The sequence below is a fragment of the Glycine max genome, chromosome 20 (genome assembly GCF_000004515.6).
Source record: "Glycine max cultivar Williams 82 chromosome 20, Glycine_max_v4.0, whole genome shotgun sequence".
NCBI lineage: Eukaryota > Viridiplantae > Streptophyta > Magnoliopsida > Fabales > Fabaceae > Glycine > Glycine max.
The window spans coordinates 10,557,582-10,629,670 of NC_038256.2; the positions used below are offsets into that span (position 1 = coordinate 10,557,582).

At 41.4% G+C, this 72,089-nt stretch overlaps 1 protein-coding gene and 1 non-coding gene across 2 annotated transcripts; one reads left to right on the forward strand and one right to left on the reverse strand.

The window, feature by feature from the left end:
• Window positions 1-12,022: 12,022 nt before the first annotated feature.
• LOC106797613 (uncharacterized) lies at window positions 12,023-54,433 on the forward strand (the record flags this gene model as incomplete). The annotated part of the gene is made up of 4 exons (XM_026127383.1): window positions 12,023-12,913; window positions 13,133-13,241; window positions 13,274-14,130; window positions 54,200-54,433. Coding segments are annotated over 4 exons (2,091 nt in total), but the record flags the coding sequence as incomplete, so codon positions are not given.
• On the reverse strand, window positions 12,287-12,393 carry LOC113000888 (small nucleolar RNA R71). The gene has a single exon (XR_003266208.1). It is a non-coding gene; the product is annotated as a small nucleolar RNA R71 (small nucleolar RNA).
• Window positions 54,434-72,089: the final 17,656 nt, after the last annotated feature.

Here is a 72,089-nt window from a genome sequence, read left to right on the forward strand (position 1 = left end):
CAGACGCATGGGTTAGGATCAGTAGATGTTGTCTTTGTACGGATAATCACTTGGGTATATCCGCCTGCCACCTGATGCATGGGTCAGGATCAACAGATGTTGTCTTTGTACGGATAATCACTTGGGTATATCTTCCTTCCCCCTAACGCATGGGTCAAGATCAGCAGATGTTGTCTTTTTATGGATAATCACTTGGGTATATCCGCCTGCCGCCTGACTCAAGGGTCAAGATCAGCAGATGTTGTCTTTGTACGGATAATCACTTGGGTATATCCGACTGCCACCTGACGCATGGGTCAGGATCAGTAGATGTTGTCTTTGTACGAATAATCATTTGGGTATATCCGCCTGCCACCTGGCGCATGGGTCAAGATCAGCAGATGTTGCCTTTGTACGAATAATCACTTGGGTATATCCGTCTGCTGCCTGACGCATGGGTCAGAATCAACAGATGTTGTCTTTGTATGGATTTTCACTTGGATATATCCGCTTGCCACCTGATGCATGGGTCAGGATCAGCAGATGTTGTCTTTGTATGCATAATCACTTGGGTATATCCGCTTTCCACCTCACGAATGGGTCAGGATCAGCAGATGTTGTGAGACCAAAAGAGTCTCTGCCAGAAGATGCTGACATCTTCGAAAGGGGCACAGACAACCACATTGGTCTCCGCTTGTCAATCAGACTTGGGGTCTACAAATGACGAGGTACAGATAACCGTAAGGCGTCTCCGCATGCTACTGGACTCACGGGTCACGGTAGCAGGATGGGGTGGTCAACAAAAGCGGGACTTTTGCTCCTACGTATCCTCAATATGAGACTAAAATAGTCTTGGTGTTCTTTCACTAAAATGCAAACATGATTTAGTAAAGAAACAAAACCTCCAACTGATCAGAGCAACATATAATTTTTGGTGAAAAACAATGTGTCTGTTGGGGAAAGAGAGTTTGCTGATAAAATTTTCTCATAACCACAAATGAGATTTAGGATAACAACATTTCATTTTTAAACGACCCTTTAGAGGAAACACTGGGTCCAACTGAAATAGAAGAAAATCACTCAGACTGTATAAACTTCATACAGGCAAGTGTTTTATCCTAATTCTACACCATAGATATGTCATGACTTGATTTTGCAAATCATTTCCTATCAAATCAAAGATTACATGCGCGATCATGGATCAATAGGACCTTTTTTGGGAATAGTGTTTTTGGTGGGAAATTTGGCTCTGAGTGTTTTGGCCTTTTCCTTTCCTATTTTTGTTTAGTGCAGGGCGAAAAAGTCATCGGTGCATAGGATTTTGGTTGGCAATCAAAGGGAGAGGACCACTTCAAGTTGTGGTTTCCTTTCTTTTCTTATTTGCTTGTGACAATTCTGTATTGTTCAAATATTGTCTGGTCTGAAGACCTTTTTGTATATTTCTTTTGTTTTCTTTCGACGGGAATTTTTCTTTATGTTTTGCTTTCTTCCAATCTTTGATTGGGAATTTTCGTCTTTTGCTTTCTTCCGATATTTGATCGGGAACTTCTTTTTCTTTTTTTTTTTGTTTTCTTCTGAGGGCGAGGATGGACATTCTCACCCTGGGTCAAGGTTTATCGTGAGTTAGGATTTTGCCTCAAGGCTTGTAGAACGGCTGGACATGATACATGTCAGGGCGTCGGTTTGGCCAGCAGTTCAGGAATAAAGGAAGGTCCCACATTATTTCCATGACGCACATGCAACAATGATGATTTGGAAATTTTATGCAAAACTGGTCATGCATGCACCCATGTGGACACTCAAGCATCAAGTTTTCATGGTCATGTGACACTAGGGCTCAGGATTTACTTTCCCTATTTAAGTCAACCCAGTGTTTCCAAAACATGCTATTTTATCAATTCATGCATTCATCCGAGTCCATTTTGGGCGTTCGGGAAAATTTTCATAGCATTCACCCTTCAGGTGCATACACATTTTTTTCACCAAAAACTTGTGTTATTGTCATACCCTAATTTCGTCCGGGGACTATTGTTAGATGGCATGCAACATTTGGTTGACCGCTTCGAGGTACTTGGCACCCTTTGTTGCACAATACGTGAAGTTCTGAGAAATGTCGGAAATCAAAAGGAAGCATTGTTACGCAATCCGTGAAATTCCGTAACATGCCGGAAATCAAAAGGAAGTATTGTTACGCAATCCGTGAGTTTCCGTAACATTCTGAAAGCTAAAAAAGGAGTAATTACATGACCCGTAAGGTTCCTTAACCTTACGGAAAGAAAACAAACATTGTTACGAAATTCATAAAGTTTCGTAACGTAACGGAAAAAGAATCACCAAAAAAAGCAAAGGGGGTGCAAATAGAAACCAGGCCCACTTAGGCCTTCCAAGATGTTCCTCCAGAAGGCGGTTGCTTCTGGAGGAAGCAACCTGGCTCGCCTGGGCAAGCTGGATGGCAAGCTCCTCCCCTATTTTCCTATAAATAGGGGGAGGAGTGAAGAAGAAAAGGGTTCAGCCCTTCTGGTACTTCGTAATCACTTAAAATTAGTAAGGAAAATTGTTTCTATGAAGAAAATCCAAGCCGAGGCGCTTCCGTAACGTTTCCGTGGGTGATTTCACGAAGATTTTCAACCGTTCTTCGTCGTTCGTCGTTCGTTCTTCATCGTTCTAAGGTCTTCAATCGGTAAGTTCCCGAAATCGAACTTTTCAATTCATTCTATGTACCCTTAGTGGTCCCCACTTATTTCGCGTGCTTTTATTTTCATTTCATTTACTTTCCGTACCTCCTTTTGACGTGCTTTAGTCATTTACTTAAGTCATTTTCTCTCCTAATCAAAAAATAAAATAAATTTCCACCGATCATTCGAATAGTAATATCCGTTAATTTCTGTTAAAATGAAATCCGACCGTTCGGTCATGTCGTAACCATGTTGGAAACCAAAAGGAGGTAAAATAATGATATAATAATAAAAAAATATCTTTTAGTAAAATAAACCAAAAAAAGCAATCGGACGTTTCTCTTTGGGATTTCTCTTTCTTAATTGAATTAACTAAGAACTAAAGTAAAATTAAGGCTAAAATCAACACGCAAAGTCAAACTCGTCCACAAAAAATCACTAAAAAGGATTTTAAGGTTCGATACCTCAGTTTTTCTCACCCAGTAAAAATGGATCATTTTAAGGTCCAATGCCTTAAAAGGACCACCTTCCAAGTAAAAAGAATCGCTCGATTCGCCTTTTAGAAAGAACTACGTAGGTCTGATTTCCTCTTCGATGGAGGGTACGTAGGAGCAAGAGTCCCACTTTTGTTGACCTCAAAAATAAAAAAGAAATAAAAGTGTAGATACACAATTTCACACAATTCTAATTTAAGGCTGTTGTCCTTTGGGACAAATGTGAGAGGTGCTAATACCTTCCTCAAACGTAAATACAACTCCCGAATCTGGAATATTCTTCATGACCGGTTTCCTTCGATTTTTCTGATGTTTTCCACAAATAAACGTTGGTGGCCACTCCGCGCATTTTCCTCCTTTGGAAGACGCACCCGTGAGCCTCACCTCGCTCGCCCGCAAAAGGGTAGGTTGCGACAGTTGGCGACTCCACTGGGGACTGTTTTTGTGAGTTAGGCCTATTTTAGGAAAATGTGGAATTGTGAAACTTTGTGTGTGCATTTTTTTGAATTGTGTAAATATAATAAATGCTGTCTTTTCCACATTTTTACACTACATTCTAAGCACCCACGGGTTTGAGTAAAAAAGGGGCCCTATACCCGGGTCCATAGGAATCTAAGGAGTGGAGGTGAATCTATGGTCATGCTAGGTCTCCGACTTGCTTGATAATAATGAAACCTCGTCTAGAGATTTCTCTCTTTGTAATGTGTTGTCGCTGGTATTCCATACCGCCGCAATATTATTATCTTGAGTGATGATACCTCTAGAAAACAGCCATGTGAGATATGGATTGTTGGGAGTAGTTATTAGAGACCCCTAGATATTATCCTATAGGTCCCCAAATAGGGGCATGGAGCAAACACGCTCTGTGCCATTTGTTCTCATGCATTCTTCTGCAAATAGCACGTAAATTATAGTTTTGTTGTATAGCTAGTGATATCTTGTCTCTTTAGAGTAATGCGTCACTTTTTAATGCATACGTTGGGGAACCGCAATGCCTAGAACGTAGTATTAAAAAGATGGTTCTTTTTCGGTCTCGTATATGTAAATTACCACTTGTTTTTCTTTTCGTTTCATGCATACACATTGCATCATTCATATAGGAGCCTTGATTCACCCCTTTTTAGGTAAATGATGGGGACAAATCAAAACGGAAAAAGATTCTATCATGTCAAGATTAAGGGCCTAGATGTCACCAACCTTAAGGAGTTGGGACGGTGGATGGGACCCCTCCAAAGGCAAGCCTTTCGCAAAGTGTACGGAAAGATTTTAGATTTGACCACAGCGGAGGTATTTACGGAAGCCGTTGTATCCCTCACCCAATACTATGACCAGCCGTTGAGATGCTTCACGTTTGGGGACTTCCAAATAGTACCGACTGTTGAAGAATTTGAGGAGATTTTAGGATGCCCTCTTGGGGGAAGAAAACCATATCTTTTCTCCGGGTTTCTTCCCTCCTTGAGCAAGATTGCAGCTGTGGTCGAAGATTTGGCGAAAGAGTTGGATAGTATGAAGCAAACTCGAAATGGCGTAGTGGGCCTACCGCGGAAATACTTGGAAGGCAAGGCAAGGGATATGGCGAATCAAGAGGAGTGGGTCCCGTTTGCGGATATACTAGCTTTGCTAATCTTTGGGGTTGTCCTCTTTCCAAACGTGGACGATTTGGTGGACCTAGCTGCAATTGATGCTTTCCTTGCATATCACCATAGCAAGGAGAGCCCGGTGGTTGCTATCTTGGCGGACTTATTTGATACATTTGACCGAAGGTGCGAGAAGAACAGCGCACAGATTGTCTGCTGCTTACCCGCTCTTTGTGTGTGGTTGGTTTCGCACCTATTCCAACAAGACATAAGGCACCCGTGTCTGCTTCAAATTTATCGCTCGTGTGTCGAAAAGAGAAGAGTAGATTGGGACCAATACTTGGCTGGGATAGGAGGCAGCACAATCAACTGGTTTCCTCGATGGAAGGAAGGAAAAGAGGGAGTTCTCTTCTCATGTGGGGACTACCCAAATGTTCCGTTGATAGGGACGAGGGTTTGTATTAACTATAATCCCGCACTTGCCATAAGACAGTTAGGGTACCCCATGAGGGGAGCACCGACGGAAGAGAGCCTCTTGCCTTTCCTTGTGAGAGATTTCGGCGCGCAAAGTCTCAAGATTGTACAAAGAGTCCACAAGGCGTGGGAAAGCCCGTTAAGGAAAGATAAAGAACTTAGGGGCATCCGTAATGGCGTCATCGGTGGTTATCATGAATGGCTAAGAGTTCATACACGAGGGTTAGATTGGCTCTCCAAGTTGAAAATTATCAATGAGGAGAACTTCGAAGCTCCGGAAGAGGATGAAGAAGTCCAAGCTCTACAATCAGAGCTAGGAAAGGCAAGACTCGCTAAAGAAAAATTCAAGTCAGCCGCTACAAACATCCGGAAAGAGTGTGCCGAGTTACGAGAGGAAAATGCGGCTACCGCAAGAGCCCTTGAACAAGAAACCAAGAGGGCTCGCAAGGAAGAGCATGGCCGAGATAAATTCAGAGGAGCTTTGTGGGGCAGCAACAATGAGCTTAAGCTCCGAAGAGAGGAAAGAGACCAGTCACGAGTACATGGCATGGTCTTAAAGGAAGAATTGGCTGCTTGCTCAAGATCCAAGAGGAGTTTGGCCCAACACTTAGAAGCCACGGAGCAAAGCATGCTAGCTATAATAGGGCAGTACAAAGAAGAGTTAAACCAGTCTTTGACCCATGAACAAAAACTAGTAGAGGACTTCGCACAAGTGTACGCCGAGAAGGAAGCAAGAAGGAGGGTGATTGATGCATTGCATCAAGAAGCGACCATGTGGATGGATATGTTCGCCTTGACCTTAAATGGAAGTCAAGACCTCCCGCGACTACTAGCCAAAGCAAAGGCCATCGCCGAAATGTGTTCAGCCCCAGAGGAAATTCACGGGCTAATCAATTACTGTCAACACATTATAAATTTGATGGCCCATATAATTAGAAACCATTAGGTTCTGTTGTAACACTTTTGTATGATCTTGGCTAGATAAAAGCTTTTGTTCCTTTTTATAAAAAGAGAAGTTTTGAAACTCACCACGTTGTCTAAAAAGGCCTTACGGTGGATCCAAGTGCTCTGATCATTCATTAGCATATACATGTTTTGGTGGCATGCTCACCACTATTTGTTTCTTTAGGGAACTCACCATAACTAAAAAAGCGCAAAGGCACCCCTATAACACTCAATCCAAAAGTAAGATGGATAACGAAGAGGGAGTGCAAGAACAGATGAAGGCCGACCTATCGGCCTTAAAAGATCAAATGGCTTCTATCACGGAGGCCATGCTAAAGCTTCAAAAAACTATAGATGATAATACTACGGTGGCCGCTTCCAATACAGCTAGGGAAGCGGAACCGGTGCTACAGCCCATAATAAACTTGGGCCAAGACAGAAACGCGAAGGGTTTTAATTAGAGGTATAGTCCTCAAGCCTACCCTTATGGTTTTCCTCCAGACTTCACTCCCCGTACCGCTCCAGCCGATTTGAGCCAAGCCCCTACCTTCGAGGGGCAGCTCCCTCCTCATGCGGACTATCCTCTGCAAGAAGATGATGAAGGAGATGCCCATTTAGGCCCTCTACTTCCCCTCATGGAACCTGCCCCCCATGAGTTTCCCCAACCAAACATAGTCCGCCACGTCTTGTCTCCATCCGCACCCGTTAAGGAACTCGTTCCCTTTGCAAAAGACAAGGGAAAGATTGATCTACTTGAAGAGAGGCTGAGAGCGGTAGAAGGCCTCGGCAATTATCCGTTCTCGGATTTAGCGGATCTGTGTCTGGTACCTGACATCATCATTCCCCCCAAGTTTAAAGTACCAGATTTTGATAAATATAAAGGGACGACGTGTCCAAAAAGTCATCTTCGGATGTACTGCCGAAGGATGGGGGCGTATTCTACGGACGAAAAGCTGTTAATGCACTTCTTTCAAGACAGCTTAGCCGGAGCAGCAGTGGCGTGGTACACCAATCTAGAAGCTTCTCAGATCCGGTCATGGAAAGACTTGGCAATTGCTTTCATTAGGCAGTACCAATACAACACGGATATGGCTCCTGATCGGAACCAACTTCTGAGCATGACCAAGCGGGAACATGAGTCCATTAAAGAATATGCTCAAAGGTGGAGAGACCTAGCAGCCCAAGTCGTTCCGCCTATGACTGAAAGGGAAATGATCACGATTATGGTAGTACGTTGCCCACGTTCTACTATGAGAAGCTAATAGGATATATGCCAGCTAACTTTGCAGACCTCATCTTCGCCGGAGAAAGAATCGAGTCCGGACAGAGAAAAGGCAAGTTTGAATATGCCTCCAACGTTGCCCCCAACAACAATAGAAGAGCCCCAGTGGTGGGCACACAGAAAAAGGAAGGAGATACCCACGCGGTCACCACCGCCCCAACATGGATGAAAACGCCCCAAAATGCCCAAAACTCATACCAACACAACCACCCGAACTTTTCAATCCGAGTCGGAAGTTCCCTCCCAACTCAAGTGGAAGGGCCTCCCACAACAAAAAAAACACCTGTCCAACACACAGCTCCAGCCACTCCCCGGCCAGCCAATAATACAACTCCTGGCGTGAGCTATAATAATGCATGACGCCCCCAGAAAGACGAGTTCTCTCTGATTCCCATGGCGTATTCCGAGTTGTGGCCCTCATTATTGGAAAATCATTTGGTGGTGGCCATACCCGGGAAGGTCTTCCAGCCACCATACCCCAAGTGGTACAACTCGAATGCCACATGCGCATACCATAGTGGAGCCCCCGGACACAACATTGACTCTTGCCTGCCGTTCAAGTATAAGGTGCAACACCTAATAAATGTCGGCTGGCTATCATTTCAAGAAGAGGGCCCCAACGTTAAAACCAATCCACTAGCCAATCATGGAGGGGCTAGCGTAAACGCCATCGAAAAGGATAGGCCATCAGGATCAAAGAGATTAGAAGATGTGGCTACGTCTAGACAATTCATCTACCAGTCGCTGCAGGCAGCATGCATGGTCTCTCGTGGCGGAGGTGAAAGTGACGAATGTCTGTTTCATCTCGTGGAATCACACGACATGGAAACCTGCCCCGTGGTGGAAGAGTTACTTCAACGTCTCATGGACTGGGGGCAGCTCAAAGTGTCTGAGGGAGATAGGGAAGAACCGCAGATTTGCATGCAGTCGGCAAAAAGGAAGGTTCCCCCAACCCCCAAAGCCCTAGTAATATGTTTCACTAGGAATGTGACCGGCTCCAAGTCCAAGTACCCCCCGACAGTGCCCAAGCCAACGCCATTTTCCTATCAAAGCAATAAGGCCATTCCATGGAAGTATACCCCTCCTGCTTTTGGAGAAAAGGCTGCAACCGAGGTTGACTCCTTGTCAAGCAAGGTGACCATCATTACCGGCCTTAGTGGTGTAACCCGCAGTGGTCGGGAGTTCGCTCCCCCTCAGTCAGCGGAATTGCCCTCCAAGGGGAAAGCACCCATGATCCAAGAGCCCGCAGACGTGGCCACCCCCTCAAAAGAAGTGGATCCCCCGGTGGTAAAAGGAACTGAAAAGAAAGAAGGTCTTCAAGGAAAGGCGGTGACCTTGGAAGAGGCTCATGAGTTCCTTCGTCTCATCCAACAAAGCGAGTTTAAAGTAGTTGAGCAACTGAATAAAACTCTGGCAAGGATCTCTTTGCTCGAACTGCTCATAAACTCTGAGCCTCATCGTGCACTATTGGTAAAGGTCCTCAACGAAGCCCACGTAGCACACGACATCTCAGTTGAGGGTTTTGAAGGCATTTTTAATCATATAACTACCAATAACTATATCGCGTTCGCGGAAGAAGAGATTCCCATCGAGGGGAGAGGGCACAACAAAGCTCTACATGTGTCTGTCAGATGCATGGACCATGTCGTCACTAAGGTGCTCATCGACAATGGTTCAAGTTTCAATGTGATGCCAAAGACCACCTTGGAGAAGCTTCCTTTTAATGCGTCACGTCTAAAACCAAGTTCGATGGTAGTACAAGCCTTTGACGGTAGTCGGCGGGAGGGGATGGGGGAAATCGACATCCCCATTCAGATAGGCCCCCACACTTGCAATGTGGTTTTTCAAGTAATGGACATAAATCCCGCCTACAGCTGCCTTTTGGGGAGACCCTGGATTCACGCGCTAGGAGTGGTCCCTTCGATGCTTCACCAGAAATTGAAATTCGCGGTTGCTGGACTCTTGGTGATAGTGTCAGGCGAAGAAGATATGTTGGTGAGCTGCCCCTCCTCTGCGCCATATGTAGAAGCAGCGAAGGAATCATTGGAAACAACTTTCCAATCCTTCAAGGTGGTGAGTTGTGCCTTTGTGGAAATGAGTCTGTTGCTACCTTGCCTCTCTAATGCGGCCCTAATGGTGGCGCGGGTAATGCTCAGGCACGGTTATGATCCTGGAATGGGTCTGGGCAAGGACATCCATGGGAATGCCGATGTGGTCGACTGATGTGCCATCATTTTCTTCTATTTTCTAAACCCTTTTTGCACCATTTTAATTATTGATTGGTCTTAATTGTCAATTAATTAGGCAGTTTTATTATTTGGGCTCATTTAGCTAATTTGATGTTTTTAATCTAATTTCAGGAATTAATGAAACATTGGGCTTAATCCGGATTTTGGTTGTGGACTTGAAGAGGGCAAATAAAGCAGCGCTTATCTTAGTTAATTTCTAATTAGGAAATTTCGCAATTTTATTTTATGTTGTTCAATGTTTATTTCGTTTTGGGCCAGAGTATTGTAATAGGGCCCAGTGACTTTGAGTGACTCTTTTTAAATAGCTGCCTTGGGATTCGTGCAGGGCATTCTATTCTGTTATGCTATCCATTATTCAGAGCTTTATTTTAGGGTTTTCGTTTTTCTGTTTTGCTGCTTCTGAGTTCGTAATGCAATTTTACGTTTTCTGCTTCTAATTACAATTTCGTTCTTGCTTCTTCTTTTACTCTCATTTACGTTTCTGTTCCATTTTACATTTCTGTTCGTTTACGTTTCTGTTCATTTACGTTTCCGTTCATTTACGTTTCTGCTTCAAGTTTCAATTGCGTTTTCTGTTTGAATCCATGGAAGGCTAGATTTTCTGGTGTTGTTTCCTTTTGAGGATGAAGCCCAACTCTCTTTGAGGTTTCGCTTGTAATGTGGTTTCCTAGCAGTTTTCCCTTCACCAGTTATCCCAATTTCGTGAATATTAATCAGTGCACGCTTCGTGTTCGATTAATTGCCTCTGAGCCTAACTTGCGTTCATGCTTAATGGACGAAGGGCTAACTGGTGTATGTGGTGCCTAATCACGTATTGAAAACCCTAAGTTGATTTTCGCTTAGTAAATTGAAATAGGGTTGGATTAAGTGGTTGACTGTTAGGGACGAATTCTCCATAACCCAGGATAAGAGAGTGGCTTCTGAATCAGAGGAAACAACCCGTTTTTAATATTAGTAGTTTCGTATTCCATTTTATTTGTTCTGCTCTTTAATTACCAAACAACCAAACCCCCCCCCCCCCCCATCGTTACTGTTACTGCAAGCATATTATGAACATTTGGCTTGTCACTGCTCGTTGGGAAACGACCTAGGATCACTTCCTAGTTACTGCATTTTCATGTTTATTTGATTCGGGTACGGCCTCGATCAAATTTGGCGCCGTTGTCGGGGAGCAGTGTCCAAAGGTTCATAATAGCTAGCTAGTGTTGTGTGTTTAATCCTTTCGTGTTTTAATTGTTAGTATTGTGTTAGTATGTGTGTTAGTGTTGATTAGTGTCTTGGTATTTTGTTTATTGTGTGTTCTGTTTCAGTTTTACCATTAAGCGTTTTCCCTGTTTTAGTCTTGGGTGTTTTGCTGTGAAGATTGTGCTTGAAAACAGAGTAGTAGTAGAAATCAGCTTGCGGAAAAACAGAGTAGTAGTAGAAATCAGCTAGAGACGGATTTTAGCGACCACCCATGCTGAATTATTTGGGATTTTTTGTTTTAGTAGCTAGGGTTGTTATTTTTGGCTGAATTTTTTTGTGGTAACCTCTTTTAATCCATATTTTGTGGGAAAAATAGCTAGAGCCTTTAGTTTGGTCAGATTTGGAAGTTCCAAAAAACTAGCAAATTTTGTGTTTGTCAAAACTTCAAACGGCCATAACTTTTGCTCCGGTTATCAGAATCGCAATTATTATATATGCATTTGGGGTAGAAAAAAATTTCCTACGCGATGGCAGCCCGCCATAGGCCGGCTGAGGTCTCCATCGTCCAAAAAAAGCGATTCTGTCAAAAGTTTTTTATTTTTCAAGTTTTATTCACTTATTTTTCTTAACCTACCAATTTTAGCTTTCATAGTTAGACTTTGAATTTTCGTCTGAAATTTTTTGTGCTATCTTATCATCATTTTATAAGGTTGATCACAAAATTTCAAGTCATTTGGATATCATTTGAGGGTAGCTGTAGTTCAAACCTACACCTTTATTTACATGACAAGGCAACTAGTTGTGTGCATGCTGAATGTAGTGTATGACTAGAGGCAATCCATCTGACTTACAACCCTTTGATCCTGAGATAGATAGGACATTTCATAGATTAGTTAGGCATCATTTTATACCTTTTGATCATTCTGAGCATTCCATAACTGGTGAATCTGTGCATTCTGTTATTGGTGATTTTGAACATCCTGATCTTGAGCATTATAATTTTGAGCATTCTGATTATGAGCATTCTGATTTTGCACATTCTGAGAACATGGCACAACCTCCACCTCGTGAGAGGACTCTAAGGGAAATGGTTGCACCTGATTTCACCTATGAAAGCTTGTGCATCCAATACCCTGATGAGGATGTCCCATATGTTCTTAAAACTGGACTGATTCATTTGCTTCCAAAGTTTCATGGCCTTGTAGGTGAAGACCCGCACAAACATTTGAAAGAATTTCACATTGTCTGCTCCACCATGAAACCCCCAGATGTCCAAGAGGATCACATATTTCTGAAGGCTTTTCCTCACTCATTAGAGGGAGTGGCAAAGGACTGGCTGTATTACCTTGCTCCAAGGTCCATCACGAGCTGGGATGACCTTAAGAGAGTATTCTTAGAAAAATTTTTCCCTGCTTCCAGGACCACAGCCATCAGGAAGGATATCTCAGGTATTAGACAACTCAGTGGAGAGAGCCTGTATGAGTACTGGGAGAGATTTAAGAAACTATGTGCCAGTTGCCCCCACCATCAGATTTCAGAACAGCTTCTTCTCCAATACTTTTATGAAGCACTCAGTAATATGGAGAGAAGTATGATAGATGCTGCCAGTGGTGGAGCCCTTGGAGACATGACTCCTGCTGAAGCCAGAAATTTAATTGAGAAGATGGCCTCCAACTCCCAGCAGTTTAGTGCCAGAAATGATGCCATAGTCATTAGAGGAGTGCATGAGGTAGCTACAAACCCATCTGCATCATCTGAAACTAAGAAGCTTGAAGGCAAACTGGATGCGTTGGTCAACTTGGTAACCCAGTTGGCCTTGAATCAGAAATCTGTACCTGTCACAAGGGTTTGCGGTTTGTGCTCCTCTGCTGACCACCATACAGACCTTTGCCCTTCCATGCAGCAACCTGGAGCAATTGAGCAGCCTGAAGCTTATGCTGCAAATATTTACAATAGACCTCCTCAACCTCAGCAACAAAATCAACCACAGCAGAACAATTATGACCTTTCCAGCAACAGATACAACCCTGGATGGAGGAATCACCCTAACCTCAGATGGTCCAGCCCTCAGCAACAACAACAGCAGCCTGCTCCTTCCTTCCAAAATGTTGCTGGCCCAAGCAGACCATACATTCCTCCACCAATCCAACAACAACAACAACCCCAGAAACAGCCAACAGTTGAGGCCCCTCCACAACCTTCCCTCGAAGAACTTGTGAGGCAAATGACTATGCAGAACATGCAGTTTCAGCAAGAGACCAGAGCCTCCATTCAGAGCTTAACCAATCAGATGGGACAATTAGCTACTCAATTGAATCAACAACAGTCCCAGAATTCTGACAAGCTGCCTTCTCAAGCTGTCCAAAATCCCAAAAATGTCAGTGAAAGCAATGTCAAGGACCTCAACCCGTAGCACCTTCCTCATCTGCAAATGAACCTGCCAAACTTCACTCTATTCCAGAAAAAGGTGATGACAAAAATCTACCTAACAATTTCTGTGCAGGTGAATCTTCTTCCACAGGTAATTCTGATTTGCAGAAGCAACACATTCCCCCTCTTCCATTCCCTCCAAGAGCAGTTTCCAACAAAAAAATGGAAGAGGCAGAGAAAGAGATCTTGGAAACGTTTAGAAAAGTAGAAGTAAACATACCTCTGTTGGATGCAATAAAGCAAATTCCAAGATATGCCAAATTCTTGAAGGAGCTGTGCACTAATAAGCGGAAGCTTAAAGGAAGTGAACGAATTAGCATGGGCAGAAATGTCTCCGCATTGATTGGTAAATCTGTTCCTCAAATTCCTGAAAAATGCAAAGATCCAGGTACATTCAGCATACCTTGTATCATAGGGAATAGTAAGTTTGACAATGCCATGCTAGATTTAGGAGCTTCTGTTAGTGTTATGCCTCTGTCTATTTTTAATTCTCTATCTCTAGGCCCCTTGCAGTCAACTGATGTGGTAATTCATTTAGCTAATAGAAGTGTTGCCTACCCTGTTGGTTTCATAGAAGATGTCTTAGTTAGAGTTGGTGAACTGATTTTCCCTGTTGATTTTTATATTTTGAATATGGAAGATGGATTTTCTCAAGGATCAGTTCCCATCATTCTAGGAAGACCCTTTATGAAAACTGCTAGAACTAAGATAGATGTTTATGCAGGCACACTGTCTATGGAATTTGGTGACATAACTGTTCATTTTAATATTCTGGATGCTATGAAATACCCATCTGAAGATCTTTCTGTATTTCGTGCTGAAATAATTGACCATGTTGTTGATGAATACATGACTGATCTTTATTCTAATCTGCATGCCTCTCACTCTTCATGCATTGAGTCTGAAATTGTACTTGATCATATGTCTGAATTTGATGCTGAGAGTGAGTCTGAGAGTGATATTGATTGCATGCCTGGTGGTGGTGTTTTACCTCTTGAGATTGATTTTATAGAGTCAGATAGGACTAACCATGTTTCAGGAAGTACACATACCTCTGACTTTCTTTATGAGGTAAAGGCTGAGAAACCATCTCCTTCTACCACTGTCCAGCCGACCACACCAGAATTGAAGCCTCTGCCATCAAATTTAAAATACTCTTACTTGGATGATAGCAAGAGTTTTCCAGTGATTATATCTGCCTCCCTTGCTGATGAACAAGAGGAGAAGTTGTTGTCAGTTCTCAAGAAGCATAAGAAGGCTATAGGCTGGACCCTGGCGGACATTCCTGGTATTAGCCCATCCACATTTATGCATCGAATAAATTTAGAGGATGGAGCTAAACCAGTAAGACAACCACAGAGAAGACTCAACCCGGTGATTCTTGATGTAGTAAAGAAGGAGATAACCAAGCTTTTGCAAGCTGGAATCATTTATCCTATCTCCGATAGCCAATGGGTGAGTCCCGTCCAGGTAGTCCCGAAAAAGACTGGCCTCACAGTGATCAGAAATGAGAAGGAGGAGCTGATTCCTACTCGGGTGCAAAACAGTTGGAGAGTCTGCATTGACTATAGGAGGCTGAACCAGGTTACCAAAAAGGACCATTTTCCCCTGCCATTCATTGACCAGATGCTTGAACGCCTGGCAGGTAAATCCCACTACTGTTTCCTTGATGGTTTTTCTGGTTATATGCAAATTACTATTGCTCCTGAGGATCAGGAAAAGACCACATTCACCTGCCCCTTCGGCACTTTTGCTTATAGGAGGATGCCTTTCGGCCTGTGCAATGCCCCTGGTACCTTCCAGCGGTGCATGATTAGTATTTTCAGTGATTTTTTAGAAAATTGCATAGAGGTGTTTATGGATGATTTCACTGTATATGGATCCTCTTTTGATGGTTGTTTGAATAGTTTGGAAAAAGTTTTGAATAGATGCATTGAAACTAACCTTGTTCTAAATTTTGAAAAATGTCATTTTATGGTTGAGCAAGGTATAGTTTTAGGCCACATTATTTCCAATAAGGGTATTGAAGTAGATCCTGCAAAAATTTCTGTTATTTCACAATTGCCTTACCCCTCTTGTGTGCGAGAGGTGCGATCTTTTCTTGGTCATGCAGGATTCTACAGGCGCTTTATAAGGGATTTTAGCAAAGTAGCCCTTCCACTGTCCAACTTGTTGCAAAAGGAGGTGGAGTTTGACTTTAATGACAGATGCAAAGAGGCTTTTGATTGCCTCAAGAGAGTTTTGACTACCACCCCCATCATCCAGGCACCCGATTGGACAGCCCCTTTTGAGCTTATGTGTGATGCATCAAATTATGCATTGGGGGCTGTCCTTGCTCAGAAAATTGATAAATTGCCCAGGGTGATATATTATGCTTCTAGGACTTTAGATGCTGCCCAAGCAAATTATACTACTACTGAGAAAGAGCTTCTAGCCATAGTTTTTGCTCTTGAAAAATTTCGATCTTATTTGCTTGGTACTCGCATTATTGTTTATACTGACCATGCAGCTCTAAAGTACTTGTTGAAGAAGGATGATTCTAAGCCTAGGTTGATCCGATGGATGCTCTGGCTCCAAGAGTTTGACTTGGAGATCCGTGATAGGAGCGGAGCACAAAATCTAGTTGCTGATCATTTGAGTCGGATCGAACGTGTCTCTGATGCAGATTCACCTATTCGGGATGATTTCCCGGATGATCATTTGTATATATTGTATAGTATTTCTGACTCTCTTTCTACTCCCTGGTTTGCTAACATTGTCAATTATTTAGTTGCCTCTGTTTTTCCTCCCTTAGCATCTAAGGCCCAAAAAGATAAGATTAAAAGTGATGCTAAGCATTTTATTTGGGATGACCCCTACTTGTGGAAATTGTGCAGTGATCAGGTCATTAGACGGTGCATTCCAGATCATGAGACTGACTCAGTCCTGCAGTTCTGTCATTCTTCCGCACCGGGAGGTCATCTGGGTGTTCAAAGGACAGCTCGCAAAGTTCTTGATTGTGGTTTTTATTGGCCCACCATCTTTAAAGATGCGTGGAAGATCTGCAGCACTTGTGAGCAGTGTCAGAGAGCAGGAAATACACTTACATGGCGACAACAAATGCCTCAGCAACCTATGCTATTCTGTGAGGTGTTTGATGTCTGGGGTATAGATTTCATGGGTCCTTTTCCTGTCTCTTTTGGTTATGTTTACATTCTCCTTGCAGTTGATTATGTTTCAAAATGGGTGGAAGCCAAGCCCACTAGAACTAATGATGCTAAAGTTGTCGCAGACTTTGTCAGGTCTAATCTATTTTGCAGGTTTGGAGTACCTAAAGCAATTGTTAGTGATCAAGGAACCCATTTTTGCAACAGGACAATGCATGCCCTGCTTAAAAAGTATGGGGTGGTACACAGAGTATCCACACCATACCACCCCCAGACTAATGGACAGGCAGAAATTTCTAACAGGGAAATCAAGAGAATTCTAGAGAAGATTGTGCAGCCAAGCAGGAAAGATTGGAGTACCAGGCTTGATGATGCTCTCTGGGCACATCGGACTGCCTACAAAGCACCCATAGGAATGTCTCCTTATCGGGTTGTCTTTGGAAAGGCATGTCATCTTCCAGTGGAAATTGAGCACAAAGCATACTGGGCAGTGAAGACTTGCAACTTCTCTATGGATCAAGCTGGCGAGGAAAGGAAGTTGCAACTGAGTGAGTTAGATGAAATCCGCCTAGAAGCCTACGAGAATGCCAAGTTCTACAAAGAAAAGACCAAGAAGTTCCATGATAGCATGATAGTTAAAAAAGACTTCGTGGTTGGGCAAAAGGTGTTATTGTATAATTCTAGGCTTGGACTCATGAGTGGTAAGTTGAGGTCTAAGTGGATTGGTCCTTTTGTTGTTACTAATGTTTTTCCTTATGATACAGTTGAGATCAAAAGCGACTCCACAAACAAGAGCTTCAAGGTCAATGGACATCGACTTAAGCCATTCCTCACGAACCCTTCTTTAGTGGACGTAGTGGTGGAAGAGACTTCCTTACTCCACCCTACTCTTCCTCCACCATGACTTAGGGAGTTTTTCTTTTCCTATCTCCTTCTTTGCTTTTATTACACTTGTCCGATTCTCTTTGATGATTTAATTGATTTTAATCTTTTAATTGTGCTACATTGAGGACAATGTGTTGTTTAAGTATGGGGGGAGTGTTCTTTGGTTTTGCTAGTTTTGTTAATTTGTTAGTTGTGTTAATTTGTTAATGTTGTTAGTTTCGTTGGATTTTCAGTTTAATATTTTGGGTCAATTTCATGTGCACGTACGACTTTACATGTTTTTCTTTGAATTATAGGATATGTTCAAGAAATGGGTAATTGTTTTGAAAATAAAAGTTCTTGACATTTTGTGACTTGAAATCCTTGATTCTTCTCTACATGTCATGATAGTTTTGAAAGCTCAATTTGAAAGTGATGATTTTACCTTTGTGAGAATTTGAGCCATCCATCATTATAATCATTTGGTGTGTTTTGCCCCATTGATTGCTTGCACAATAGCCTTGGCTTGATTCTTGTTGATGCGTCCTAATTCACATGCATATTTGGAAATGATTAAGGCAATTTTGTTCTTATAAGCTTCTAGCCAAATGGACTTACCTTGAATTAATTCCTTTGATAGCCCTTTTGAGCCTTGTTTCCCTTTCCTTGTTTTGAAGCTCACTACAAGCCTTAAGTGAAAAACCATGATATTACCATATCCTTAAGGAATTTTGGAGCTTTGGAATTGTTTTGGGAATAAGTGTGGGGGGGTTTTTGTTTCATTGGACAACTTGTTTTGTTGGCTATGCTTCATGATGTATTTTGGGCCATACTTGATGTACATTGTATACTGGTTAAATGTTGGACATGCTGAATGAAATGTTGTTTCTCAAAAAAAAAATTCTCAAAAAAAAAAAAAAATTCAAAAATAGAAAAAGAAAAGCAATAAAGTTGAGTGAATAAGATCTTAAATGGCACAAGAATGATGAAACTCTTGGTTCTACTCTTCATGTTTAATTTTTATCTTTACTTCTTTTTATTTTCTTATTTTTTTCTTAATATGCACTTATTCCCCTTTGCTCCTCTATTCCTTTGGGATTTAGCCACTTATTCCATATTTCTCCATACCTTGTCCTTGGCCCCATTACAACCTTAAAAGACCTTTTGATCCTCATGTGCTTGTGTTTATGGGTTGATTGTCAATTTTAGAATCTTGCCAAGTTTATGTGGTGTTTGCTTTCATGGGTGCTTTGAGGGTAAATAGTAGCCTAGACACTTGAGAGATAGAGTTTATATCTTGTGAGGCTTTATCACTTTTCATTCTTGAGCTGATTAACTATTTTGCCATGATTGGGTTGCTTGGATGATTTTCATGAATGTCTTGACTTTTTGGATCTCCTTATGTTAGATGTTACCCATTCCTTTCATTCCTTGATGTTCATTGAGAAATATGTGAATGTTTTTGTTTGTCTCCCTCTGATATCCTTGGATTTTGTTCTTTGTTTCATTTTGCCCAGGAGTGCAAAAGGCTAAGTATGGGGGGTTTTGATGTGCCATCATTTTCTTCTATTTTCTAAACCCTTTTTGCACCATTTTAATTATTGATTGGTCTTAATTGTCAATTAATTAGGCAGTTTTATTATTTGGGCTCATTTAGCTAATTTGATGTTTTTAATCTAATTTCAGGAATTAATGAAACATTGGGCTTAATCCGGATTTTGGTTGTGGACTTGAAGAGGGCAAATAAAGCAGCGCTTATCTTAGTTAATTTCTAATTAGGAAATTTGGCAATTTTATTTTATGTTGTTCAGTGTTTATTTCGTTTTGGGCCAGAGTATTGTAATAGGGCCCAGTGACTTTGAGTGACTCTTTTTAAATAGCTGCCTTGGGATTCGTGCAGGGCATTCTATTCTGTTATGCTATTCATCATTCAGAGCTTTGTTTTAGGGTTTTTCGTTTTTCTGTTTTGCTGCTTCTGAGTTCGTAATGCAATTTTACGTTTTTTGCTTCTAATTACAATTTCGTTCTTGCTTCTTCTTCTACTCTCATTTACGTTTCTGTTCCATTTTACATTTCTGTTCGTTTACATTTCTGTTCATTTACGTTTCCGTTCATTTACGTTTCTGCTTCATGTTTCAATTGCGTTTTCTGTTTGAATCCATGGAAGGCTAGATTTTCTGGTGTTGTTTCCTTTTGAGGACGAAGCCCAACTCTCTTTGAGGTTTCGCTTGTAATGTGGTTTCCTGGCAGTTTTTCCTTCACCAGTTATCCCAATTTCGTGAATATTAATCAGTGCACGCTTCGTGTTCGATTAATTGCCTCTGAGCCTAACTTGCGTTCATGCTTAATGGACGAAGGGCTAACTGGTGTATGTGGTGCCTAATCACGTATTGAAAACCCTAAGTTGATTTTCGCTTAGTAAATTGAAATAGGGTTGGATTAAGTGGTTGACTGTTAGGGACGAATTCTCCATAACCCAGGATAAGAGAGTGGCTTCTGAATCAGAGGAAACAACCCGTTTTTAATATTAGTAGTTTCGTATTCCATTTTATTTGTTCTGCTCTTTAATTACCAAACAACCAACCCCCCCCCCCCCATCGTTACTGTTACTGCAAGCATATTATGAACATTTGGCTTGTCACTGCTCGTTGGGAAACGACCTAGGATCACTTCCTAGTTACTGCATTTTCATGTTTATTTGATTCGGGTACGGCCTCGATCATCGACATTAGGGGTAACCCGTACAAATATGGGTTGGGGTATGAACCCGGGAAACCGGGAAGAAGGAACGCACCGTCAAGACTCTGGGCAGATAGGGCATGGCCCGGCCATGTTAGCCAGTGTTTCACAAGTGCCGGGATAATGTTCGAGGAAGAGGTGGCAGCAATAGGAGGGGAATCTCCACAAGATCCGCCAAGTTTCGTGCGACCATGCCATCCCAATTCCCAAGTGGGGAACTAGCGCGTGATGAGCCAGTCGGAAGTCTATACCGCTGATTCAATGTAATTAGAGGCTATAGATTCCTTTCTCTTTTGTTTTGTGAAACCTACCTTATTAAATAACAAAGAGATCTTTTTTCATCTGTTCTTGCGATTCCACCTTTTCTCATATCATTTTTCATGTTTTTGTTTTTTTTCTTGAATGGTATAGATGTGAGGGTCGATTCTTTGAGGATCCTAACAACGAGGGTTTGATAATCGATTTTGACCAAGAAGTAAGTCAAACAATAAACGAAGAAGAGGAAGAGAACGTCCTTTCACCAGAGTTGGAGAGGTTGATCGCACAGGAAGAACGCGAAATGAAGCCTCACCAAGAGGAAACCGAACTGATAAACTTAGAGGCCGGAGAGGGAAAGAAAGAAGTGTAAGTAGGAACCGGTATGACCGCACCTATCTGCCAAGGTTTGGTAACCCTTCTTGAAGAATATCAAGACATCTTCGCATGGTTGTACCAAGACATGCCAGGTCTGGACCTCGACATTGTGCAGCATAAGTTGCCATTGAATCTTGGGTTTTCCCCGGTTAAGCAAAAACTACGAAGGATGAGACCCAAAATGTCTTTGAAAATTAAAGAAGAAGTGAGAAAGCAGTTCGATGTAGGTTTCTTGGCTGTGGCTCGATACCCGGAGTGGGTAGCCAACATTGTCCCGGTCCCAAAAAAGGACGGCAAAGTGCGAATGTGCATAGACTATCGGGACTTAAACCGAGCCAGTCCTAAAGACAATTTTCCCTTGCCACACATTGATATACTGGTAGATAATACAACAAAGTTCGCCCTTTTCTCTTTTATGGATGGTTTCTCAGGGTATAATCAGATAAAGATGGCACCCGAAGATGTGGAGAAGACTACTTTTGTCACCATATGGGGAACATTCTGCTAAAAAGTGATGGCCTTCGGGCTAAAAAATGCTGGGGCAACCTATCAATGTGCCATGGTAGCTTTGTTCCACGACATGGTGCATAAAGAGATAGAAGTCTATGTAGATGACATGATTTCCAAATCTCGGACTGAGGACGAACACCTCGTCAATCTGCGTAAGCTATTTGCAAGGTTGCGGAAATACCAACTAAAACTAAACCCCGCCAAGTGCACATTCAGGGTGAAATCAGGGAAGTTATTAGGATTTATCGTGAGCCAGAAAGGGATAGAGATAGATCCCGAGAAAGTGAAGACCATTCTTGAAATGCCAGAGTCATGCACGGAGAAGCAGGTTCGAGGTTTCCTAGGCAGGTTAAACTACATCGCGAGATTTCTCTCGCAACTCACCCCTACCTGCGAGCCCATCTTCAAACTATTGCGTAAGAACCAGGCGTTCCTGTGGAACAGCGACTGCCAAGAGGCCTTTGAAAAAATCAAACAGAGCCTCGTGAATCCCCCGGTGCTCATGCCACCTGTAACAGGAAGACCTCTTTTCCTGTACATGACTGTGTTAGACGAGTCTATGGGGTGCGTGTTGGGTCAGCACGACGACTCTGGGAAAAAGGAACAAGCCATTTACTATTTAAGCAAGACGTTTACCGCCTGTGAGATGAATTACTCAATGTTGGAAAGGACGTGATGTGGCTTGGTATGGGCGTCACATCGTCTTAGGCAGTACATGCTCAGTCATACCACATGGCTTATTTCCAAAATGGATCCCGTGAAATACATCTTTGAGAAGTCGACCCTCACGGGACGAATCGCTAGGTGGCAGGTACTACTATCTGAATTCGATATTGTGTACATCACCCAAAAGGCGATAAAGGGAAGCGCTTTGGCAGATTATTTGGCCCAACAACCCCTCCAAGATTATCGGCCGATGCACCCTGAGTTCCCGGATGAAGACATCATGGCCCTATTCGAAGAGAAGCGGACACATGAGGACATAGACAAATGGATTGTTTGTTTCGATGGGGCATCTAATGCTTTGGGCCATGGAGTAGGGGCAGCCCTTGTATCCCCAGATGATCAATGTATTCCTTTCACGGCCAGGCTAGGTTTCGATTGTACCAACAATATGGCCGAATATGAAGCGTGCGCCCTTGGGATTCAAGCGGCCATTAATTTTGACGTAAAGCTACTCAAAGTGTATGGAGACTCGGCTTTGGTAATATGCTAGTTGAGAGGAGAATGGGAAACTAGGGATCAAAAGTTGATACTCTATCAAACTCATATCTTGAAGTTAGCCGAATTCTTTGACGACATTTCTTTCCACCACATACCTCGGGAAGAGAACCAAATGGCCGATGCATTGGCCACCTTGGCATCCATGTTTCAACTTGCCCCACACGGGGATCTGTCGTACATTGAATTCAGATCTCGGGGCAAGCCAGCACATTGTTGTGCGATAGAGGAAGAGGGAGATGGGAAACCATGGTATTTTGACATCAAACTATATGTCGAGAACAAAGAATATCCACTAGGGATTTCCGAAAATGACAAAAGAACGTTAAGGAGATTGGCTACTGGTTTCTTTGTGAGTGGTACCATCCTGTACAAACGGAACCACGACATGACCCTCCTGCGATGCGTAGATGCCAAAGAGGCGAACTACATGATTGAGGAAATCCACGGGGGTTCATTTGGGACACATGCTATGGCCAGGAAGATCCTTTGAGCAGGTTATTACTAGCTCACTATGGAAAGCGATTGCTGTGCCCATGTAAGGAAATGCCATAAATGTCAAGCGTACGCAGACAATGTCAATGTTCCGCCACATCCTCTGAATGTCATGTCCGCTCCTTGGCCTTTTTTCATGTGGGGGATAGATGTCATTGGGGCCATCGAACCCAAAGCTTCGAACGATAATCGCTTGATTCTCGTGGCGATAGATTATTTCACCAAATGGGTTGAAGCGGCTTCTTATACCAATGTCACGAGGAATGTGGTGGTCAGATTCATAAAGAAGGAGCTGATTTGTTGATACGGACTCCCTAGGAAGATCATTACTGACAATGGAACCAACCTGAATAACAAAATGATGCAGGAAATGTGCGGGGATTTCAAGATCCAGCATCATAACTCCACCCCTTATCAGCCAAAGATGAATGGGGCTGTGGAGGCTGCAAATAAAAATATTAAGAAAATTATTCAGAAGATGATGGTTTCATACAAAGATTGGCATGAGATGTTGCCTTTTGCCCTGCATGGGTATCGAACCTCGGTACGAACTTCTACTAGGGCAACGCCGTATTCCTTGGTTTATGGGATGGAAGCGGTACTCCCATTTGAGGTAGAGGTCCCTGTCGCAACCTACCCTACGGCGGGAGGGCGACGCGAGACTCGCGGGAAGCGTGTTCCACGAAAGGAATACGCGCGGAGTCGCCACCAACGTTTATTTGAGGAAAACGTCGGAAAAACCGAAAAAGACGCGATCTACGAACTTTCAAGTGAAAGGCTCGGGAGTTGTATTTACGCGCGGGGAAGGTATTAGCACCCCACACGTCCGTCACAAGGGACGACAGCCTTTAATCGAATGTGCAAACATGACTTTGATTTTTACGTTCCCTTTTATGTCCTTATATCCTTTATACCCTTTTTATATTTTTTCTCTTTTTGTGGTCGACAAGGGTGTTTCCCTTTGCTCCTACGTATTCCTCAATTGGGATGAGAAAATTAGACCTACGTAGTTCTTTCTTATGCGTGAATCAAGTGATTCTTTTTACTTGAAAGGTGATCATTTTAAGGCGTTGGACCTTAAAAATAACCCATTTTACTTAATAAGAAATTGAAGTGATAAACTTTCAAAAACCTATTTTTGTGGACAAGCTTGACTAGGCGAGTTGATTTTAGCCTTAGTTTCACCTTAGTTATTAGTCAATTCGATTAAGAATGAGAAATCCCAAAGAGAAAACGTCCGATTGATTTTTCGCTTTACTAAAAAATATTTTTTTGATTATTATATTATTATTTTACCTCTTTTTTTGATTTCCAACGTGGTTACGGCACGACCGAACGGTCGGAATTCATTTTAAACGAAATTAACGGATGATACAATTCAAACGATCGGTGGAAATTTATTTTATTTTTAGATTAAGCGAGAAATGACTTAAATAAATGGCTTAAGCACGTCAAAAGGGAAGAAAAGAAAACTGAAAGTAAACGAAATTAAAGTGAAAGTACACAAAACAAGAAATGAATTGAAAGTCTCGGATTCGAAAACTTACCCGTTGAAGAACGAAGAACGGATGAAGAACGGTGAAGAACGACGAAGAACGATGAAGAATTTCCACAGAATCGCTTACGGAAGCGTTACAGAAGCACTTCGACTCGATTTTTCTTCACGAAAACGTGATTTTTGCCCAAAATAGCCGAAATGCATAGCCAAAGGGGTCTTGAACATTTTGAAACAGCTCCCCCCTCCCCTATTTATAGAAAAAAAGGGAGGTGCTTGCCGCCCAAAGACTTAATGAAGAAGATTTCTAAGCGCACCCGAATTACTAAGTTCACCCCCCTTTTCGTATTTTACGGAAAAGTTACGGAAGCCTTACGGAAGTGTTTTCGAATTTGATTTTCATCTTTTTTCTCTTCCCTTTCACCAATGTTAAGTGGAATATGTGGCGTCCCTAAATTAATGACTGGTTTAATAGAAATAATTTAAATAACAAAAACCATGGTAAATTTTTTTTTCTTCTTTTTCTTTTTCATTTCTTTCTCTTTTCACCATAACTAGGGTTAGAAGGAAAATCCTCACTATAAAGTCCTGAATGGCCAGTTCACAACTCTATTCGGAGTCATTTCTTTCTTACCGCTCATAATTCTCTAAATTATTTTGCTGTTTCAAAAGGAAGAATGTACCAGCCATTACTTTAGGTCGTCACATGAAAATAAGAGAATAAAATACGGTCGATAAACTCTTTTACAAATAAAGTTGCTAATGCTTTCTTTTCAAATAACGAGATCGATTATAAATGCATATATCATTTAAAGCTGTCCAAAATATGAGAGTTTTACAAAATACAGTGTCATCCAGAGCAAAGGTGTCCATAGTGGTGGCTTCAGCCACATGTATACAATCATCAAGTGCCTATACATCAGGTCTACCATACAAAAACAAAAGAGTAAACCTAACAGTTAGTCCTAGATACACCCACCCTCAAAATATACAAAACAAATCCAAAAAGTTGTCCACTAGGACGAAGAGCCTCCGCTGATCGCCATCTCCCTCGGGCCACTATCCTCCGTAGAGTCTGCCTCAGATGCCGACATGACTTCCTCGGGAGAATCCACCTCGAGAAGTGGATCCTCATCACCCTCTAGAAAGTCAAGGGCATCCACAGCAGGCTCAGGAGGTAGCTCCTCCAGGTCCTCCTCAGGGTCTTCCTCGGATGACGTTACCTCGATCACTTGAACGGGCTCCACTAGACGATATGGTGTAGGTGTGGGTAGTATCCACTCCACCGTGCGCTGAAGCGTCCGTGCAGGTTCATCTGGATGCACCAAAGAAGTAGCCGTGAATCGAATGGTGCCCCGAAATCGGCACCTCGTGTTGCCTTCGAGGGTCTCCCAAGCTCCCTCTAGGCACTCCATCTCTACTCGATCACGGATTAGCTGCGCCGCCATCACGATCTACAAGAAAGAAGAGAAAGGGGTAGACTCTTTCACAAGAATCTAACTACGCTGCACACAATGCATCTCATAACCACTACATGACGTTAAAAGGAGTATCTTGAGGCTTTTCATCTCTGGTAATCGATTACACAACCTTGGTAATCGATTACCAGAGGCTAAACTTGAATTACACAACCTCAGGACATGAAATATGCAATAATACACTGTGTAATCGATTACACATGCCTGGTAATCGATTACCAGTGACCCATTCCTCTGTGTAATCGATTACACAGGCTGGTAATCGATTACCAGAGGCTCCCTAAGTTTCCTGACTTCGTTTTCAAGCCTGGTAATCGATTACACCCCTTGGTAATCGATTACCAGAGACCATCTTAGCCTCCTGTCCTCAATTTTAAGCCTTGTAATCGATTACCCACCCTTGGTAATCGATTACCAGAGGCCACCATCCACATATTACACAAAATTCACAGCTGGCCAGCCACCACAAGCCTCCTTGCTTTGTGGTCTTGTTTTCCTTTTATCTGTTGACTGCCAGGAGCTCGCCTGCTTAGGTACATCACAGGTTCTCACTGACCGACTATGCCCGGGTTGGGTCGGGATTGGTCAAGCTTGGTTTTGGGCAATAGCACCCCACCTGACGTCCCCAAGGTCTCCTGACCCCCGCGACATATCTCCAGGTACCACTCTGTGGTCAACAATAAAAGCAGGAAGTTTCACCCTTCAACACTTCCTCATCTCAAGCTTGTAGAATTATGGGGTACCCATCACATGTGGTACTAGGTGGCGGTCGGGCGATGGTGCACAACAAGCTTTCCACATCCACAATGCGCGCATAAACCCACCATCCCCTGTTGCCCACCTCCATCTGAGCTCACGTACTCCCACGTAGCCCATATCCTCGTTTCTCTCAACACCGGGTCCCCATCAATCCTCTCAAGCTTCCACAACATCCAAGCAAAACAACATTCAAACAGCACAAGCTATCACAGCCAAGCAAAACAGAGCAAAGGCAGAAAACTCTGCTCAACACATCAACCAAAATCACAGCTTTTCTCACTTAAAGACCCCAGTAACAATTCCTTCGATCCAATTCGTTAACCGTTGGATCGACTCCAAAATTTTACTGGAAGTCTATAGTGTATAAGCCTACATTGTGACCGTTGGGATCTACTAGCAAACATCCAGAACTCATTCTGCACTAGACTTTCCACAGCCAACCACACACAAGCATTTTTCTGCACTTGTGCAAAATCCTGCTGCACAATTTCACAGCAAAAATCTGCACAAAATGCAGATTTCGAAAACCACACTTCCCCTCATCCAATCTTGCCCAAATCAAATCCTACAAGTCTCAAATCATGTATCAATCATGTCTAAACCAAGGTCAAGCTTCAAACCACAGCAACACAAAATCTAGGTGTCCAAAACCCCTCAATTCAATGGCTTTTCTAGGTTTGAAAGGTGGAATTTAGAATGAGGTAAATTTGGAGCAAATTCTCACCTCACACAAGTCTATAACATCAATCTAAACTTGCTCAAACTGGATTTACACCTAAATTTCCACCGAATCAAAATTTGACTCCTCAACACCCAATTTTGCCCTAGAAATGGCTCTTGGTTCACTTTGGTCATTTGTTTTTCTCTCTAGCTCAGCCTAACCTTTCTCACATGTCCTAAATGACATTTCAAGCTAGTATTAACTCACTTTAACCTCCATTTACCACAGAATTCAGACTTAGTCTTCCAACTCTCAAGGTCTCACTCTTTTTCCACTCATAACATCACATTCTCACTTTCTAACCCTAGGTTAGTTCTACCCTTCATCTCTAACAGTTTTCCATCAGCAATTTCAGCATATAAACATCACAAACATCATCACAAAAACCCTAAAACAGAATGGGTATATCTAACTTATCCAACCATGGCAATTTCAACAAGTTTTCAGCAAATGCCTTCACAAATAATCATCACACAGCAGAAAACTAACAAACCACCCATCATATCTCCCAAAACCCCATACCCACGAAATTTAAGAGAGAAAGAAGTCCACCCAAACCTGGATTTTCGAAGTCCCACTCGTAGCCACGCACTTCACGACCCCGAAAATGCTCTCCTTTCACGATTTGGGGCAAAAATGATGGCCAAAGGTTGGAGCTTTGTGTGGAGCTTCAATGGAGAATGAGGGAGAAGAAAGGCAACGTGAGGGAGAGGGAGAGAGAAGGCTTCTGCAATGTTTTCTGCTGAGTGAAGAGAGAGAGAGTTGCTTTTTGGTGTTTAAAAGGCTTTTTCCTCTTTTCTTATTATTTTATTCAAGCTCTGCCACATGTCCCTATTTGATTGGAGCAAAAAGGGCCCACTTTCTCTTTTTGACTGTGACCCATACTCAGTCACAAAAGTGAGAAAAATCTGACCTTTGAAACGCTAAAATCCTGCCTCGGTTTGCGTGCCATTTCTCTGGTTCCAGTTTCTCGCGTTTCTCTGCGTCCGTCGGGGCCAGTTTTCGAAAGCAAGCAATATGTATATCAAAACGCTCAGAATGAAACCCCGAGCGTGGTTTAGAGGTTGGTTTCGTTAAATTTTAAGTCGCACGCAAAACGATGATTTTTAACTAATTAATTAGGAATTAACCCATAACCTCCCAGTTATGGATTTCTCTCCCTTAATTAGTCCAACCCGCATATCTTGCCCCCACTATTCCTATTTCTACCAAGAACATATCTATACATATACACTGAATAATACTTATATATATATATATAATCATTCAAAATACATCGTTTTCGAAAATTCCGGGTAGAATTTCCAGGATGTTACAGAATATGCTTACCCAAGGTTTTCGGAAATTTTACGGAAGTATTAGGGAAGCCGCGGAAGCCCCGGAAACCATTTTTCAAAAACGTGGAGGAGCTTGCCGCCCAGTTGCTTCCTCCTTAAGCAACCCAACTTCCAAAATGTTCCGGAAGGGCCTAGATTTGAAATGCTATTTACACCCCTATCTTGATAAGTTCACCCCCCTTACCTTTTTTGGTGATTCTTTTTTTTCGTAAAGTTACGGAAACTTACGAATCTCGTAACGATACTTGTTTTCTTTCCGTAATGTTACGGAACCTTGCGGATTACATAATCATCCCCTCTTTTGACTTACGGAATGTTATGGAACCTCACTAATTATGCAACGATGCTTCCATTTGATTTCCGGTGTGTCACAGAACCTTACGGATTGTGCATCAGTATTTTCTTTTGATTTCTGGCATGTCCCGGAACTTCACAAATTGCCTAATGATGGGTGCCAAGCACCTCACAAGGACCAAACAAAAGTTGCATGTCATCAAGCAAAGGTCCTCGGACGAAATTTGGGTATGATAGTTGCCCCTCTTTACTTGTCTTTTATTGGAGATAAAAGGGAAGTAAAGATAAGACACTAATTTTGTTCCTCTCGGTTGACGAGAGTCGTGGGTGACCATAACATCTCCACATGCAAATAACTTGTTGTCCCCGGGGGAACAAAAGGTGCAGAAGACGATGTCAGTCTCTGCATGCTATCAAGCGTTCTGTCTTATAGATAGCAAAAGAATGTTTATACGGATAACCACTCGGGTATTTCCGCCCGTCAGCGTGACTCAAAAGTCAGTATGACAGATCTTGTGAGCGCGGAAGATGACGTAAATCTCCGCGTGTCAACGGGCTTGTTGGCCGCGATTGACGAAGGGCGTAGGAGATGACGTTAGTCTATGCGTGCTATCAGGCTTTTCGTCTTACAGATAGCAAAAAGGTTTATACGGATGACCACTCGGGTATCTCCGCCCGTCAGCGTGACTCAAAAGTCAGTATGACAGATCTTGTGAGCGCGGAAGATGACGTAAATCTCCGCGTGTCAACGGGCTTGTCGGCCGCGATTGACAAAGGGCGCAGGAGACGACGTTAGTCTCTGCGTGCTATCAGGCTTTTCATCTTACAAATAGCAAAAAAGAATGTTTATACGGATAACCACTCGGGTATCTCCGCCCGTCAGCGTGACTCAAAAGTCAGTATGACAGATCTTGTGAGCGCGGAAGATGACGTAAATCTCCGCGTGTCAACGGGCTTGTCGGCCGCGATTGACGAAGGGCGCAGAAGACGACGTTAGTCTCTGCGTGCTATCAGGCTTTTCGTCTTACAGATAGCAAAAAAGAATGTTTATACGGATAACCACTCGGGTATCTCCGCATGTCACGTGACTCCAGTGTCAGCATGACAGAACTTGTGAAGGTGGCCGACAAAAGCGAGGCTCTTGCTCCTACGTATCCTCCAATGAGGAACTCAGACCTACATAGTTCTTGATAATGTGAGACTTGAAAAGTCTCCATCGGAAGATGCTGGCATCTCCGGAAAGGGCGCAGATGACCACATTGGCCTCTGCTCGTCAATCACACTTGGGGTCACTGAATGACGAGGTGCGGATAACCGTAAGGTGTCTTCGCGGGCTACCAGCTCTTGGGTCATGACAACAAAAGGTGGTGTGGTCGACAAAAGCGAGGCTCTTGCTCCTACGTATCCTCCAATGAGGAACTCAGACCTACGTAGTTCTGGATAACTTGTGAGACTTGAAAAGTCTCCATCGGAAGATGCTGACATCTCCGGAAAGGGCGCAGATGACCACATTGGCCTCTGCTCGTCAATCACACTTGGGGTCACTGAATGACGAGGTGCGGATAACCGTAAGGTGTCTCCGCGGGCTACCAGCTCTTGGGTCATGACAACAAAAGGTGGTGTGGTCGACAAAAGCGAGGCTCTTGCTCCTACGTATCCTCCAATGAGGAACTCAGACCTACGTAGTTCTGGATAACTTGTGAGACTTAAAAAAGTCTTGGTGTTTTCTCCACTAAAATGCAAACTTGCTTTAGTAAAGAGACAAATATTTCAACTGATTAGAGCAGCATATGCTTTTTTGAGTGAAAAACAATGCGTCTACCGGGGAAGGAGAGTCTACTGATGAAACCCCCCATAACCATAAATGAGATTTTGGATGTTTAGCATTTCGTTTCTAAATGACCATTTAGAGGAAACACTGGGTTCGACAAAAATAGAAGAAACCCACTCAAAGTGTATCAATCTCGCACAGGTAAGTGTTTTATCCTAATTCCGAACCATAGATATGTCATGACTTGATTTTACAAATCATTTCCTATCAAATCAAAGATTACATGCGTGATCATGGATCAATAGGACTTCCCTTGGAAACGGGTTCTTTTGGTGGGTTTTTCGGCTTTTGATTTTTTTTTTCGCTTTTTTCCTTTTCTATTTTGGTTTAGTGCGGGGCGAAAAAGTCGCTAGCACACAAGATTTTGGTTGGCAATTAAAGGGAGAAGACCACTTTAGGTCATGGTTTCCTTTCCTTCTTTTCGTTCATTTGGTGACAATTCTGTATTGTTCAGATATTGTCCGGTCCAAAGACCTTTCTGCACATTTCTTCTGTTTTCTTTCGATCCTTGATCAAGAGCTTTCTTTCCTTCTTCTTCTTCCTTTTTTACTTTCTCCCATTCTTTGATTGGGAATTTTCTTTCTTTTCTTTTTGTTTTCTCTTTGATTGGAAATTTTCCTTCTTTTCTTTTTGCTTTCTCTTTGATTGGAAATTTTCCTTCTTTTCTTTTTTCCTTCCGAGGGTAAGGATTGACATTCTCACCCTGGGTCAAAGTTTATGGTGAGTCAGGATTTTGGCTCAAAGCTTGTAGAATGGCTAGACATAATACATGGCGGGGTTTGGTTTGGTTCAAGGATAAAAGGGATGCCCCACATTATTTCCATGACACAAATGCAAAGATGATGATTTGGAAATTTTATGCAAAACTGGTCATGCATGCACCTATGCGGACACTCAAGTGTCAAATTTTTATGGTCATGTGATGCTAGGGCTCAGGATTCATTTCCTCTATTTTAAATCAACCCAATGTTTCCAAAATATGTTCTTTTATCAATTTGTGCATTCATCCTAGTCCATTTTGGGTACTCGGGAAAATTTCACAGCATTCACCCTTCAGGTGTACACACATTTTTTCAAAAACTAGTTATGATCAGTGAATTTTTTCAAAGAAAAGTTGGAAGTCATCTCTTTTCAAAAGCATGTTGGTTTTTCAGCTAGACAACTTATTTATTTTTTTTTTGAGGTATTTTGCTACCTAAACATATATAGGTTTTGTGAGATATTTTTGCTATATACATGCGTGTCCAAGGTATCTTGCTACCTAAACATACATATATATATTTTGTGAAGTATTTTTTTGTTTACATACATGCATATCTAAGGTATTTTCACTACCTAAACATACATATATATATTTTGTGAGGTATGACTACCTTCCGAGCTTGCGCTTGTTTTATTTAAATTCCCATGATCATGAGCAACTAGGTGTGTCCTACTATAAAAAGTGATCAAATAGCAAGCAGAATTTTAAAAGTTACTAGGTTGCCTCCTAGTGGCGCTTCTTTAACGTCTTGAGCTGGACGCCTTATGACTTGTCGGTCACTGACCTAATACTTTGCTTACCTTTGGCTTTGGACTTGGTCGCCTATGGGTCGGCCATGTGGTGTAGGCAATACTCAAACCTTTTTATGGATGAGCAGAGGTGAACTCTAAAGGTGGTGGCGGTGCGTCTATTGCCCGCTACCGGCCATCCCAATGCTACTGTGGTGTCTCGCCCTGCGCCTGCCTGGGGGCGCAGTACTTCTTGATGAAAGCTCGATTGGTAGGGGGGCCTGATGACCTTGCTAGGGGCGACAGGCACTCCCTAGAACTGACAGAGACCCGTATTTAGAGCTGGCAACTCCAAGACCCTGTTGGCCTTCTTCGGGTCCACTAGGTGTCTTGCGGGCACAATCCCTGCAAACAATAGATGACATCAGAAATCAGTTGGGGGAGGTGCATACTTACCTATGCCACGACGACATGAACTTGCTGGGGGGAACGGGTGCCCTGTAGGGCTGACAGAGGCCCGTAACCAGAGCTGGAAACCCCAGGGCCCTGTTGGACTTCTTCAGGTCCACTGGGTGTCTTTGTGGGTGTGATCCCTGCAAACAATAGATGGTATCAGAAATCAGTTGAACCATATGCATACATACCCATGTCGGGATGACACAGACCAACTGATACTTTTGCAGGGGGAGATTGGCATTGCGGTCGCTGGGCAGAATGTTGCTAAGTAGCAATGTCATCTATATCTGTGTAAGAGTGGTCATGTTAGTGCGCATGATCCGCACTCGTCTCTTTGCAGCGGCACGGGTGAAATCTTGCCTCGGTATGCATAGTAGCTGTGTGATAGCCTCCCTCTCTGGTTGTGCTCGCACAGTTGGCCCTCCTCCAATATCAGGGGGTGGCCCAGGAACCGTTAAAAGGAAACTACTGGTCCCTTAACCGGGAGTGCAAGTCTCGGTTAAGCATTTAAGGACAGAGGACCTTAAATTCTCTTAAGGTGCGGATGTGGAGCACACTGAAAATGAGGACATGTAGCCCTCTAAAGGTGAGGGCGTGCAACCCTCTCAAGGCGAGGATGTGTAGTCCTTTGGAGGTGAGGGCGTGCAGCCCTCTGTTGGCGAGGACGTGTAGTCCTCTCAAGGTGAGGGCGTGCAGCCCTCTGTTGGTGAGGACGTGTAGTCCTCTCAAGGTGAGGGCGTGCAACCCTCTGTTGGTGAGGACGTGTAGTCCTCTTAAGGTGGGGGCGTGCAACCCTCTGTTGGCGAAGACGTGTAGTCCTCTCAAGGTGAGGGCGTGCAGCCCTCTATTGGCGAGGACGTATAGTCCTCTAAAGGTGAGGGCGTGTAGCCCTACGAAGGTGAGGACATGCAGTCCTTTGATGGCGAGGGCGTGTAGCCCTCTGAAGGTGAGGACATGCAGTCCTCTGATGGTGAGGGCGTGTAGCTCTCTGAAGGTTAGGACGTGTGGTCCTCTAAAGGTGAGGGCGTGTAGCCCTACGAAGGTGAGGACATGCAGTCCTCTGATGGCGAGGGCGTGTAGCCCTCTGAAGGTGAGGACATGCAGTCCTCTGATGGCAAGGGCGTGTAGCCCTCTGAAGGTGAGGACGTGTGGTCCTCTAAAGGTGAGGGCGTGTAGCCCTACGAAGGTGAGGACATGCAGTCCTCTGATGGCGAGGGTGTGTAGCCCTCTGAAGGTGAGGACATGCAGTCCTCTGATGGCGAGGGCGTGTAGCCCTCTGAAGGTGAGGGTAACTAGTACCCAAGGCGAGGGCAGGTAGCCCTCTCAAGGCGAGGACATGTAGTCCTCTAAAGGTGAGGGTACTAGTACCCAAGGGTTCACCCTTATGAGAAAGCAAGAGATCGACTCATCGAGAGGATCGATCATCCCAAATCCAAAAGGTTTGGACATTTAGATGTAGGAAATCTATGTAGTTAACATGATTTTGAGGGATGCAAATGCATGCAACCTTTGTTGTGAAATTTGGGTAAATGCGGACTTTATATGAAACAATGCAATGTAATAGAAAGTTGTAAAATGTTAATGACATTCTTTCCCTATTTTGTGATTTTGATTTTGATTTGATTTTTTTTGGAAAACACAGATTGACTGTCCTTTTGAAAAAGGTGATAATTCATGCAACCTCATCCTATCTTTTTGCAAATCTCTCCGGGAATTCCCTCAGAGTGTATGTTCTTTTTTATTTAGTCACTTGACCATTTTGGAGTGACGGCAATGGAGCCATTTGATGTTTAATCAATCCATTGAAATCCTAGGGTTTGTCCCCCCCCCCCCCTTTTTTTGTATAAAAACATCAACGGGTGAGAACTTTTGATCGGCCCGTATGTTCACTTGAGGCTCATGCACGGTGCCCCTCATTGCCCCAGTGTAAGGCTTTGAGGTACCAATCGTTGTCTTTTGTCATGACCTTGTAGGAGGGAACCTATTGGGTGAGAACTTCTAATCTGCCCCTAGGTTCACTTGAGGCTCATGCACGATGCCCCTCATTGCCCCAGTGTAAGGCTTTGAGGTACCAATCGTTGTCTTGTTTTCATAGCCTCGTAGTGAGGAAGAATGAAAGAAGCAGTTGATTCTTGCAAAAAGAATTTTCCAAGGATGAGAAATAGTTGAAGGATTTTTTGATGGATTAAGTCAAATGACTCCTATGTAGAAGCAAGATGTTTTGATGATGCCAAAGGATCAAGTACTTCCAAGTTTTATTCAAGACAAGAATCCAAGAATCCAAGAAAATCAAGATATATGATCAAGTTGATCTCTAGAATCTTAGGAAGAAGTTTCCAAATTGAAAAAGCAAAAGGTTTGGCCAAAGACTTCTATCCAAATCATTTTAAATTGAGATTTACTCTCTGGTAATCAATTACCAGCAGCTGAAAATGTTTATAACAGTCACTAGAAATTCGAATTCAAAATTTATAATGTGTAATCGATTACACATGGATGGTAATTGATTACCAGCAGTTTATTCAAATTTTAAAGCCTGTGATCGATTACATAAGTCTTTTAATCAATTACCAGAGGAGATTTTCAGAAAATAATTTCCAAGAGTCACATCTATTCGAATGGTTTATGAATGGCCATCAAAGGTGACTTGGAAACACGAATTTAAAGAGAGTTTTCATTGCCCAAAAAGTTTTATCCTTTCAAAAGATTAAGAGTTTTTCTGAACTGAAATGTCTTATCCTCTCAAAAAGATTCCTTGGTCAACCACTTGCATATTCAATAAGGAATTTTGATTGGTCTTCATTGTACAATCTATCTCTTTCAAGAGAGATTTCTTCTTCTCTTCTTCTTACTTCTGAAAAGGGATTAAGAGACCGAGAGTCTCTTGTTGTAGAGGATTCCTGAACACAAGGGAAGGGTTATCCTTGTGTAGTTCAGACTTTGTAAAAGGAGTTTTACAAAGAGAGTGGAAAATGTCAAGTGGGTTGCTTGAGGACTGGACGGGAAGTGGCCAAACCAGTATAAATCAAGTTTGCATTCCTCTCTTCCCTTAAACTTCTTTTATTTATTGCTATTTATCTTTTGCTTTAAAGAAGTTTATTTTGAATTGTCTTTTGAGTAATTCATGTTAAGGGTGCATTGTTAATCCAAAAAGAAAGAGTGATAGTTCAATTGGGGAATAGTCTTTGCATCTTAATTCAACCCCCCTTTTTCTTAAGGTAACTGAGGCCATTTGTCCAACATCCTATTCTTGACAACTCGCTTCTCTAAGAAGACAAACTTTCTGGAATGATAAAATGAAGTCACATGAACGTCTATATTTTTACTTGAAAACACAGTCAATCAAATGCCTTTTTATTTTTTATTTTGAAACTTATTTGTTTTGAACTTTATTCGTTGTTTTACGGCACCCCCACCAACGTGCAAGACGAGTAATCTCTGATTGAACAGTCTTAGAAGTCAACACTCAGGAGCGCAGGTCGCTTGAGCAAACAGACCAATGGCTTGCACCCACATTCCAGTGAAAGTTGAATAAGCAAACATGCGTTTGTGAGAGGATGAGGGACAAAGATATCAACTTTATTTATTTCATTTAACATTGTAACTGTGGTTTACAATAATGGCATAAACTTGAAAATCCTGATGAGTCATTAGAGACACCTAACAACAGCCTTCAAAATTGCCCCATGTGTGGCATCTCTTATCAATGTCAGGATTTACACGCAATTCTCCTTAAATTTCAGCCAGCCCGCATCAATTAGACCTTGCACCTTACGCTTCAGATCCCTACAATGCTCAATGGAACGCCCCGGGGCTTCTCCGTGACAAGCACATGTTGCGTTCGAGTCGTATTCTCGGAGAAATGGAGGTTGATGAACCTTGGCTAGGGTTATGGCTACCATTGAATTATCAAGTAGATATGGGAGCAAGTCAGCATAGGACACTGGAATTGGGGTGAATTCTACAGGCTTTCTCGCTGCAAAATTCCTTTTTGTTGGTGTTTTTTGGTTTGTGCTAAAGGTGGTCTTCGTCATTGGAAGTGCGGTAGACAGGCTTTGTGGTTGATTTAGGGATGGCCTTTGTGGATAACTGGGTGGTGGGTAAGGAGGAGGTTTGTTATTGACTGAGTAATGACATTGTTGGGTTGGTGGGAAACTTGGCCGTATAGGAATGGCAGTCACAGCATGGGTTTCTCCCTCTTTCTCACCCTCTTCATTTGCCCCAGTTTTCTCAGTCGTCCTAGTAGGATGATATAATTTGCCTCTTTTCGGACCCACATTGATCCTTTCACTGGCGAAGACCAAATCTGCAAAGCTTTGAGGGTGCGTAGCCCACCATCTTTTCATAGTAGAGTACCGATAATGTGTCTACCATCACGATTATCGTCTCCCTTTTTGCACATGTTCTGTAGTTGCATCCTATCCGAAGACATTATACTGACACTGCCTAACGAAGGCAACCACTAGGTCCTTCCAAGAATAGACTCGGGAAGGTTCCAAGTTAGTGTACCAGGTAACAGCTACCCCAGTAAGACTTTCTTGGAAGAAATGTATTAGCAATTCTTCATCTTTGCGTATGCCCTTATCTTCCGACAATACATCTTTGGATGGTTCTTGGGGCAAGTAGTCCCCTTGTACTTGTCAAAGTCCAGCACCTTGAACTTGGGAGGGGTGATGATATTGGGTACTAGGAACAACTCTTCTAGGTTAGCAAAGGCATAATCTTTACCTCCTTCAATGGCCCTGAGCCTTTCCTCTTTCCCATTTCTGCCATAGCATGAGGGTAAAAAACCCAATATCCAAGGAAAGAGGAAAGGCTATACCACCAACTGCTTGCCCTTCAGTGGCATATCCGAGGCAAGGCTCGAAGTCGGCTAGATTGTGGTGGGGCATTCCATGTGTCTCCTCCATGGGTCGATAGACATGTGCATGATCAGATTGAGGTTGTTGGCTCTTAATGAGTATGGGTGTGGAGTTATTGAGATTTTCATTGAGAGTGTATGCCACATTGGGTGGTGTATAGTTGGGAGGCAAGCCATATGATGGGAAGGCGTGCTCGTTTTGAATTTGCACATCATGGGGTCGTCCGTACTTCCCAAATCTTTGCCTACCATATTTGAGGTTGGATGATTCATTTGCTTGAGGCCAGATGGGAGCATCGGGTTCACCTTAGCGACAGCGCTAGTAGCGGCAACTATAACCGCACTGGCTTCCATTATCTTCTTCATGCTCATCATGGCCTCCATCATTGTGGCCATTTGCTCTTTCATGGCCTCCATTTCGGCCTTCATCTTCTCTTGCACCTCCTCTACTTCACCCATTACTCTAGCTCTAGCACGAGTTCGGTAAGGGCGCCGTAAAACGTGTCCTTTTCTTTTTTATAACAATGATTAAGTTCATTTTATTTTATTTTATTTTATTTTTCAAGGAAAGAATGCAATGAGCAATGCAACCAATGAAAAGCATGGATGCAGGCGAATGATGTACAGTTGAAGTATTGCGAATTTTTACGCAGGATATGGGGTTGAATCAATTTAGATTTTCAACATGGTCCATGACATCTTTGTCAAGGTGAAACTGGAAGTAACAAGGACATCAACAATCCTAAATATGTTTGGCAGTAGACGAAGTAGTGATGTGACTCGATTCATCTTTTGCCCCAATTTTGCAAGACGGTTACTTCCATATTTCAACTTGACTTGATGAACCTTTTTGTAAAAGAATGAGCTTGGTTCAACCCTATAATCCAAGGAATGGCAATTCTGATCGCCAATACTTCAACAACATCTCATAGGGATGAATGACTCGGGCATACTTTAAGCTTATGCACGGAAAATGTAATTATGAAATTGAGATGCCCGAAGAAACACCATTTCCTAGTTAACCATGCATTAGGTACCATGTTCAATTATTTTGTTTTGTTGTTGTGTTTTTTTTTTTTTTTAGAAATGGGTTTATGATCCCAACATGGTTGGCTCATGGTGCCTAACACATGCAACTAAGAATGTAGTGTGAAGTTTCATGCTTCCCCTTTTTTGTTTTTGTTTTGTAGAGGAAAACGCAAGGATGAGCAAACATGAAAACAAATGGTATGCAATTTTGCAGATCAAAAAGTTTGTTGAACGCATATGCATGATGATGCCATGACTCATGCAAAATGTGAGGCTGTAATATGATAACAGACAAATGCAGGAACGATATGTTCATTATGATGCCATGAAGAGATGTTTATGCGATGCATGATATGAATGCATTTACGGACACGAGAGCCCGAAAAATTATCTCTTCTTACTTGCGCATTTGGGGGCGCAGTGCCCTATGTGTACAGTTAAGAAGGTGATATGGACCTTTCGGCTTCCCGTGACAAAGGACGAGACCAACATACAATGCATGCTAGAGATAAAATGCGGGAGTGACTTGATTCGCACTGATTTTTGGAGTAAAAACGTGGGATAAACTCATTTTATTCAAAAATTTATAACTAGTCAAGATCTGAGCGACAATACAAACTTCCTAGCGGTTTCTAATCATACGGTCCATTAAGTCTATCATATGCTGACAATAGCTGAGAAGTCTGTGGATCTCCTCGGGGGCGGAGTAGGTGTCCGCCATTGCTTTGGCCTTGGCTAGCAATCGGGGAAGTTCTTGACTCCTGTTCAAAGTAAGAGCAAATCGGTCCATCCTCATTGTTGCCTCTTGGTGCAATGAATCAATTACCCTTTCCCTTGCTTCCCTTTCTGCTGATATCTTGGCGTACTCATCCTCTAGCCTTTGCTCGTGAGTCGCTGCTAGATTTAGCTTCTCTTTGCACTCATCGATGATGGCCCACATATTCCCTTCAGTCTCGCTTAACTGTTGGGACAAATTTCTTTTCGACCTAAGGCAAGCCTTTAGCTCGTCCTTCAAGATCATGCCTTTGACCCGTGATGATTCCTTTCACCTCTTCGGAGCTTGAGCTCACTATTGCTGCCCTATAAAGCCCCTCAAAACTTTGCTATGGTCGTGTTCTTCCTTTCGGGCCTTCTTGGTTTCTCGTTCCAAGGCTTCAGCTGTGGCCATATTGACGTCCCTTAGTTCATCATACTCTTTTCAGACTTTGATGGCTATGGACTTGAACTTCTCTTCGACTACCCGGGCTCTTTCAAGCTCTGCCTTTAGGGCTTGTACCTCATCACTTTCTTCCGAAGCTTTAACCTCATCGTCTCTCACAGTCTTTAGATTTGGGAGCCAATCCAATCCTTGTGTTCAAACTCTCAGCCACTTATGATAGCCGCCGATGATCCCATTACGGCTTCCCCTAAGCTCTCTGTCCTTTCTTCACGCCGCATCCCATGCCTTGCGAACTCCTTGGAGTACCCTCGCGTTGTGGTCACTGAAACCCCGTGCGATGAAAGGCGTGATGCTTTCGTCTGATGGCACTCCTCTCATGAGGTAGCCAAGCTGTCTTATGGCGAGGACGGGATTATAATTAATACAACCCCTTGTTCCATCAAGGGAACCTTTGGACATCCTTCGTATGAAGATAGAATCTCGATTCTTCCTTCCTTCTTGGAAAAAAAGGTGTGAAACCAGCCACACATAGAGAGCCAGTGCACAACAAACAATTCTTGCGCCACTCTTTTCACCTCCCCGGTCGAATGTGTCATACATGGCCAAAATGGCGTCGACCGGGCTTTCCTTGCCATGATGAAAGGCGAGGAAAGCGTCAATCACTGCTAGGTCCACTAACCCTTCCATATTCGGAAAGAGGACAACTCCAAAGATCAAGAGCGCCAAGATGTCAATAAAAGAAAGCCCAGTCGCCTTGATTTGCCAAGGCCTTTTGCCCTTTCCTCCAAACACTTCCTTGGTACTCCGACTACCCCATTCCTGTTTTGCTTTACACGGTCCAACTCTTGTGCTGAGATTTTCACTACCTTGGCAACTCTTGTCGTGGAGGGATAGAACCCAGAGAAAAGATATGGCTTCCTTCCTCCCAGTGGGCATCCCAGGATTTCTTCAAACTCTTTCACAGTCGGCACTAGCTGGAAGTCCTCAAATGTGAAACACCTTAGGGGCTGGTCATAATACTGGGAAAGGGATGCAATTGGTTCCATGGAGACTTCTACCCTAGCTAGGTCCCAAACCTTACCATAGGCTTTGCGGAAGGCTTGCCGTTGAAGTTGACCCATTAATTGCCCCAACTCTCGTAAACTAGTGACCTCTAAGCTCTTGAATTTGACTTGTTAGAACCTCTTTTTAAGCGAAGGCTTTTGACTTGATCCCATGTTTTACTAAAGTGAAATAAAATCTAGTGCGAATCAAAACTCCGACATCTATCATGGGTGGAATGGATGAATGTATGAAGAAATGCATATGACACAGATGCAATTTACGAATACGGGAGCCCGAGAAATTGTCTCCTCCTTAGATACAACGTCTAGGGGTAGCAAAGTGCCCCAACGTATGTATTTAAAACGGTGACACGGACCCTTCGTTGGTTTGTTTACAGAGGGGATCAAGACAGAACCCATGTGCGATGCATATGCGAAAGGCGCAACACGGGAATGTACATAGTATGACAATACTCACTGAATATAAGCAAAAGGGTATATGACACTTATGCATGGCAGTGTGAAAAATGGCACGCAGCGTGTTTGCTCCGTGCCCCTATTTAAGGGACCTATAAGGGAGAGAGCTAACTAGGCTTTTAGTAATAACCCCCAAGGTAGTCATATCTCTCTTGATGGTTTCTAGAGGTATCATCCCCTTCGAAGAACATACTGCAGCAGTAGGGACTACTAGCAACAATATGTTTTCAAAGAGAAAAACTCTAGATGAGGGTTCACTGTAATCAAGCAAGTCGGAGACCTAGCATGATCACGGATTCACCTCCACTCCTTATGTTCCCACGAACCCGGGTATAGGGCCCTTTTTCAACTCACCATGTGTGCAAATAGTGTTAGTGTTTGTGTGCATCAAATGAATAAATATTTACCTCAAGCATACAAAAAATGCACTAAAAGCATCAAAGAGTTATATATACAAGAACATAATGAAGGAAAACAAACAAAGGAGTAAGTCATCGTAAAACATTGCACAAGATTAAATGGCCTAACTCTCTAAAAACAGTCCCCAGTGGAGTCGCCAACTGTCGCAACCTACCCTACGGCGGGAGGGCGATGCGAGACTCGCGGGATGCGTGTTCCACGAAAGAAATACGCGCGGAGTCACCACCAACGTTTATTTGAGGAAAACGTCGGAAAAACCGGAAAAGACGCGATCTACGAACTTTTAAGTGAAAGGCTCGGGAGTTGTATTTACGCGCGGGGAAGGTATTAGCACCCCACACGTCCGTCACAAGGGACGACAGCCTTTAATCGAATGTGCAAACATGACTTTGATTTTTACGTTCCCTTTTATGTCCTTATATCCTTTATACCCTTTTTTATATTTTTTCTCTTTTGTGGTCGACAAGGGTGTTTCCCTTTGCTCCTACGTATTCCTCAATTGGGATGAGAAAATCAGACCTACGTAGTTCTTTCTTATGCGTGAATCAAGTGATTCTTTTTACTTGAAAGGTGATCATTTTAAGGCGTTGGACCTTAAAAATGACCCATTTTACTTAATAAGAAATTGAAGTGATAAACTTTCAAAAACCTATTTTTGTGGACGAGCTTGACTAGGCGAGTTGATTTTAGCCTTAGTTTCACCTTAGTTATTAGTCAATTCGATTAAGAATGAGAAATCCCAAAGAGAAAACGTCCGATTGATTTTTCGCTTTACTTTACTAAAAAATATTTTTTGATTATTATATTATTATTTTACCTCTTTTTTTGATTTCCAACGTGGTTACGGCACGACCGAACGGTTGGAATTCATTTTAAACGAAATTAACGGATGATACAATTCAAACGATCGGTGAAAATTTATTTTATTTTTATATTAAGCGAGAAATGACTTAAATAAATGGCTTAAGCACGTCAAAAGGGAAGTAAAGAAAACTGAAAGTAAACGAAATTAAAGTGAAAGTACACAAAACAAGAAATGAATTGAAAGTCTCGGATTCGAAAACTTACCCGTTGAAGAACGAAGAACGAACGAAGAACAGATGAAGAACGGTGAAGAACGACGAAGAACGATGAAGAATTTCCACAGAATCGCTTACGGAAGCGTTACAGAAGCACTTCCACTCGATTTTTCTTCACGAAAACGTGTTTTTTGCCCAAAATAGCCGAAATGCATAGCCAAAGGGGTCTTGAACATTTTGAAACAGCTCCCCCCTCCCCTATTTATAGAAAAAAGGGAGGTGCTTGCCGCCCAAAGACTTAATGAAGAAGATTTCTAAGCGCACCCGAATTACTAAGTTCACCCCCCTTTTTGTATTTTACTGAAAAGTTACGGAATCCTTACGGAAGTGTTTTCGAATTTGATTTTCATCTTTTTTCTTTTCCCTTTCACCAATGTTAAGTGGAATATGCTTACCCAAGGTTTTCGGAAATTTTACGGAAGTATTACGGAAGCCACGAAAGCCCCGGAAACCATTTTTCAAAAACGTGGAGGAGCTTGCCGCCCAGTTGCTTCCTCCTTAAGCAACCCAACTTCCAAAATGTTCCGGAGGCCTAGATTTGAATTGCTATTTACACCCCTATCTTGATAAGTTCACCCCCCTTACCTTTTTTGGTGATTCTTTTTTTTCGTAAAGTTACGGAAACTTACGAATCTCGTAACGATACTTGTTTTCTTTCCGTAATGTTACGGAACCTTGCGGATTACATAATCATCCCCTCTTTTGACTTACGGAATGTTACGGAATTTCACTAATTATGCAACGATGCTTCCATTTAATTTCCGGTGTGTCACAGAACCTTACGGATTGTGCATCAGTATTTTCTTTTGATTTCTGGCATGTCCCGGAACTTCACAAATTGCCTAATGATGGGTGCCAAGCACCTCACAAGGACCAAACAAAAGTTGCATGTCATCAAGCAAAGGTCCCCGGACGAAATTAGGGTATGACAGTCCCTTCCCAAAAGATACTAGCAGAATCGGGCCTAGAGGAATCAGAGTGGGCTCAAACACGCTACGACTAACTCAACCTTATTGAAGGTAAGCGTTTGACGGCCATGAGCCATGGGCGCCTCTATCAACAAAGGATAAAGAACGCGTTCGACAAGAAGGTATGCCCGCGCAAGTTCAATCAGGGGGACCTTGTCCTGAAAAAGATATCCCACGCTGTTAAAGATAATCAAGGGAAATGGGCCCCAAATTACAAAGGACCTTTCGTTGTGAAAAGGGCTTTTTCTGGGGGGCTCTAGTGCTCACCAACATGGATGGTGAGGAGTTACCCTCGCCCATGAACTCCGATGTTGTTAAGCGGTATTACGCTTGAAATCTGGGGCAATGGAGGAAACCGCTACATGTTCTTTTTATTTTTGTGTTTGTGTTCTTTTTGGTTTCCTCCAGGGATTCCTGTCCGCTGTAATTGTCTCATCACAATTCTTTTAAAGAAGAGAACATGGGTCTGAGGCTTCAGTCCTCACTTTGGTTTTAAACCATATGCAGTTTGTAATAACCTGAGCCTTTTCGCTCAGTTCATGGGGTGCCCCAAGCGCTTAATTAAAACTGAACCTAACCAGCTTTCACTAAGAAGATTATTGCATTCGAAAACATTCATGCATGCGCATACGCATGCATATTTTGTGATAACAGGGGTAGAATCGTCTTAGGCAACGGTCAGAGGTCGAGACAAGGTTAAAGGAAGAAACCAATTAAGGTAAGACGACGACGCGGTCACGATTCGCCATGCATTGTTGTTTCCTACTTTCAGGTACTTAGGGATGGACGCAAGGAGAGGCTTGGGTCACGACCAATAGGTCGTCATCCTTTGCCTAGCCCAGGACAAACGGAAAGTGCCGCTGCAAAGTAGCCTAGTATCCTTTAAAATCTCCAGTAATTATTGTTGTTATGTCTATAAAGTAAGTATCAGATGCCTAATCTACCCTAAGGGGTTTCGAGTAAGCGAACACTGACCCTTAGGAGTCTTACTTATTTCCCAAAAAAAAAATTACAGGTTAGCTCGCCTGGGCGAGCAACCCCTGCACGAAATGGGTTAAAAAGGGGAAGGGGGAAGGTTTCTGCACCAAAAACTCTTCCCCCCCCCCCCCCTCATTCAAAAAGAAGGCTACGGGAATCACCAATTTTGCAGCCCCTAGGTCATCATTTTTCACGTTTTTGGTGAAATGCCTCAATGGCATTTGCGCATGATTTTGTGGAACTTAGCTTGCAAAATAAATTGTGCGCATTGTGAGTGTGTGGGTAGTTTGTAGAAGCTAGACTAAAGTGCCAAAAGGATGACTCATGCCTAGGAATCTAAGTTTCCGGTTTTGAATGTAAAAGATGCATGAGTATTAGAATATGTTGAGGAATTTTTTTTGACTAGAAATTCAAAGCTTGCTGCCTCATGAGGAATGCCTTGCGCTTAGATAGCATGAAAAAGCCCTTCGATAATATATATGTATGTAAATATGTAGCATGAAATGCCTTGAAAAATGTTGAATGAAATGCCTTGCAAAATGTTGAATAAAAAGCCTTGCAAAATGTTGAATAAATGCCTTGCAAAATATGAATATATATATAGCATGAAAATGCCTTGCATGAAGTGCCTTACAAAGTGTTTGGATGGGTAGCGTAAAAGTGTTTTTCAAAATATGTGTATTTGTGAGTAGGTAGCAAAAGAAGCCTTCCAAAAAATGTGTATATATATAGGATGTAGCATGAAAAGGTTTGTGAAAAAATATGTAAATGGAAATGTGTCGTAAAATGCTTCTCACAAAATTTTTATGTGTGCAAATGCGTATGTGTCATAAAATAGCACGGCCCCAATATGATTATTATATAGAGTGCATGTTTACACTCGCGCCATATGAAGTGTTGTTTGGCTCTTGTTTGTAATGATTGGTATATTTCTTGTAAACTAACTTTCCAAATGTTGTCCTCGCAGGAAATGCCACCGAGGAAGCTCTCCGCAAAGAGATCTAGGAAGGACGCCGCGGCTGAAGGGACCAGTGCCGCTCCCGAGTTTGACAACCATCGTTTCAGGAGCGCTGAGCACCAGCAGCATTTCGAGGCCATCAAAGGATGGTCATTCCACCGAGAGAGACGCGTCCAGCTCAAGGACGATGAGTACACAGATTTTCAGGAAGAGATAGCTCGCCGGTGTTGGATGTCGCTGGTCACTCCCATGGCTAAGTTTGACCCAGATATAGTCCTAGAGTTTTATGCTAATGCTTGGCCCACGGAGGAGGGCATGCGGGACATGTGGTCATGGGTAAGGGGCCAGTTGATTCCTTTTGATGCAGACGCCCTCAGCCAGTTCCTGGGTGACCCGCTAGTGTTAGAGGAGGGCCAGGAGTGCGAGTTTAGTCAGAGAAAGAACCGAGCTGATGGATTTGACGAGGAGGCCATCGCCCAGTAGTTATGCATATCGGGTCAGGATTTTGTCCGAACCGCTGCCGGGAGGCGGGTGCGGATCATGCGCACCAGCATGACCACCTTGACTCAGATGTGGATGACATTACTGCTCAGCAACGTCTTGCCAAGCGATCATAACTCCGACCTCCCTCTGCCGAAGTGTCAGCTGGTGTATGCCATCCTGACACGGATGAGCGTCCATGTGGCTCAGTTGATCGCTGACGCCATTTATTTATTTGCAGGTATGCCACCTACCAGGCACCCTCTAGACCCAGATAAGTCTAACAGGGCCCTGGGTTTTCCGGCATTGATCACGGGTCTCTGCCAGTCTTTCGGGGTTCCCGTCACACCTAGTAAGGTGATTCGACCACCGATCACCCGGGCCTTCATTGAGAAGTATTGCACGCCTAGACAGGCGCAGGGTGATGCACCGCAGGCCGCAGATGCACCGTCGCCACCTCATCTGGCCAATCCAACTGGGTCATTTGGCATGGAGCGGTATTTACAGCACTTGGTTCGCCAGTAGGCGGCCAACCACAGGGGGCAGGTGCAGATACATGAGTGTCTCTACCAGCTCAGCATCAGTCAGCAGAGCCAGGGTTTTGCTCCTTTTGCGTGCCCTACTCCAGATCAGTTCAGGGCTGAGGTTGCATGGCCCGAAGATTGGTCTGAGGCCCAGGCATGGGAGGCGCTCGCAGAGGCTCCCGGCGATGCAGAGGAGGTCCACATGGATGAGGAGATGACAGATTTACTCAGTTTCTTGGGAGGGAGTGGAGCCACATGACCGGGGGATCCCCAGATTCATATTCTCTTTTATGTTTCCTCTTTTATCTGTTACATATCATTTTATTTTTATAACTTGAGGGACTAACGTTTGTTTTGTTTTTTTCGATTGTCTTTTGTTTTATGCATACATGTTGTTTGGACTGTTGCGTTAGTGCTTACTTCGTTATTGTCGATAATGTTTGTTGAAATTCCGGAACCTTGTAGAGTTTTCCTTTAGGAATGTCGTCCTAAAAATAAAACGAACAAAAAATCATGATAACGCCAAGAATAGAAAAAAGAAAGAGGCATTGTGAACAAATGTCGTGTCTATATATAAGGAAAAGAAAAGAGTTTTTTGTGTGTGTAAATAAGGTGTGAAAAGAAATTCTTGTGTGTGAGTAATGAGTGTATATAAAGAAATTTTTGTATAAACCACGAGTGTATGTTGAAAAAATGAAAAAGAAATCTTTGAACAGGAATAGAGTTTGTCTATAGACCGTGTTGATATAAAGATAAAGAGTTTTTAATGCATGTGTATACAGAAAAAGTTTGTCGTGTATAGGAATGTAGGTGTACAAAGACAAGTTTTTCTCATAGATAACGATGGATGTATAGTTTTTTGTAAACGAAAAAATGAAACAAAAAGAAAAAACAAAGAAAGACCTCGAAGGTCGGCATGTTATGGTCATAGGAAGCATAAATCATTCGCAAAGAGCAAACATATCTGTTGGAAACAAGAGACTGACGCTCAGAGTTTATTTTCCAGAATAACCGAGATAAGAATGGATGGATTCATTGAACCGATGAAAGAACATAATTTGGAAATATTGGGTCTACTTGTGTAAATCCTAAGCCTTAGTATCACGATGCCATAAACTGGATGCTTGAGTACCCACCTAGCTGTAGCCATGACTAATTTTGCACGTTGTTTCCAAATCATCATTGTTACGCGTGCCTCGTGGAAATAATATGGAAATTCAACCCGAGACCAACACCTTGACGCACGAATTGGTTTTGCCCCAGATATCAAAATCGGGCTCGCACGATGAAAAGACCATGTTGAGACACAACCTTAAGCTACTTTGAACCTTGGCCAATGAAAAGAATCCTCATCCTTTCCCCCGAAGAAAAGGACAGCAGAATCTCATCAAGGGAGAGCGAATAACGAATGCTAAAACCCGAATTCCTAAACAAAGATCGGAAAGGAAGAAATGAAAAGAAAGAAAAGAAAAGGAAAAGAAGGATTCCCGGTCGAAGATCGGAAGAAAGTAAAAAGGAAAAAGATCAGAGGAAAACAGAATAATTCCCGATCAATAATGGAAAGCAAGAAAGAGAATAGAAGATCTTCCGACCAGATAAATTTTCGGCAGGGTAAATGACTGCCGGCAAAGGAAAACCCATTTTTGAAGTAGTTCTTCCTTTGGGATTGCCATTCAAAGTCGCTCTCGACTGGCGATATCCCGCCCCACATAAACAAAGGGGAAAAGACCGACACACCTAGCTTCCTCTCCAAAAACACTACCCTCGAGAAAATCCTATTGATCCGTGATCGTGCATGTGATCTTTTGGTTCGACAGGAAATCATGTGCAAAATAAAGTCATGGTGCAGTTATGGTTTGGGATTAGGGTAAAACACTTGTCTGTGTGAGTTTTTATACACTATGAGTGATTTTATTCCCAGTTTCAGTTTGACCCGAAGTTTCCCCTGAATGTTCATTTAAAAGCTAAATGTTGACATCCTACCCTTCATTTTCTGTTACAAGGAAAATTGCTTTTGGCATAGGTATATTGTTTCTCTAAGATATGGTGCTCTCGCGAATGATTTATTTTTCCTTGCTAAAGCATGTTCACCTTTTTAGGTGAAAAAACCCGGTGGACCATTCGGTCTTGCCAACAAATCTTATTCGGAGCCCCATGAATTGATTGTCATTCATGCATCCTCCACCATCGAGTCTGGAGCCCCACGAATTGATTGCCTAGCGTTGTTCGTCTATCCTCCACCCTCAAATCTTATTCAGAGTCCCATGAATTGATTACTTAGCGCTGTTCATGCATCCTCCACCATCGAGTCTGGAGCCCCACAAATTGGTTGCCTAGCGTTGTTCGTCTATCCTCCACCCTCAAATCTTATCCGGAGCCCCATGAATTGATTGTCATTCATGCGTCCTCCACCATCAAGTCCGGAGCCCCACGAATTGATTGCCTAGCGCTGTTCGTGTATCCTCCACCGTCCTATTCGGAGCCCCATGAATTGATTTCCTAGCACTGTTCATGTGTCCTCCGTTATCAAGCGCGGAGCCTCCGGTGACTGGGAAATATTGTTTTTTGTTATTTTCCCGATTGGTTCCTTCGCCAAATATGTGTATATGTGTATATTATGTTATTGGTGTTTTTTGTTGTTTGTGTTTGTTTTGTGTTGTGTAGAGAAAGAAGAAGGAAAGACGGAAGTCGTCATAGACTAATCACGGAAAGGGCGAAGACGGACGAAATCAGTGTTTTATCTTTTCTTTCCTCTTATCTTCGATAAAAGGTAAGTAAAGAGGGGCAACTGTCATACCCTAATTTCGTCCGGGGACTATTGTTTGATGGCATGCAACCTTTGGTTGACCGCTTCGAGGTACTTGGCACCCTTTGTTGCACAATACGTGAAGTTCCGAGACATGCCGGAAATCAAAAGGAAGCATTGTTACGCAATCCGTGAAATTCCGTAACATGCCGGAAATCAAAAGGAAGTATTGTTACACAATCCATGAATTTTCGTAACATTCCGAAAGCTAAAAAAGGAGTAATTACATGACCCGTAAGGTTCCTTAACCTTACGGAAAGAAAACAAGCATCGTTACGAAATTCGTAAAGTTTTGTAACGTTACGGAAAAAGAATCACCAAAAAAAGCAAAGTGGATGTATTTAGTAAAAAAATGGGGTGCAAATAGAAACCAGGCCCACTTGGGCCTTCCAGGATGTTCCTCTAGATGGCGGTTGCTTCTCGAGGAAGCAACCTGGCTCGCCTGGGCGAGTTGGGTGGCAAGCTCCTCCCCTATTTTCCTATAAATAGGGGGAGGAGTGAAGAAGAAAAGGGTTCAGCCCTTCTGGTACTTCGTAATCACTTAAAATTAGTGAGGAAAATTGTTTCCGTGAAGAAAATCCAAGCCGAGGCGCTTCCGTAACGTTTCCGTGGGTGATTTCGCGAAGATTTTCAACCGTTCTTCGTCGTTCGTCGTTTGTTCTTCGTCGTTCTTCGGTCTTCAACCGGTAAGTTCCCGAAATCAAACTTTTCAATTCATTCTATGTACCCTTAGTGGTCCCCACTTGTTTCGCGTGCTTTTATTTTCATTTCATTTACTTTCCGTACCCCCTTTTGACGTGCTTTAGTCATTTACTTAAGTCATTTTCTCGCCTAATCAAAAAATAAAATAAATTTCCACCGATCATTCGAATTGTAATATCCGTTAATTTCTGTTAAAATGAAATTCAACCGTTCGGTCATGCTGTAACCACGTTGGAAACCAAAAAGAGGTAAAATAATAATATAATAATCAAAAAATATCTTTTAGTAAAATAAACCAAAAAAAGCAATCGGATGTTTCTCTTTGGGATTTCTCTTTCTTAATTGAATTGACTAAAAACTAAAGTGAAACTAAGGCTAAAATCAACTCGCAAAGTCAAGCTCGTCCGCAAAAAATCACTAAAAAGGATTTTAAGGTTCGATACCTCAGTTTTTCTCACCAAGTAAAAATGGATCATTTTAAGGTCCAACGCCTTAAAAAGACCATCTTCCAAGTAAAAAGAATCGCTCGATTCACCCTTTAGAAAGAACTACGTAGGTATGATTTCCACTTCGATGGAGGGTACGTAGGAGCAAGAGCCCCACTTTTGTCGACCTCAAAAATAAAAAAAAAATAAAAGTTTAGATACGCAATTTTACACAATTCTAATTTAAGGCTGTTGTCCTTTGGGACAAACGTGAGAGGTGCTAATACCTTCCTCAAACGTAAATACAACTCCCGAATCTGAAATATTCTTCATGACCAGTTTCCTTTGGTTTTTCTGACGTTTTCCACAAATAAACGTTGGTGGTGACTCCGTGCATTTTCCTCCTTTGGAAGACGCACCCGTGAGCCTCGCCTTGCTTGCCTGCAAAAGGGTAGGTTGCGACACCATGCAATGTAGGCCTTCTTGGTCCTTCTTTCATGATACCTTTTCTTATCACTTTTCTTAGGCCATTCTTCATTTGAAGGACAATTAGCTTTGATGTGACCAAGTTGGTTGCATTTGTTACATCTAAGAACTTGAGAGTCTTCTTGTGATCTTCTTCCATTGTTGAAGTTCTTACGCCTCTCGATTCTTCTCTTCTTGATAAATTTTTGAAACTTCTTCACAAAGAGTGAGAAGTCTTCTTCATCTTTTGATTCATCTTCTTCATTTTCTTCTTGCATTGATGAAGAGGCTTTAAGTGCTATACTTCTTTTCTTTTTGTCAGTTTCTTCATTCTGATTAAGACGTTGGAGTTCCATCTCATGTTCCTGCAATTTTCCAAACAAAGTAGCAAGAGACATAGAGGAAAGATCTTTACTTTCAGAAATAGCAGTTACCTTAGGCTGCCATTCCCTACTTAAGCATCTTAAAACTTTATTAATTAGATCTTCATTAGGAAAGATTTTCCAAAAGAGGCAAGATGGTTGACTATATGTGTAAATCTTTTCTGCATGCTATGGATGTTTTCATTAGGGTTCATCCTAAACAATTCATACTCATGTGTAAGGGTATTGACTCTAGATCTTTTTACATCAGTGGTTCCTTCATGTATAAGTTGGAGAGTATACCATATCTCCTTGGCATTTGTGCAGTTTGACACTCTAAAATACTCATCTATTCCTAGGGCTGAAGTAATAATGTTTTTGGCTTTAAGATCATACTGGATTCTTCTTCTGTCCACTTATCTCTAGGTTTTTGTGTTGTGGTACTTGTGCTTACATCTACTACAGTGGGTATGTAAGGTCCTATTTCTATTGCTTCCCAAATGTTTAAATCTATGGCTTCAATGAAAATCTGCATACGGGTTTTCCAATAATGGTAAACCTCACCATTGAAAACGGGTGGTCTATGAATGGAATTTCCTTTAGGAAACAAAGGATTTGAAGAGGCCATGAATCTTGAAGTGGTTAGACTTTATACAAGATACCTGCTCTAATACCACTTGTTGGATCAAGTGGCCTCGAAATAATTAAGAAGGGGGGTTCAATTAATTATTACTAGACCTTTACTAATTAAAATTTACCCTTCTTAGGCTTTTACTATGTTGTTAAGAAAGTAAAGAACAGAAATATAAACTTAACCAAAAGTAAAAGTGGTAATTAAAGTGCACAGTGGAAATTAAAAGAGTAGGGAAGAAGAAGACAAACACACAAGAGTTTTATACTGGTTCGGCAATAACCCGTGCCTACATCCAGTCCCCAAGCGACCTGCGGTCCTTGAGATTTCTTTTCAACCTTGTAAAGTCCTTTACAAGCAAAGATCCATAAGGGATGTACCCTCCCTTGTTCTCTTTGAACAACCTAGTGGATGTACCCTACACTAGAACTGATCCACAAGAGATGTACCCTCTCTTGTTCTCAGTCACAACAACCCAAGTAGATGTACCCTCTACTTGTACCACAAAGGATGTACCCTCCAATGTGTTAAGACAAAGTTCTTAGCAGGTTAGTCCTTTGAAACTTTGTGAAGGGGAAACAAAAGATATCTCAAGCAGTTAGTCCTTTGAAATCTTTTGTTTAATGGGAAAGGAAGAATCAAAAGAATTCTCAGACTGTGTCATTTTGAATTCTTTGACAAGGGAGAAGGGAGACAAAATAATTCAGGCGGTTAGTCCTTTGTTCTTTTGGAAAAGGGAGAAGAGAGACACAAAAAGAATTCAGGCGGTTAGTTCTTGGCGAATTCTTTTTGGCAAAGGGAGAAGGGAATGAAAAAGATGAATAACACACTTTTGTTTTCAAGGTTTGGAAAACCAGAAAACTTTTGAAAGCCTTTGACAAAGGAAGGAGAAGAAGAAGTTCAAAGAGATTCAAAGGTTGTAAAAGATTGTGTGGAAAAGTTGTTTGTAAAGATTGTAAGTAAGTCTTGTAAGTCTCTTCAAATGCAAATCGAGGTATTGCTTTTATAGACTCTTCATGTTTGGTCAAGAAAACCATTACAAGAGTTATAACCTTTAGAAAAACTTGAAAACCATTGGAAGAGTTACATCTTTTGATTTTCATTCAAAACTTATCACTGGTAATCGATTACCAAATCATTGTAATCGATTACACAAAGCATTTTTGTGAAAGGATGTGACTCTTCACAATTGAATTTGGATTTCAACGTTCAAACATACTTGTAATCAATTACCAAATCATTGTAATCGATTACACCATTTTGAAATTAATTGGAACGTTGTAAATTCAGTTGAAAGCTTTTTGAAAACAATCTTTGCTACTAGTAATCGATTACCAGAGAGTAAAAACTCTTTGGTAAAAGGTTTTGTGAAAAATTCATGTGCTACTCAATGTTTTGAAAACTTTTTAGTACTTATCTTGATTGAGTCTTTTCTTGATTCTTGAATCTTCAACTTGATTATTCTTGATTCTTGATTCTTGAAACTTGAATCTTGAAACTTGATTCTTGAATCTTGAAATTAAATTTCTCTTGATTCTTGAAGTGTTCCTGACTCAATCTTGAACTCATTCTCTTGGGCTTTTTGTCATCATCTTTGTTATCATCAAAACTCCTTGAATCAATCTTGATTCATCATCATGAAGCTTGCTTCTACAGTAGCAAAATACCTTGTTAATTTTTATGTTAATATAGGTAGCAAAAATACCTTTTTAATTTGTATGTTAATGTTGGTAGCAAAAATACCTTGTTAATTTGTATGTTAATGTAGCTAGAAAATACCTTGAATATGCTTGTACGTAAATGTAGGTAGCAAAAATACCTTGCATACGCATGTATGTTGATATAGGTGGCAAAATACCTTGCACATGTGTGTATTCGTAAATGTATTTCCTTAAGAAAAATGTGTGTCAGTATATGTGCATCCTAGAGAAGCACAAGTGTCGACATGTAAGTTTTCTCTAAATTCATATTGATATTTGTGTTTGTCAGAAGGAATTGTATGCCATTTTTGCTTGATTGTGCTTTAAAATGGTATTTCCTTGTAAACTGACTTTACAAATGTGTCTTCGCAGGAGATGGCCCTGAGAAAGCTTCCCACGAAGAGGACCAGGAAGGACACCATCAGAGAGGGCTCCAGTGCTGCCCTGCAAGCTGACATGGACTTCGACCAGCACCGGCTCCGGAGCGCAGAACATCAGCAACATTTTGAGACCATCAAGGGATGGTCATTCCTCAAAGAAATACAGGTCCAACTAAGGCACAATGAGTTTCCTGACTTTCAGGGGGAGATAGCCCACAGGCACTAGGCACCACTTGTGACACCCATGGCTAAATTCAATCTGGAGGTAGTCATGGAGTTCTACGCTAATGCATGGCCTACCAAGGAGGGGGTCCGTGATATGCGCTCCTGGGTGAGAAGCCAATAGATTCCTTTCGATGCAAATGCCTTCGATCAGTTCTTGGGGCACCCACTGATCTTGGCAGAGGGCCATCAGTGCGAGTACAACTAGAGGAGGAGACAAGTCTCTGGCTTTGATGAGGAGGCTATTGCCCAGCTGCTATGCATACCGGGGCAAGACTTCACCCAGACCGCCGCAGGGAGACGGGTGCAGATCATGCGCACCAGTATGACCACCCTTACATAGATATGGATGATGTTGCTACTTAGCAGCATTCTATCCAACGACCACAACTCTTATCTCCCCCTGCCAAAGTGTCAGTTGGTTTATGCCATTCTGACGCAGGTGAGTGTGCATGTGGCTTAGCTGATTTCTGATGCCATTTATCAGTTTGCAGGTATTGCACCCACGAGACACCCTGTGGACCCGGAGAAGTCCGATAGGGCCCTGGGGTTTCCTGCTTTGATCACGGGCCTCTACTAGTCCTATGAAGTGCCTGTCGCCCCCAGCAAGGTCACTCGGTTGCCTATTAATAGGGCCTTCATCAAGAAATATTGCATCCCCAGGCAGGCGTAGGGCCAAGCACTGTAGCAGCCGGAGGAGGACCAATAGCTAGCTGCAAATGCACCACCGCCGCCTCAAGAGGAGGTACTATCTCTGAGGTCCATCTCCGATTGCCTGCAGAGGATAGAGCTCCAGATGCACAGGTATATGCGTCATGTGACTAGCCAGCAGGAGGTTAATCACACATGAAGCTCCCCTTCTTGGTTACCAACCAAATCTTTGTGTCCACATATCTTTCGTGCCGCGCTAAACAAAAAAAAAGACAGGAAAAGAAAAGGCCGAAACACCCAAAGCCAAATTTCCCACCAAAATCCAACTTCCTAAATGTCCTATTGATCCATGATTACGCATGTTATCTTTGATTTGATAGGAAATGATTTGCAAAGTCAAGTCATGACATATCTATGGTTCAGAATTATGATAAAACACTTTCTTGTGTGAGATTTATACACTTTGAGTGGTTTTCCTCTATTTTCAGTAGGACCCAGTGTTTCTTCTAAATGATCATTTAGAAACGAAATGCTAATATCCTAAATCTCATTTTGGTTATGAGAAAATTTTATCAACATACTTTCCTTCTCTAATAGACACATTGTTTTTCTTCAAAATATATGTTGCTCTAATCGGTTGGAGGTTTGTTTTTTTGCTAAAGCGTGTTCGCATTTTAGTGAAAGAACACCGAGACTACTTTAGTCTCCCCCTCGTCATCCAGAGACAATCAAGTCCGATGACACACAGAGACTAACGTGGACATCTGCTCTTTTCGATGAATATGGTCATCTGCCCCCTTTGGTCGAAGACTCAATGTCTTTCGGCCGAGGCTGTTATAGTCTACCCTTTGTTATCCAGAGACAACCGAGTCTAATGGCATGCAGAGACTGTAATAGTCGTTGTGACATCCTAGAATTTTTACCTGGAAATTTTGTAAATATTACATTTAAATAATTAATAATATATATTATTCAGTGTATATATATATATATATTCTTGGTAGAAATATGTATATTGGGGGGAAAATACGCGGGTTAGACTAATTAATGAAGAGTAACCCGTAACTGGACGGTTATGGATTAATTCACAATTAATTAGTCTAAAAATTATCGTTTTGCGTGCAACTAATAATTAAACAAAACTAACCTCTGAACCATGCTCAAGGCCTCATTTTGAGCGTTTTGATATATATATATATATATATATATATATATATATATATATATATATATATATATATATATATATATATATATTGTCTACCTTTGAAAACGGGCCCCGACGGGTGCAGAGAAACGCGAAGAACTGGAACTGAGGAGACGGCACACAAATCGATGCAAGATTTTAGCATCCAAAAAGGTCCAGATTTTTCTTCTGTTATGGTTGAGCACGTGGTCAAAGTCAAATTAAAGGTGGGCCCATTTTTGCTCCCATCACAAAATTGCATGTGGAAATGCAATTAAAAAAAAAAGAAAAAGAAAAAAAATGTTAAAAGCAAGACCTTCTCTCTCTTTCCTCCAGAAATTTCCAGCCTCTTCTCCTTCTTCCCCTACGTTATCTTCTTGCTCCTCCATCACCATTGTTAGCCTTCTTCAAGCTTCCAATTCTTCTTCAATTCCACACAAAATTTCAAGCTAAAGCTATTTTTGGAGCCTAGGAACCTACCTCTATATCAAGGGACCTTCAATTCCAGGTATGGGTGGACTTCTCCTCACTTGAAATCTGAGGGTGTTGGGTTCTTGGGAGCTATAATGGGTAGTTCTACTAGGTTATCGCATTTAGGTAGTTGTTTGTGAAGGAAATTGTTGTAAATCATGCTAAAACTTGATATGTTTAATTTAAGCAAACTGCCCATGTTGATTGATGGTTAAATAATGATGTTTTGATGTATATGTATGCTTAAAATGCAGTTAGTAAACTGGTAGAGAAGATTGGTAGAGTTAGCTTAGAGTTAAATATGAGGAAGGTAGTGTTGTAGGTGGAAAAGTGTGAGATTTTGAGGTTTAGAATGCCAAATTTGGTGTTAGTGGAAATGAGTTTGAAGTGAGTTGATTCTAGTTTAGAATGTCAATTAGGACTTGTAGGGAAGCTTAGTGAGAGCAAATGAGAAAAATTAGTAGCAAATGTGAAAAGAGAGTCATTTATAGTATAAATTGAGAGTTGAGAGGTCCAATTTTGAATAGGTGGAGATTTTACTCTAAAATCAGTTTGAGCAAGTCTAATTCAATGTTATAGACTTGATGAAGATGAGAGTTTACCCCAAAATCACCCAATTCTAATTTTCACCTTTCAAACCTTGAAAACTCACTAAATTTTGTTGGTTTTGGATACCTATATTTTGATTTACCTTTATTTGAGGTTTGTAATTAGTTTGAACATGATTTATACATGGTTTAGGACTTGTAGGATCAAATTTGAGTGGAATTGGATGTATATAAGTTAGATTTTAAAAATATGCAAAATTATGCAGAAAAGCTGTCAAATTATGCAGAAAATTCGATTGTGCAGTACCAGTTCTCACTGTCGCGGAAAAAATTTATGTCTCGCGTTCTAGACATTATTTCGGAGATTTCAACGGTCAAAACTTAGATTTCTGTATTAGGAACCTCCATTTAAAATTTCAAGGCGATCCAACGGTTAATGAATCGGGGATGGGGACTTTACTGAGGTATGTTTGTAGGGAAAAACCCATTGAAATTTGAGTGAATCCTGTGTAAAAATTTCTGATTCCAATCTGGTTTTTTTTTTTTCATGGTAGTTTCATTTCAAATTGAATTGTATTGGTTCCCAAGGACACTATTAAGTCTTGTGGATGTGTATATTGAATTGATTGACGGTGAGGATGAGAGTAATCCGAGAGAGAAACCGGAGGAGACTACAACTATAAGAGATGATGCATTGCGGTGGTTAACAATGTTAAGGCTTGGAGGGATTGATGGGAACCCGGTGCTGAGAGGAACGAGGAGAATAACTACGTATGCGTGCATGAGCTCAAATTAAAGGTGGGCAACTGGGGATGGTGTGCTTATGCTTGGGCTTGTGGAAAGGGAATATTTGCATTGCGCCATCGCCCGACCGCCACCTAGTACCACATATGATGGGTGCCCCATAATCCAATAAACACTGTGTGAGAAAGTGTGGAAGAGTCAGTCTTCCAACCATTATTAGTTGACCACAGAGTGGTACCTGAGGATATGTCACGGTGGTCAGGAGACCTTGGGGACGTTAGGTGGGGTGCTATTGCCCAAAACCAAGCTTGACCAATCCCAACCCAACCCGGGCATAGTCAGTCAGTGAGAACCTGTGATGTACCTCAGCAGGCAAGCTCCTGGCAGTCAACCAATAAAGGAACAAAAGTCCACGAGGCAGGGAGGCTTGCGTGGCAGCTGGCCAGCTAACTATCTTGGAAATAGTTATCTGAAAAATTCCCTCTGGTAATCGATTACAAGACTTGTGTAATCGATTACAGGTTTTAAAATTTGAATCAAAATGTTCAGTAACTGCTTGTAATCGATTACCATTTATGTGTAATCGATTACACAGTGTAAAATTTAAATTCCAATTTGTAATGGCTGTTGTAAATCATTTTTGGCCACTGGTAATCGATTACCAGAGAGTAAATCTCTTGAAAAAGATTTTTTGACTGTAAGCAACAGTCATAGGTCGCATTGTATTGTTTGCCTGTGTAGTTAGATTTCTTATGAAAGAGTCTACCCCTTTCTTTTCTCTCTTGTAGATCGTGATGGTAGCGTAGCTGATCCGTGATCGCGTCATGATGGAGTGCCTAGAGGGTGTTTGGGAGACCCTCGAGGGCAACGAGAGGTGCCAATTCCGCGGCACAGTTCAACTCACTGCTACATCGCTTGTACATCTGGAGCAACCCGCACGCACACTTCAGCAACCTGTGGAGTGGATACTACCTACGCCTACCCCATATCGACTAGTTGAGCCCGTTCAATTGATAGAGGTGTCATCCTCCGAAGAGGATCCTGAAGGGGGACCCAGAGGAGTTATCTCCTGAACCTGCTATGGATGCCCCTGACTTACCAGAGGATGATGAGGACCCACTTCCTGATATTGATTCTCCAGAGGATATTATGCCAGCACCTGAGGCAGACTCTACAGAGGAGAGTGGTCCTGGAGGGATGGTGAATAGCGACGACTCTTCATCACAGCAGACTGCTCCTTAGATTAAGCGTATATACTTTTGTGGGTGGGTGTATCTAGTTCAGGCTGGTAGGTTTACTCTTTTGATTTTTGGGTGGGTAGACCTCTTGTATAGAAATTTTGATGATTGTATATATTGTGGCTGAAGCCACCACAGTTATTACCTTTGCTCTTGATGTCACTATACTATTTTGCAAACTCCCATGTTTTGGACAGTTTTCGATGATGAAAACAATTATGTTTTATCTTATTATTTGAAAAAGAATGTTAATGAACTTTATTTGAAAAGAGTTTACCGAACGCACCTTATTATTTCTCACGTGACGACCTAAAATGATGGCTGGCATTTTTTTAGAAAAAGAAAAATAGTGTGGAGGTTATGAGTGATCAGAAAGAAATGAATCCGAATAGAGTTGTGAACTAGCCACTCAGGACTCTATAGTGATAATTTTCCTTTTGAAATTAATTATCATGAAATAAATAACAGTGTGAAAAAAAATTTCCATGGTTTCTGCTATTTAATTTATTACTATTAAACCAGTCATTAGTTTAGGGACGCCACAATCACTTGCTTTCGTTGTTCCGACACTATCAAAGTTCCCTATCATCCAAAGACAAGCAAGTCCGATGGCATGCAGGGACGATGATGGTCGTCCATTTCTAATTGTTTTTTGAGATTGTTGCAGTCCCCTTTACTATCCGGAGACAATCAAGTCTGATGGCATGCAAAGACAAACATAGTCATCTGCTTCCCTTGTTGAAAGACTTAAATGTCTGTCGACCAAAGCTACTGAAGTCTCCCCTGCTATCCCGAGACAAGCAAGTCTAATAGCATGTGGAGACCATCACGGTTATCCATTTTTTTTATCAATTTCAAGGCACCAAGGCTTTTATTGATGCGCCTAATGTCTTTTATGCTCTTTCTTTTGACAGGTCTCATTGATTGAGCTAATGGTCGGTCGGGTTGAAATTCGGCTTGAACGAAATTAGTGTCTTATCTTTACTTCCCTTTTATCTCAAATAAAAGATAAGTAAAGAGGGGAAACTTTCATACCCTAATTTCATTCGGGGACAATTGTTTGTCGACATGAGGATTTTGGCCAGTCACGTTAAGCTGCTTAAAGCCAATTGTAGCGCGATCTATAAGATTTCGCGATGTTTCAGAAGGAAATGAGCCAAAAAAACTCAAAATGGGGGGGAAAAGATCAATTCAGGGGGTGTTCTTTAACATTGGGCCCATCTAGGCCCATCAGGAAGCTTCAACATGAAGCAACCAGCTCGTCTAGGCGAGCATGTTGCTTCTGGAGGAAGCCTCCAGCTCGCCTGGGCAAGCTGGGCAGCAACCTCCTTCCCCATTTTTTCTATAAATGGATGTGGGAGAGTGAGGGGAAAGGGTTCAACACCCTTGGTATTCAGATTTCACTTAAAATTAGTGAGGAGAAGAAGAAAGAAGGAGAAAATCAAGGTTGGGGCGCTTCCATAATGCTTCAGTGACGTTTCCATGACCAATTCTGATGCAGCTCCATGTAGAGCTTGTAGGCCTAGGATCTTCTTCATCAATGGAGTCCTTTGCTTCTTGAATTTTAATGGCAACGGGATGGAGAAGAAGAAGAGTTGAGAAGAGATGCCACTTCAAAGAGAAGATGAGTCAAGAAGAAGCTCACCACCATAGGAAGCCATGGATAAGAGCATGAAGGTAAAAGAAGATGAGTGGAGGGAGAAGGAGAGAAGGAGCACGAAATTTTGTGTCTCAAAAGAGGTCTGAACTTTGAAGTGTAATTCTCAAATGGTCAAAGTTCTAAAAAATGCACACATATGGCCTCTATTTATAGCCTAAGTGTCACACAAAATTGGAGGGAAATTTGAATTTCTATTCAAATTTCACTTGAATTTGAAATTGAATTTGTGGAGCCAAAATTTCACTAATTATGATTAGTGAATTTTAGCTATGGTTCAGCCCACTAATCCAAGATCAAGTCCACGATTCTCCACTAAGTGTGCTTAGGTGTCATGAGGCACGTAAAGCATGAAGGACATGCACAAAGTGTGACTATATGATGTGGCAATGGGGTGTAGCAAGCAAATGCTCACCCCCCCCCTCTAAAATTTAATTGGATTGGGCATCTCCCAATTCAATTAAATTTATTTCCAACCACACACATCAAATATTCACTTAATGCATGTGAAATTACAAAACTACCCCTAATACAAAAACTAGTCTAGGTGCCCTAAAATACAAGGGCTGAAAAATCCTACATTTCTATGGTACCTTACCTATATTATGCAGCCCTAAATAGAAGACCAAAAAATAATGAAACCTTAATCTAATAAGTACAAAGATAAGCGGTCTCATACTTAGTCCATAGGCCCAAAATCTACCCTAAGGCTCATGAGAACCCGAGGGCCTTCTCTTGCATCTCTGGCCCAATCTTCTTGGAGTGTTCTATCCAATGCCCTTGCGGGGTAGGATTGCATCAAATTTTGTGAACGTTCTTCGCCATTCTTCATCGTTCGTCGATCTTTAACCGGTTAGTTTTCGATTTCGAAGCTTTGAATTCATTCTATGAACCCTTAGGGGTTCATTCTTGCTTTGTATGTTTTCATCTTCATCTCGTCTACTTTCGGTATTCTTTTTCTTCGCTTTAAGCGAGTTTTGACCAATCGTTTAAACCATAATCTCACTTAATCGATGTTAAAATGAATTTCGACCAATCGTTTGCGTTGTAATCTCATTTAATTGCCTTTAAAATAAAATCCAACCAATCGTTTATATTGTAACCTCAGTTAATCATCAAAAAGGAAAGTTTCAACCGGACATTTACTTTGAAAATTCTCTTTTAATGAGTTGAGAAATAACCAAGTGAAACTAAGGCCAAAATCAACTCACAAATTAAGTTTTGCCCGCAAAAAGGTCATTTGAAACCATTTCAAGGTGCAACGCCTTAAACAGTCCTTTTACTTTTATCGGTCAAAAAGAACTATTTTAAAAGCCTAAAATCAATACCTCACATAATTTTCTTGCTTTCTTAAAGAACTACGTAGGTCTGAGTTCCTCATCGCAATTGAGGATACGTAGGAGCAAAAGCCCTGCTTTTGTCGACCCCAAAAAGATTAAAAAAAAAACGTAAAAAGGGGGAAAATAAAATAAAATTAAAGTCATGATTTTGCACATTTAATTAAAGGCTGTCGTCCTTTGTGACGGACGCGTGGGGTGCTAATACCTTCCCTGTGCGTAAAAACAACTCCCAAACCTTTTATTCTTAAAGTTCATAGACCCGCTTTTGGTTTTTCCCGATGTTTTCCTCGAATAAATGTTGGTGGCGACTCCGCACAATTTCCTTCCTTGGAAGACGCACCCGTGAGCCTCGCATCGCCCTCCCGCTGAAAGGTAGGTGCGACACCCTAGGAAGAGAGAACTGGGAGATCCTGTAAGAGAAGCTTCTCTTACTTTAGGTTAGAGATGTGCATTGAAAAGATAAAAAGAAAAGAGAGAGAAAAAATCAATCAATCAAAGATTGAAGAAAGGAAAATAGAAAAGAAGAAAAGGGGGTTCTTTGAACCAGACAATATCTGAACAATGTGCAGAATTGCCAAAAGAGAAAAATATAAAAGAAAAGAAATGATAACTTGGTGGAACCCTGGGGGGTATAAAGCAATCACTTGCTTCAGTTACAAACCGAATCTTTGTGTCCTCTCTTGTTCCGCACCGAACCAAAGTGAAAAGGAAACAGAAAAGGGAAAGGCCAAAACACCAAAAGCCAAATTTCCTACCAAAATCCCACCTCATAAAGCCCTATTGATCCATGATGATTGTGCATATTATCTTTGATTTGATGGGAAATGACTTGCGAAGTCGATCTATGACATATCTATGGTCTGGAATTAGGATGAAACACTTGCTTGTGTGAGATTTTATACACCTTGAGTAGTTTTCCCTTATTTGGTTGGGCCTAGTGTTTCTTGTAATGCTCTTTTGGAAACAAAACGCTAATATCTGAATCTCATATTTGGTTATGAGAAATTCTATCTGCATGCTTTCATCCCCCAGTAGTCACATTGTTTTTCTTCAAAAAAATATATGTTGTTTTGATCGGTTTGGAGGTTTGTTTCTTTACTAAGCGTGTTCGCATTTTAGTGAAAAGATTTCAAAGACTATCAGAGTCTTTTTTCATGTGGAGACAATCAAGGTCATCTGCTCCTTTACTTTTCAAAGACTATCAGAGTCTTTTGTCATGCAGAGACAATCAAGGTCATCTGCCTCGTTGTTTTTCGAAGACTTCAACGTCTTTCGACCAAGACTATCGTAGTCTTCTTTGCCTCCAAGACTATCAAGTCTGTTGGCTTGCGGAGGCCATCAAGGTCATCTGCCTCTTTATTTTCCAAAGACTTCAATGTCTTTTGTCTAGACTATCACAATCTTCTTTACATTTTCGAGACTATCAAAGTCTTGTGTCTTGCAGAGACAATCAAGGTCATCTGCTTCTTTACATTTTAAAGACTTCAATGTCTTTCGCCAAGACTATTACAGTCTTCTTTATATTTCCAAGACTATCAGAGTCTATTGTTTCTAGACTATTACAGTCTTCTTTACATTTCCAAGACTATCAGAGTCTTTTGTTGCAAGACTATCACAGTCTTCTTTACTTTTCCAATACTATCAAAGTTTGTTGTCTTGCGGAGACTATCAATGTCTTCCGCCCTTTACTTTTTCAAAGACCATCAGAGTCTTTTGTTTCAAAGACTATCAGAGTCTTCCATCAAGACATCAATGTCTCCTTTACTTTGCAAGACTTCAAGGTCTTTCGTTTGATATACCTGATGCCTCTTACACTCCTTCTTTTGACAGGTTTCATTATTTGTGTTCCGCTAATGGCCGATCGGATGGCGAGATCATTAGGATGAAATTAGTGTCTTTATCTTTACTTACCTTTTCATTTTCAACTAAAAGATAAGTAAAGAGGGGAAACTGTCAGACCCTAATTTCGTCCGAGGATGATCATTTGCTAAAGTTTTGATTCTTGCTAGCTGAATTGAGCTGCTTAACACCAATTATCGCGCAATTTGTGAGGTTTTTCGAAGTTTCAGAAAAGAATGTGAAAAATACTCAAAAGGGAGGGCAAAATGGTCAGTTGGTGACTTTTTCAAGCCCCTGGCTCGCTTGGGCCACCAGAAAACTTCGGGCTGAAGTAACCAGCTCGCTTGGGCAAGTTGAGCTCGCCTGAGCGAGCAAGGTTACTTCTGGAGGAAGCAGTCAGCTCGCCTAAGCGAGATGTTGTTCAACCTCCACCCCTCATTTCCTATAAATAGGCATGAGCGGGGGTGAGGTAAAGGGATCAGCTTCTTACATTAAGAGCATTTTAGTGAAATTAGTGAGAAGAAGGAGAAAGAAGAAGAAAAAACGAGGCTGAGGTGCTTCTGAATCGCTTCCATGGTCGATTCCTACACTGTTCTTCACCGTTCTTTGTTCGTTCTTTATTCGTCGACCGGATAGTTTTTATTTTGAAGCTTTGAATTCATTCTATGCACCCTTAGAGGTCCCTCTTGTTGCTTTTCACATTTTCATCTCATTCTTCTACCATCAGTGATCTCATTTCTTTGTGTAAAGCGATTTCAACCGATCGTTTGTGTCATAATCTCACCTTATCACTGTAACATAAAATTTCAACCGATCGTTTGTATCATAATCTCACTTAATCATTGTAAAATAAAGTTTCAACCGATCGTTTGTATCGTAATCTCACTTAATCATTGTAAAATAAAGTTTCAACCGATCGTTTATGTCGTAACCTCGATTTATCAATGTAAAATAAAGTTTCAATCAATCATTTACTTTGCGCATCATCTTTTAATGAGTTTGAAAGTAAATAAGTGAAACCAAAGTTAAAATCAACACATAAACAAGCTTTTATCCATAAAAATTGCTTGAATACGTTCAAGGTCCAACACCTTAACGGTCTCTATTGCTTTTATCAGTTAAAATGAACCTTTCAAAAGTTTAAAATCAACCCTATGCATAACTTTCTTTCTTTTAAGGACTACGTAGGAGCAAGAGCCATGCTCTTGTCGACCCCAAAAAGTAAAAAACATAAAAAAGGGCAAAAACAAATAACATTGAAGTCATGATTTTACACACTTGATTAAAGGCTGCCATCTCTTGTGACGGACACGTGGGGTGCTAATACCTTCCCCACACGTAAACAACTCCCGAACCCTTATTCTTAAAATTTGTAGACCCTCTTTTGGTTTTTCTAACGTTTTCCTCAAATTAACGTTGGTGGAGACTCCCGCACATTTTCCTTACATGGAAGACACACCCTTGAGTCTTTTCAACCTCCTACCGAAGGGCTCGACAGGTTGTGACACATTTGTTCATGTATTCTTGCAATTCTTAGCCTATCATTTGAATTTTGAGTCAAATCTTGCATGTTAATTATACCTTAACATGTTCATGCAAAATTCTTAGAGAGTCTTTGATTGTGAACCTTTTCTTAAACTTTTAGATTTCCTTATGCTTGTGTCTATTGTGAATTTGAATTTTGGTGATTGAATTACTGGATGAAATTTTGATCCTAAATGAATATTGAACTCCTAAATGTGTGTTAAACAAGCCTAGTGAGTTCAACATACATAGGAAGGTTGAAAGTAAGCCTAAGGCAATCAATATACCATGCTTAAAAAATTCGAAGTCTGAAATTGTTGGTGCTGGCAGCTTGAACATACGAACTTGTAAAAATTATTGGGAATTGGTAACTGCGAATTTTGAGCTTCACTTTTTACTGAAGTTTTAGACACTTGTAAAAGAATTATAAAAAAAAAACCAAGTGATAATCACACAAGTTGGTAGAAAAATCAGTGTCCAGGAAAAAAAAAGTGAAAGGGAAGTGTGCTTGTTGTTTTAGCTCAAAATTTTTTCTATAATTGGTGCCTATTTTATACCAATCTTAGTTCTGATATTTCAATTAAAATATAGTGTGAAAACAAGTGCCAAAAATAGAGGTTTCTTGAGTCCTTGTTTTAGTTTTTCTACTCTACTCTAGAGCCATTCTAGGTTTCTCTTTGAGTCCAAGCTTACTTTTATGTGCTTTTCATTGCTTTAATTGTTGAATATTCCTTGAAAATTTGTCTTGTTAAAATTCTATTGGTTTAGCTTTCATTTCATTTTTTTGGTCTTTGGTCATTGCTTGTCTCTTTGTTTCCTTGTTTGTGAGTTACCATATATGGAATTGGAAAGAAGGATTGGTGTCATCCCTTGAAGAACTTGAGTCAAGAAGCAAGGGGTCAACTGATGCTATCCTACCCCCCCCCCCAAGGGCATTAGATAGAAGACTCCAAGAAGATTGGGCCAGAGATGCAAGAGAAGGCCCTAGGGTTCTCATGAACCTTAGGGCATATTTCGGACTTATGGGATAAGTATGAGCCCACTTATCTTTGTACATATTAGATTAAGGTTTCATTATTTTTGTGCCATGTTTTTAGGGCTCCATAATGTAGGTGGGGTACCCTAGAAATATAGGATTTTTCAGCCCTTGTATTTTAGGGAACCTAGACTAGTTTTTGTATTAGGGATACTTTTTAATTTCACATGCACTAAATGAATATTTGATGTGTATGTTGGGAAATAAATTTAATTGAATTGGGAGACATGATGTAGCTCCATGTGGAGCTTGTAGGCCTAGGATCTTCTTCATCAATGGAGTCCTTTGCTTCTTGAAGTTCAATGGCAGCGGAATGGAGAAGGAAGAAAGATGATTGGAGATGCCACTTCAAGGAGAAGATGAGTCAATCACAAGCTCACCACCATAGGAAGCCACGGATAAGAGCATGAAGGTAGAAGAAGATGAGTGGAGGGAGAAGGAGAGAAGGAATACGAAATTTATGCCTCAAATGAGATATGAACTTTGAAGTATAATTCTCAAATGATCAAAGTTGGAAAAATGCAGACAGATGGCCTCTATTTATAGCCTAAGTGTCACACAAAATTGGAAGGAAATTTTAATTTCTATTCAAATTTCACTTGAATTTGAAATTGAATTTGTGGAGCCAAATTTTGGAGTCAAAATTTCACTAATTATGATTAGTGAATTTTAGCTATGGTTCAACCCACTAATCCAAGATCAAGTCCAAGATTCTCCACTAAGTGTGCTTAGGTGTCATGAGGCATGTAAAGAATGAAGGGCATGTACAAAGTGTGACTATATGATGTTGCAATAGGGTGTAGCAAGCACATGTTCACCTCCCCTTCTAAAATTTAATTGGACTGGGCTTCTCCCAGTTCAATTAAATTTATTTCCCAACACACACATCAAATATTCACTTAGTGCATGTGAAATTACAAAACTACCCCTATTACAAAAACTAGTTTATGTGCCCTAAAATACAAGGGCTGAAAAATCCTACATTTCTAGGGTACCCTACCTGCATTATGGAGCCCTAAATACAAGGCCCAAAAATAATGAAATCCTAATCTAATAAGTACAAAGATATGTGGACTCATACCGAGCCCATGGGCCCAAAATCTACCCTAAGGCCCATGAGAACCCTAGGGCCTTCTCCTGCATCTCTGTCTCAATCTTCATGGAGTCTTCTATCTAATGACCTTGGGGGATAGGATTGCATCAGTACATAAATCCCTTAAAGCACCCTATGAGCCTATACCATAGTACTAGCAACAGAAAAATTGTTGCATTCAATTCTTCAAAGTTGACTCTAACTTGAAGCCAAGCAATACTCACAACGTTGTGGAATTCTATGATCATGGCTGCTGTAGTCAAAGCTGGGATGTGAGAATAAAAGAGTGATCAAGTAGCATGTTAGTCACACAAGAAAATTTCAATTTGTCATAAATCTTAGAAAAATCTTTTTAGCTCTCTAATAAAATTACCCATTAACTAGTTAGCTCATAGCTGATTAGATATTTTCTTCTGTAGAAAAGAATGCAGCTTTTTGTTTCCAATCTCTATGGAACCACAACTACCTTTCTTGTTATTTACAGTATTGTTATTATGGGGATTGTATAGGAGTTAGGAGCCACCCCTGCTCTTGCTCCATCGGAAGCAAATGTTATAATTCAGCAAACAACCTTCTCCATTCTCCAATGGTTCAACAAGCTATTGTCCATCAAATAGAAGAAAAATGGTTTAATGATGTGTCAGAGTCATCTCTGCGGATGTTAGAGGTGTGTGGCATCTCAAATGATGTTCTCTTGCTGGTAAAAGGGCACCTCCAAGAACTTTAATTCACTTTGCGTAAAGCAAGCATTGGTGATCCTGGAATTGAGGAAAAAATCGCAGCTTACAATTGCTATACGAAGAAACTAAGGAAATAAACATTGAAGTGGTTGAAGAATGGTATGAAGAGTCAAGCAGCCACCATGCACCCTTCAATGATTAATGAACAAAAGCTAGTGTTGGTTGTTGATGAGCTAAGAGAAGTGAGGATGACCAGTATTTGCATTGTGGAATCCCTTTTGTCCCTTCACATCAAAGATTGTGCGTGTGAGTTTGCATTGTTGTTCAGATGATATGATCTATTATGATGCCATGGTGCTTCAAAGTGAAAACAAAAGGTTAGTAGGGGTTAGGATGGCCACAGAAAATCTTGAGGTGTAGTTAGAGTGCATGTTCAGTTGTTTGATTCACACAAGAGTTTTGATCCTTAACATTGTGACCAAATAGAAGAACTAGTTGGGAAATGGGAGCCCTAACATACCAATGACAAACAAGTAGACTAGCTAACTACCTCAATGTATAGTTGTTTCGCCAATGGTTTAAAATGTAAAGAAAGAAAGAATTCCTAGATCATATCCATGAATCATATGTTATGACAATTAGAAATTCATGCAAAACCAACTGTAGAACATATCAATGAGGACACTCAATGTAAAATCTATGGTTGTACACAATCACTAAAGCTTAAGGCTTGTTTCCATATTGAAATCAAATCAGTGTTCTGAAAGTTGTTATTTTATCAAGTCCATGCAAAAACATCTAAATTCATTTGGGTTTTGGGAAATTCCTTCACTATTTTCATTCTCAATGTTTTCAAAAAAATTCTTTTGTTGTGTTCTGATAAAAAAATAAGTTTTAAAAAAATACTAGTTGTTTGATTCTTTCAAAGCATGTTATGTTCAAGAAAAATTTTCTTTTAAAGTCCCAAAAAGAGTTATAATTTATAAATATACTAACAAAATATCAAAGCATGCGCAAATTAGTCAAAAATAAACTCACGTAAGTAAATAAGGTAATAAAGTACTGAATTTTAATACAAAGTGATAAATAAACATAAAGACAAGTTCACGAGTTTTTGAAGATCATGGTTGAGGCGCTCAATCTCCTACAATGAAATGATCAACCAAATCCACCATGTCTTCATCTTCCTTGGCTCTTCCACCATCTCCTTGGGCAGCTCCTTGAGCATCTACAGGTCTTGCCTCCCCCTGAAAAATAGGCTTGTCTCCAGGTCATGCTACAATGTCCCTAAACTGCTCGGGAATAGGCCAAGGGTAAGGGCTAGGGTCCTAGCAATGCTGGTGTAGTGTGTAATGGTAGAAGTTTTCATTCAACTACATCTGGCCCCTATGATTTGCTACCTATTGGTCAGCCAAATGACGCATGTATGTGTGCATCAGGAGCTTCATCCTCTGCAAATGGGCTAAGATGGACTCCAAGGATGGTGGCTGATGTGGAGGTGATGGTGGTGCATCTGCTACTGGTTGATTTTCCTGATCCTGCTCTAGTTGTTGTACCTACCTTGGCATGCAATATTTTTCAATAAATGATCTGTTAATTGGAGGGCGAATGTGTTTTGTTGGTGTGACCGGTACTCCATAGAATTGGCAAAGACCTGTAATTAAGGCAGGAAAACCCAGTGCCTTATTGGACTTTTCTTGGTCCACTAGGTGCCTAGGAGGTTCAGTACCAACAAACTGATGGATAGCATCTAAAATAAGTTGGGCCACCTGAACACTGAATTGCTCCATAATGTTGTAGACCAACTGACATTTAGGAAGGGTAAGATCAAAGTTATGGTCACTCGGAAGGATATTACTTAGAAGGAAAGTCATCCAAATTTGAGACAGTGTCATCATGTTGGTGCGCATGATTCATAACTGCTTCCCTGCCATGCTCCGTACAAAATCACGTCCTGGGAAGCAAAGCAGCTGACCAATAGCCTCTTCATCAAAACCTGTAGTCTAACCTCTTCTTGTCGTGTATTCGCATTGTTGCCCATCCTCTAAGATCAATGGATTCCCTGAAAATTGGTTGATGGCATCTGTGTCATAAGGAATCCATTGGCCCCATACTTTGGAGCGCTTATCCATAACACCTTCCTCAGTAGGCCAGGCATTTGCATAAAATTCCATGACAACTTCAGGGTCATATTTAGGCATGGGCTCTGCAAGCTATGTCTAGTGCCTCCTAGCAATCTTTGTTTGGAATTCAATATACCCACCCTCAGCTAATTGGACCCTTCTTTCCTTGAGGAAAGACCAATCTTTGATCACTTCAAAGCGGCGCTGATGTTCCTCACTATGAAAGTGGTGTCCATCAAATTCAAATTCTACAAGTGGAGTTGTTTTAGATCCTTCTCCTACAGTGGTCTTTCTAGCTCTCTTAGAGGTGAGTTTCTTTGGAACCATCTATAACAAAGACAAATTCAACTAGAATTTTAGCAAAAATCATTTTTCAAAGAATAGCTAGCCATTGTGAATAGGTCAATTTTTTTAGCAACCAAGAAGTCAATGTGTGTGAAAGTTCAATCCAAAACAGCATTTTAAACAACAATTCAATCCACCCAAATGCAGTAATTTAAGTCCAAAAGAAAAATGGTGGTCATTCAAACCCAACAAGTTTATTTGCCCACTAACAACTCATGTAATTGCATTTTAAGGAAATGTGGTAATTTTGAAACTCAATTCACAACCCCATTTAAGTTTTCAATTTGAGTTTATATCACACCTAAACTAATTACTAAACATGTTTAAACATTTATAATTTGAAAGAAAACATAGTCTAGCCATTGTGACATTTTATTGAACACTTGGTGTGCACATGTTTACGCATGTATAAATGAAGGATTGAGAATAATCAGAAAAATGCAACAAGTAGAAAAGCAAGAGCAGACCTATTACAATTTAGAACACAAACCTTTTAAACAAAGGGTCACCAATCATTCAAAAATTTAAATTGCATTTCATTGAAAGGAAAGCACAAGTTCATCAAATAAAACCTAAACAAGATGCAAAAGTTAGATAGGACATGGTTCTTACTTGAATGAGATGAAGTGAAATGCAAAATTTGAATAAAAGGATGACACTTGGATGAATTTCTGGATTTTGAAGGCATAGCCTTCGTGTTTTAAGATGAATAAAGGTTTTGGAGGTTGAGTTTTTGAAATGAGTGGGGTGAAATTTGATTTCACCCTCCTTTTTATTTTTCTCACAGGCGTTCACTCGCCCAACCGAGTTAATGGTCTGTTTTTTTAGTACTAATAACATGGAAAATTAATCCCTAATAAATAAAATGATAATCTTAAGATATTTAGAAAAAGTTCAAACAAACAAATATTTAAATAACACAAGTATGAAATTAGATGAAAAGAAAATTTAAAAAGTAGGGTTTAGAAATACTAGGTTGCCTCCCAGGAACACTTCTTTAATGTCTTTATAGCTGGACATCATTGTTGTGGCCAAGGCTTCACTATTTCATCATCCATAATTCTTTTCCTCTTCATAAGAAAATCCTTCATGAATTTAGCATATGTTGGCATCTGCTCTAACGCCTTAGAAAAAGGAATGTTAATATGTAGTTGTTTAAAAATATCTATAAAACGCTTGTACTGC